Source organism: Papio anubis, chromosome 15, assembly GCF_008728515.1.
Source record: "Papio anubis isolate 15944 chromosome 15, Panubis1.0, whole genome shotgun sequence".
In the NCBI taxonomy this organism is placed as follows: domain Eukaryota; kingdom Metazoa; phylum Chordata; class Mammalia; order Primates; family Cercopithecidae; genus Papio; species Papio anubis.
The window spans coordinates 29051359-29123447 of NC_044990.1; the positions used below are offsets into that span (position 1 = coordinate 29051359).

At 40.8% G+C, this 72089-nt stretch overlaps 1 long non-coding RNA gene across 3 annotated transcripts; it reads left to right on the top strand.

Annotated features, from left to right (window-relative positions):
* Positions 1–31829: 31829 nt before the first annotated feature.
* LOC110740446 lies at positions 31830–58306 on the top strand. 3 transcript variants are annotated; one of them, XR_002518367.2, is made up of 5 exons: positions 31830–34516; positions 43538–43643; positions 45751–45866; positions 49150–49407; positions 56593–58306. It is a non-coding gene; the product is annotated as an uncharacterized LOC110740446 (long non-coding RNA). The 3 variants fall into 3 exon arrangements; XR_004178703.1 differs by lacking the exon at positions 56593–58306 and adding an exon at positions 43222–43430 and having other exon boundaries at positions 49150–51100; XR_004178702.1 differs by lacking the exon at positions 56593–58306 and having other exon boundaries at positions 49150–51100.
* The last annotated feature ends 13783 nt before the right edge of the window (positions 58307–72089 follow it).

A 72089-nucleotide genomic window follows, 5' to 3' on the forward strand; every position in this document is an offset into this window, starting at 1 on the left:
GTCTTTAGTTTCTTCATCTATAATAACTGAATTCAATTCTTTTCTGAAAAGTTCTGAGAAAAGGGTCTAGTAAGATGTCAATAGTATTATAGGTGCCTGATAAATATGATCACAGACACACACACATATGCACATACTTTGTCCATATTTTTATTTTTCTTATTGCTGCCTATTTCATACTGTCTGTTATTTAACTCTATCTACTTTATTCATTTATACATCATTTTTCTACACTCTCGTCAGGGCTTGTGAATTTACTTACCAGTGGTGACATATTTATTATCAATTGCACAATTGCTTTATGTAGTTCTAGTAAAATGTTACTTCAAGTGTAAAATATGTCTAGTTAAGAACAAATCACGCATGCTAATAAACAAAATTGACACAAGCCATTATTTACTGAGCTTAAAGCTGGTGTTTGCTGAAAATCCTCAAGTCATTTCATTTTTGCTGAAGACTCATGTTTAAGTAATTATGTAACATAGACATTCATTACTGTCAAGCCACACTTCTCTCTGCCTTTATGACCAAAAAAAAAAAAAAAAAAAGCCTAGCTTTAAGTTCATGTTCTACAGAATTATTTCTCATTAGGGAAGAAAAGTCAGAGAGAGTTCTAAGAATCCTGGACTAAAGGTAAAAGCAATGCATCAGTACTGTCCGATATGTTATTTATAAACTGGCCTGAAAGGTGATCATATTTTAGCACATTTGCTTTTAGCCTGTTCATCTAGCTTTATCCTATCCCCTTGATATAAATACATTGCTGATGTAAGTTTCCTTGGTTTGTTTGAATATTGAGGTCTGTTTAACAACCACTTTTGTTCACCCAGGCAGGGAGCCCATCTGTGCCATTGGTGTGGGTGAAGATACCTGCAGGTCATTTGTAAGACCTGTCGCCTTACAATACTGGCCAGAGAAAGGGCTGCAGAGAAGGGCTTGGTTTCCTAACTTTTCTGATAAGAATCATCTTGAGCACTTGTTAAACATATAGCTTCCCAGGTCTTTCCCACTAGACATTCTGATTCAGCAGGCTTGAGCATTTAGGGCTTAACAAAAGTCCAGGTAACTTTTCAAACTTATCTTCAGGTAAGTTTGGAAAGCACTGTTATCAAGGTTATACTTTTATAAAAATAAAAGTACCTTTTTATTTGAGGAAATGGATGCCATTTATCCTCCTGTGCTCTGTTTGGCAAGCAGTTCCTAGCATGCCACTGGGCCCTGACCATGGGGTATCAAGCGACCATCTGGTCAGAGCTGCCCATCTGTCAGATCCACCAAGTCATATGGTTGGGTGGCCAGCAGCAATCTATTGTGAGATGGACATGGTGTGTCTGGGATTAGGCACAATAAGCTGCACAAACAGGTGACCCTGACCCCAATCCCCATGTCACCCTCCACTCTTACACTGGTGTCTCTTTCAGCACAAACATGTGGCCACTTGGTGAATCCCGTATTACTAGCTGATGGAGGAAGCAAAAGGCTAAGCTTCATTCAAAGAGGGGATGCTATTCTCTAGGACACAATACTGTACACTGGAAACTAACAACATTATATATGGTGCTGTGACTCCAACAGGTAGACTAAATGTGCCTAGGAACTAAGGAGTAGAAGTAGGAGTAGCCCAATGTACCATCATTCCCAGTGACCCACCTGGGGAATGATATGGCTTGGCTGTGTTCCCACCCAAATCTGACCTTGAATTGTAATAATCCCCATGTCAAAGATGGGGCTAGGTGGAGATAATTGAATCATGGGGATGGTTTCCCCCATGCTGTTCTCGTGGTAGTGAATAAATCTCATGAGATCTGATGGGTTTATAGATGGTTTCCCTGCACAAGCTCTCTTGTCTGCTGCCATGTAAGACTTAGCTCCTCAATCGCCTTCCACCATGATTGTGAGGTCTTCTCAGCCATGTGGAACTGTGAGTCAACTAAACCTCTTTCCTTTATAAATTACCCAGTCTTGGATATGTCTTTATTAGCAGCATGAGAACAAGTCTGTTCTCATGGGAATTTGTGCTTCCTCTCCCTGCAACTTTAGGCTGTGTGGGTTATCATGCCAAAATACCAGCATTAAAGGAAAAGAGTCACTATACAGGTAGGAATAACTGACCCTGATCACCAGAAGGAGGTAGGGACATGTTACACAAAAGATGCAACAATCTGAAAGTCTGGCATACTGGTTGATAAAATTCGGCTGTGTCCCCACCGAAATCTCATCTTGAATCGTAGTTTCTGTAATCCCCACATGTCATGGGAGGGACTCAATAGGAGGTAATTGAATCATGAAGGTGTCTATCCTCATGCTGTTCTTGTGATAGTGGATAAGTTATTACAAGATCTGATGGTTTTATAAAGCGCTTTTCCCTCTTTGCTTGACACTTTTCCTTCCTGCCACCATGTGAAGAAGGATGTGTTTGCTTCCCCTTTCTCCATGATTGTAAGTTTCCTGAGGCCTCCCCAGCTCTGCAGAACTGTGAGTCAATTAAACCTCTTTATTTTATAAATCAGTAAGTATCAGGCAGTTCTTTATAGCAGTGTAAGAATGGACTAATACACTGGTGATCCACTGGACTAGTGTGTTTTAGTATGACTATATGCAATTTTGGCAATATGTAAGCAAATACAGTAGCAACATCCTGAGAACTTGCTAACAAAGGATTAAGACCTTCAAGAATGATGGTTTGGTCATTCCATCAGTGAACCACCTAGAACAGCAGACGTAATGGGTAAGAGTGAAGGGAATCTAGAATGGGCAGTAGAGAAGAGAGACCATGAGTATCAGTGCAGCCTAAGACCATCTATATCAGTGGGGGCTAAAGTTCATATGCTTAACCTTTCTTTTATATATTTTCTCAAGCGATGAGGCCAACCAGAATCCTGGAGAAACTGCAGATGGGGTAAATAGTGTAAGTAAGTGGGTCTGAGAAACTGGGTGCTTATTACTGGGCTTTGGGGATCTGCAGTGTGCCATCCACATTCACCCGTCAGGACCCAGGGACTGACTTGCCCAACTGCCAGGAGAGTTGACCTCTGATGGCTGTGTCTGTATCTGAAAATTGCCCTTGACTGATAAGAGCCCACCTTGCCCAAAGTATGTCCTGGTCTGGGGGCAGCCCACATACAATGACTAAGAGGTGTGGGGAATATCATATTGGTGTCATTTGTCTCAGTTGGAGACAACTCTGAATGGCCTTCCCGGCTCTTGTGGGGATTGGTTGAGATCTCTCTTGCAACTACATTGAAGTCCAACTTTTCCCTCTGCCCAGTCCTGCTTCCACTGTTTCTTCTGGGTGTTGTTCCTGAGAGCAGCCTATGATAAACCTTCTGTATGCCAACCTTTGCCTCAGAATCTGTTTCCAAGGAACCCAACCTAAGACATGATGTAACTTGATTTCTAATCTAGCTTTCATGTAGTGCCTCTGACTGCAGTCTACAAGGCATATGAAATGTTATCTGGAAGAAATCTGAGAAATCTAGTAATTTGCCTTGCAAACTCTGAATTAATGGAAAGCATGCCAGAATAGGGACAGACCACATGCAAAGGAAGCAAATCAGATTATCAGCTAAGCCAGCCCATGAAGATACAACTAAGAAGTCCAGGGTGCTGATTGACATCTTAAATTAGGAAATGCTGGCTGTTAACTGCCGTCTCTCAGAGTGGAGAGAATGCTTGCTTCCACTTCAATGTCTTTGTTCCCCTAGTTGTCAGCACAAAGTGGTTTCTCCTTTGGAGTTGACTAAGCATGGCCGACAGGCCAAGTAGCATATTCTTCAAACTGTGTGCTTTGAATAACTCTCATTCATGCACACTTTGGGGCTTTGTGACGGACACTGACTTTTACTGATGGTTTACTCAATGCCAGGCATGGTGTGATTTCCTGAAAAATGATCACAGTGACTTTATATTTTGGGTATAAACATATAGAAAAATGGGAACAGAGACTCAGGAGTTTATCTTTTAAAAAAAAAATCATAGTGGCATTTGAACTTGCCTCTAACTCCTGAGCCAAGTCTCTTTCCACCATACTGCAATGGCCCTTGAAAAGCAGAGCAAGTCTTCCTTTCCCACCAGAGTCCAGTTGAGCTGATTGCTCTGTGGGTCTGATGAAACAAAGGGTCTTGGTTTTACATTTCCCCCAAAGATGCTTCTGATGTGTGTGGTCTCACTGCCATGGAGCACATCCTGGGTAGCAGTCCGTCCCATGTGCCACCAGAAACAATGAGAATCAGTTCAGATAGACTTGGAAGGCTGGACACAGCTCCAACACCATTCCCGTAAGAACAGCTTGGAGGTCAGGACCTGCTGAAAGCAGGGCAGGAAGAGAGCCGCTGTGTCTTAAAAGCAGTGCACTGTCCTTCCCATGTTCTGCCGAGATGGCAAGCTCACAGCTAACACATGCAGCTGCAACATCTTAAGCGAGTTCCTCATACCAAAGGACATGAGGTGGAAACCTCTGTTGGCAAATTAGAAGGCAACTTAAACCTTTTCAATTATTTACCTGAATGTATGGAAATAATTTTTTAATATCTGTTTAATCTGTTTAATTAAATGAGAATTGCATTTATGGGACAGGAACTAAGATTTACCCAGTGCTTATTGCACACTAGATTCCAAGCAAGGCAGCTCTACAAATGAACTCTCTCCATCACCCTGTGAGTTGGGCATTGTTAGCTGACACTTATGGATAAGGAGATCAAGAACTTGGGGAAATTTAGTATATCACCCAAGGTCCCCACACTAAGGAATACCAGGCAGAATTTCTAATGCAGTCTGCCTGATCTGAAGGCCACACTTTGTCTAATGCAAAATTTAAGAAGACAAGCCAGACAAGGTGAATATGGCTGAGCCAGTGTCATCTGTGGAGCTCACATTCCCTCAGAACTCCTTTGCTGAAATGCACTTGCCTTGTCTATCTCAGGAATCAAAGGTGACTTCGCAGTCTTTATGGAGGAGATGCACTCACAGATGGTGCATAGATTTCTCTGCCAAGGGCTCTTAAATATGCTGTGAATATATTCTCCTGAGGAATTCACCAAGTACACTGGGTCTTCGAGCCATAGACTACACAGACACCTGCACACACAGGACTCACACTCTGCCCTGCATGTTCTCACGCACAGATGTACATTTTCTTCCATTCTCTCTTGAGCTTTCTCTCTCACAACACACCTGTTGCTGCCTCTCAACAAAGGCAGTCTTGTGCTGTGAAAGCACCAATTCAGAAGGAAAACATAAACCAGATGGAGAGAACGGCAGAAGGGAAGTTCTTAAGCAAGTAAATAACATAACATGTCTCACGAATTTTTCCATTTTCCCTTGGGGTAAAGATGAAGTAAAGCGATGCAGTGCCCACCTGTCCCAGTGTTCTTGCCTATTGCAGTTCATTTCCAATTTTAACAGAGGAAAGTGGCCCCCTAGGATTGTCCAGTCAGTGGCAGAGGAAGGCAGTGCCTGGAAATGTTAGTTGCTAGAGGAACTGAATATGATGCAGCAGATTTCAAAATATTGAGGGAAATTGTGATGTTCCTTTGCTGACAATCAAAAGAAGATGTAAATTTGGTACCAGTTCATTTAATTTTACAGTTATAATCCTAGCAAAACTATATATATCTGTAATGTACAACTTGGCAGTAAATATATATATATGTGTGTGTGTGTGTGTGTGTGTGCGTGCACGCACGCGTGTGTATGTATATATATATTAACTATCTCACTGGATGGAAAACACCATAGCTAGTTTGGGTTTGGTTTGTTTACCTCTTTCAAATCTCATGTTGAAATTTGATCCCCATTGTTAGAGGTGGGGCCTAATGGAAGATGTTTGGCTCCTAAGGACAAATCATTTATGAATAGCTTGGGTTCCTTGAGGTGGTGAGTGAGTTCTTGCTCTGTTAGTTCCCATAAGAGATGGCGGTTAAAAAGAGCCTGGTACCTCTCCTCCCCACACCACTCCAGCCCAACTGGCTTCATGTTGCCTTCTCTGTCTCTGTGTGATCTCTGCACGTGCCAACTCTACTCTGCCTTCAGCCTTGAGCAGAAGCAGCCTGAGACCCTCACCAGAAGCCAAGCACATGCTGGTACCATGCTTCTTGCAAAACCTGCAGAACTGTGAGCCAAATAAACCTCTTTTATTTATAAACTACCCAGCTTCAGGTATTCCTTTATAGCAGCAGTCCCTAACCTTTTTGGCACCAGAGACTGGTTTCCTGGAAAACAATTTTTCTACAGATAGAGTGGGTGAGGGCCTAGGAATGGTTTCAGGATGATTCAAGTACATTATATTTATTGTGCACTTTATGTCTATTATTATTACATTGTAATATATAATTAAATAATTATACAACTCACCATAATGTAGAACAAGTGGAGAGCTTGTTTTTCTGCAACTAGACTGTCCCATCCGGGGATGATGAAAGACAGTGACAGATCATTAGGCTTTAGATCCTCATAAGGAGCACACAACCTAGATCCCTCGCATGTGCGGTTCACAATAGGGTTCACGCTCCTAGGAGAATCTAATGCTGCTCCTGATCTGACAGGAGGTGGTGCTCAGGCGGTAATGCGGGCAATGGGGAGCAGCTGTAAATACACATGAAGCTTTGCTTACTGGCCCACCGGTCACCTCCTGCTGTGTGTGACCCTGTTCCTAACAGACCATGGACTGACTGGTCAGTTGTGGCCTTTTTGGAACTGGGCCATACAGCAGGAGGTGAGTGGCAGGAGTTGGGGACCTCTGCTTTATAGCAACCCAAACAAAGACAACCATGATGACATCTTGAGTTTTCCTTATAAAAATGTTCTGAAAATCCAAGTGCTTACTGGGAGATGCTCAATTCAAAACTGAGTCATTACAGGGTTTTACTTTTGTTTTCCTTTGTCTTACTTTCCTTTTCATAGAGGAGAGAGAAAAATCTGAGCAAGGTAAATAAACATAGATACAATGGCCAATGAAGAGTGAGAGCCATAGAGTTGCAGGAGATGAATTTTTAGTGATCATTTCCCATATTTTACAAATAAAGACACGAGAGGCCCAGAAACATTGCCCACAAAGGCTCCAGGTCCACAGCTGTCAGGAAGGAGCCCCCTATGTTTTCTGACCCCATGTCCAGCATACACACCACCACATTACCCTGCCCAGAGGGAAAATATTAGAGAGAGTAAAAAGGAAGCCGGGAACTTTTCCTACAGGAGCGATCCACCTTAAGATAACATCCAAAACAATGGTTACACTGACATCACCTTCAACATGGTTCCTGTTGCCTGGGATTCACGCAGTTGTGACTATTTGGGAGCAAATTTGGAGAAATGTTAATTCACTCTCTCTAGTGTCCTGAAATGGATTGAATGGTGCAATATATTGTATTGCATGGCTCCTAACCCAATTCCAAGGAGTTTCTTGTGCAGCAAGAGGGCTGAAAACCAACATTTAATATTTCTGTATCAAATTACATTTGCAGATGTTCATGAACATCTCATTTTCTAATTCCGTTTCTCACAAAACAAGCCAACATCTGCCTTTTGTTATTTCTATCCCTCATTGTTTTTGAAATATTTGTAGTACATTTTGAATAAAACTCCCTTGACAAAAACTGCCTGGCAGGCTCTGGGCACAGTCATACCCTTGGTGAAAAGCTCGTATCTCCCAGCTTCTCATCATTTCCAATACACCCATGGGTTTATACACCCATAGGGCAGGATGCTTCCTGAAGCTACATACGGACTTTGACCAAAAGGTCAGACCAAAGATCTCTGGGAATTATGAAAAAGAAAGAGTAAACCAGGCAATCTGTGGAAGGGGGTGATCTTATAGGATTAGGTGGGGACAAAGGTGAGAATCTTCTTCCCTTTCCTTTTCACACTTTGCCAACTTCTTCCTCTCTGCCTTCTATTTTTTGTGAAGAGACTGTGAGAAGAGACAAAAGAAGTGCTATTAAGGTGTTTGGGGTTAGGGCCAAAATTAACAAGAAAACTGAAAGTCCTTCAAAGATGATCTAGGATAAGTTCCACTGTATCTCACTGCTTTAAGGAGGGCAGAAGGAGAGAAGGGAGGATTTGTTCTGTGTTAGTCAAATGGAAATGGAAGGAGACCCAGCAGATGAAGAAGAGGGCTTTAAGCCACAATTCTTCACCAAGAGTTTGGTGAATCTTCCTAGTATATAGCACAGTGGCCCCTTTATGAAGGAGATGCTTTAGGTCAAATTTTTAATCTATCTTTTCAAAATCTCAAATCAATCCACATTCCTTTGAAACAAGTGAGTCATAATTGCTAGCTGGGTCATAGGGAAACTGTGGCCTTGAGGCACAATTGACCCAAGAAAAGGCACCCCCGCTACACAAAGAGTTGCATAATGTTCCCTCTTAAAGTCTCATTGCTGCTTCATAAATCCCAGCTAATTCACGTTGCATGGGGTAGAACATATAATAGAAAATAAGAAAGCACATTTGGAGTCCAAATATTAGAATTAAAATTCTGCCCCTGTTGATTTCTAATCAGATAGACTGTGATTGCCTGAACATTTCAAGCCTCAGTTTCCTTATTCACAAACAAGAGGAAATTTATGAGATTTAGTTGAAAATCAAATAGTAACAAATGAAAGCACAACAGGATGCTCAATAACTGTGACGGGCAGTGCACATGAAAGGGTCATCATCAACGCCCAGCTTGTGGCTGACCGCTCCTCAGGGGCCAGCTCTCTCCCATGAAAAACCAGGGAGTCCTTGTACTGATTTTTTAAAATTTATGAAACATGAGCTCATTGGGAAATCTTGAACAAACAGAAGCTTTCCCACTCTTTTAATTCAAAACATTTCTAAAAGGTTCATTTGGCCCATTTTCTGGCCTTATTAAGTTAAACATAAGGGACAGAACAGAGTATTGATTTCAGCACTTGCAGGAGTTGCAGCATTGCTGATCAACACTAGAGACAGGAACATGGAAGAGGAGGTTGCACTGGGAAGGAGACAGAGAAGACCCCTCCCTGGGGTCCAGGGAGGCCGAGACACGTCCTGTAGGCCCATCTGTCTGTGCACACCCAGTTAGGATGGTGCTGATTGCCCAATCCCTTCAAGCCTGCTCCTTTCCTAGTTCTCTCTGATTCAGTCAATGGCAGTTCCCTCTTCTACTAGCTCCAGCGAAGGCCTTGGGAGCCCTCCTGGGCTCCTCTGTCACACCCTTCATGTTCACTTCATCAGCACAGTCTTGGACTTTACCTTGATTTCAAACTGAGAATCCCACTACTCCTCTCCACTTCACTGTCCCGCTCCATCCAAGCTGCCATCCTTTCTCCATTGATTGGTTCAATAGCCTCCAAATGGATCTCCTCACTCTGCCCCCGACTTTGCCACTCCCCTTAAGTTTATTCTCAACAGGGTACCGAGAGAGATCCTGCTAAAGTGTGGATCAGATCAAGTCACTCCTCTATTCAAACTCTCCAAGGGCTTCCCCACTTTAGAAGCAAAAATCCTTACGATGATCTGCAAGATTCTCCACACTGTCACCCCTTGTTTTCTCTGTGCCTCACCTTAATCCCCTCCCCCACCCCAGGCCTCTCTCTTTTAACTCTTTTCTGGCCTCTTCACTGTTCCTTAAACACACAAAGTAACCTGTTGCCTCGGGGCCTTTGCAGTTGCTGTTCTCTTTCTTGGAACGTTCTTCTTTCCTGAGACACCTGCAAGGCTGGCTCCCTCAGCTCCTTTCGGTCTGGATTCAAATGTTACTTTCTCAATGAAGCCTTTTCTGACCACATGGCCTAAAATAGTAACCTGCTCTCCACTCTCACTCTTCCGCATATACTTTCTATAACTGTTTTCTGCTTTATTTCTTATTAGCATTTAGGATTATCTGATACATTATATATTTGACTTATTGTTTTATTTTTCTTCCCTATAAAAATGTAAGCTCTATGAGAGTAGGAAGCTTACATTTTGTTCAGGACAGTGCCTAGCACAAAGTAAGTACTCAATAAACAATTTTTAACCGATGAATGACTGAAATGACCAAACAAAAATAAAATCCCGACGACAGTTTTCATTTTTTCTTTTTTTAGAGACAGTATCTCGCTCTGTTACCTAAGCTAGAGTGCAATCATAGCTCATTGCAGCCTTGATTCCCTAGGCTCCTGCGATTCCTGCCCCCACCTCAGCCTCCAAAGTTACTGGGGCTGCAGGCATGCACCACCACACCTGGCTAACTTTTATGTAGAGATGTAATCTCACTGTTACCCATATTGATTTCAAATCCTGGCCTCAAGCAGTCCTCCAGCCTCGACCTCCCAAACTGCTGGGATTACAAGCATGAGCCACCATGGGCCCTTGACTACAGTAGTTTAAACAGAGAACAGAAACCTAACACAACTAGAAGTTTCAGATTAGGCAGTCTAGGGCTCTACAACGATGCCATCAGAGGCCCAGTTTTTTTTTTGTTGTTGTTGTTGTTTCAATTTCTTTTTTTCAATTTTTTCATTTCATCATACTTAAGTAAGTTTTTGCCTCATGACTGCAAAATGGCTGCTGCCCCACCAGACAACACATGATCTTTCCAAAGCAGGGGGAAGAAATGCAATGCAAAATAGGAAATGGCAGCATTTCTATTAGGAAAGCAAAAACTTTCCCAGAAACTCTCAACTTATATCTCATTAATCAGAACCTTGTGGCATGGCAACCCCTTGCTACAACACTAAACAAAAACTGGAATTTTGTTAATGAGGAATGGACGCAGGGCAGGTGACTCCCAGTATTTGTCATAGAGCAAAAGTCTCTGTCACCCTTCAACTTCAGCTCATGCTTCTCTGCTTGGGATAAGAAGGCGCTTATGAGACCCCAAGTCAAGGGAATGAGTTTGGGGAAGCCTTAGATCTAGCTGTTGTTGGAGAGAAAACCTGAGTCCTCCTCTGGCAGAGGAGCTGTGGAATCAAACACCTACAACACTTTGGCAGCCATGTTCCCAGTATAGGAATGAAGGTGACCCAGAGGATAATGAAAATGTCCAGAAAAGGCTCACATTGTCCAGAGAGATAGTCCCATCAGCCTTCACCTCTTTGCTTCCAGGTGTTACGGAGGCCCCACTGCAAATTATTCTAGCTGTGGTGACAATGATGCTTTTATTGTGTGCCTTGACATACAGGAGAGACACCTGAGTGTAGACTTGGCTCACTGTACCCTCTGAACCAGTGGTTCTCAACAAGGAAAGATCGGCTGGGAGATATGGCAGCTTCCACCTGCCCCCAACTACAATAACACATAGAGAGCAGAGAGCATCTCTGTGCAAACCCACTCCCTTTTCCCTCAAGGGAAGAATATTTTCAACATCTCCCCAGGCAATTCCGATACCCAACCCTCTGGACAGGAAGTCCCTCTGTTCTCAACCCAGAAGTTTCAGTGTCAAGGAGCAAAGTGACAGGGGTTGGTCCTATTCCATTTTTTTTCTTTTTTATTGATACATAATATTTTTACATATTTTCGGGCTACATGTGATATTTTGTTATATGCATAGAGTATGTAATTATCAAGTCAGGGCATTTAGGATATCCATCACCTTGAGCATTTATCATTTCAATGTGTTGAGAACATTTTAAGTCCTCACTTCTAGTTATTTTGAAATATATAATCTATTGCTGTTAACTATAGTCACCCTACTCTACCATCAAACATAAGAACTTATTACTTCTATTTAACTGTACATTAGTACCCACTAACCAATATCTCATCACCTGCCTGTCACCCTCCCACCACCCTACTCCATCCTTCCAAGCCTCTGGTAACTATCAGTGCCAGGAATATGGGCTTGGCTCACTTATGGTGTGACTGTAGACCTGCACCTCCCAGTCACTATCCTGTCCCAAGACAAAGGCGAACACCTTTGCAAGCTGCAGAGGCCACCCAGGAATGGGCCGTGTGCAGACCCAGAGCTTTGCTAGCCCAAAACATTAATGATTCTGCAGAGCCTTGGGTGGGAAAGCAGTCACTGGACTTCTTTATTCAGTTCCTTTTTCTTTGCTGAAAGGCCAGAATCCAAGACTTAGAGACAAGGTCTGATCCCTTTGGGACTCTTGTAAGAGAGGCCTACAGCCCTTCTTCAGAGAGGAGGAGATCTATGCCCTGTATTTGCTATAATTATAATGACGGGAAGCCAAAAACTTCAGCCTCCTCCCCCAGTGTTCCCACGATGCTGAGGATGGAGGATGGGACCCCAGTTTATTCACCTCTTCAGAGACCACTGCTCAGGCTGCCCTGAGAGACGTCCTTGTCTTTGCAACTCCAAGCCGGTTATGGGCAACAGAAGCCCAGCATGTGTGTTGGTTTGTGGGGAAAAGGAAAGGTGGGGACCTACATGCTGTGATTGTAACATCTAGAAGCCTTGAGAAAGGTCTCAAAACCTGTCATAAAAGAGTTGGTGGAAAGGCCTGAGAGGCTGACATGAGAGAAGATTGAGGGCATTTAATAAGGGACTCTAAATATTTGAAGGAAAAATTAGGCATATTCTTCAAAGTATCAGCAGGAAAAGCAAGGTAGAAGTTACAAGACGTTGCACAGGTGTTTTCTTTCTTTTCTTTTAATCAGCAAGAGCTATAAGACAATGGAACAGATTTCCCCTGACGGTGGTGAGTTTCCTGGTTCTGGATGTGTCCGAGCAGAGCCTTATCTAACAGGCATGTTGCTGAGTTGACTCTCATTTCACGGAGGCAAAGACTAGATGTCCTCTTCCAGCCTTGAGATTCCTTAAAGGTGTGATATCCCCTTTGCCCACCCCCATGTGACCCAGGGCTCCGTGTCCATCACTGCAGACGGCAGATCTCTCCCTCTTTCCCACATTGCCCTTTGAGGGAACAAACATGAACAATTCTCACCACAGTGTGAATGCTTCAGAAGGTTTTCTCCTATGACAGTGGCAATGACTCAGGGGAACTTGGCTGGGCTTCAGCTCACTCCTAGCTCAGTCAACTCTTACAGATTAGTGGATAGCTTCAGTAAAGCCAGTGTGGTTACTCGGCAGGCTGGCTTTGGGACAAGTTCTCTAACTCTTACAAAACAGATTTCCGATATCTCTGATGCAATGTTGATTCAGCAGGTCTGGGATAGAAAGTTGTAAAAGTGCTCCCAGGTGATTCTCATAGTCATGTTTGGGAACACTTTCCTAAGCTTTTCCTCAACCAAACCCCTAAAGATCCACTGGGAAGAATTATTTTGACCTTATTTGATCAAGCTTGAATCAACAGGCACTATGCCCCATAAGGATGGCTAAAGTTTTTCAATTCTTTCTACACAATGTTCACCTGGGATTTGAAACTAACGTACATGTTTCACTGGATGGTCATTGTTTGTCTGCACATCCTCCTTCCCTCCTGTCCCAGCCCCTACAATGCTCTAGCTCTGCCAGGGCCAGAACTATGTCTTTCTTCTCGGGATTTCCTGCATACAGCACAAAACTAGGCATAAACCAAGTGTTCAGTATTTGAGGAAGGAAGAAGGGTAGATGGGAAGGCAGGATATGCTTGTCCAAAGGATCATGTCAATTTCAACAAAGATTGCTTGAGTCCTGTGCAAAAAAATGCAAGGGACAGGGTGGGTTGGGAGTGGTTCTGTACTTGTGCATGTGAAATGGGCACTGAGTGTTACTAGTTTGTTTCTATGTCTCACCAAAGTCATAAGGCCTCCCAGTGCTAAGAGTGCAGTTCACCACTCTTGCCTTTCCTCAGGCTCTTCAGCATGTTTTTGAGTGTTTATGCCGCTCCTCATAAAGATAGCTGCTGCTATCCTGACTGCAGATTTTTCTAAAGTCATTCACTTGCACTTTTATTTTAGTAAAAACCATGAGTACCTTGAGATGAATACATTATGGAGACAACTGTCATCACGACCACATGTGGTATTATTTACTCATGTCAGTTTGAATGATTAATGTGGAAAAATGGCTGGGGAGCTAATATGATTGAGGGCTGGATAGGACAATGTCTGTGTGATTTCAAACAATGCCCATACTGTGCGTGGTGAGTCGCAGAAACATGAATAGCTGGCACTACTGCCTCCTCTCTCTGCCGACTCCCTTTCTTGGCTGGATTCTCCCCCAAACTCCCCACCCCCAGAGACTCCAATTTTCCATCTGCAGCCAAGGAGGAGAAAGCAGGGACCCTTTAAACTTTACCAGACTGGGGGTTGTGTGTGGTGTCAGCCATCTGGCTGATGTCATTGGTGACTCCTCAGCCAGCCAGAGGGCAGAGGAGACTCACGAGGCCTTGAAAGAGAATCCTGGATTGTTGGTTGGTCTTGGCTCTCTTTAATGAGTGGACAATATCATAAACCAAATGACGGTTTGTTCTTCAGAGAAGCATCGTTGCAGTGGAAGAGTTTTGTTGAGAACAAGGCGCTACAAATCAATCAGGGAATTGTTCTGTAGGCCTGCCAGGTCTATAAATATCTAGACTCCTGCTTACCAAGTAGTGGATGGATGTACTTCTCCAGGTAATAAGAATTTTCTGTGTTCTTTTTCTTGTGGCAAGCCTGAGAGACCACAGGATGAAACCTTTTCTCAGCCTCCATTGTCATTGCTACCCGTGCAATTGTTAGTTGCCTCCCTTTGGCTGAGATATTGGGGTGGAGAGCTTGCTAGATCCATGCTAAATGCCTTGAATGTGTTGCCTCATTTAAACATCAAAGTTGATGAAAAAACTGAGGTTCAGGGGGTTGAAATAACCAGCTTGAGGTCACACTGTGGTGAATGACCCAGTGGAACTGGAATCCAGGGCTGTCTGGCCCTAGAACCTGAGCTGGTCACACATCTGCCTTGTGTGTCATCAGCTTTAATCCCATTCTTTTGGCTTTGTGGTGTGTGTGGGAGGAAGGGCTCACTGTTAAGAGAGGAAAGTAGAGGGAGTGACAGAGGGCAGCCCCCTTCAGGCTGCCTACTACAGAGTGACCAGCAGGCCGGTGGGGGGGAGGGATGATGGGCAGGCAGGCTAACAAACAAAAGAGACAGTGAAAAGAGACTGTGGCTTTTTCCGTCTGGGTTACAAATCATGGTGCCAGTCTCAGCAATGTTGGTTAGGGAGGGTTTTCTGTGATGTCACTTCAGCTTTGAGGCACAAGTTGTCTAGTGCATAAGATACAATGAGAGATTCAGCCAGCATGGAACACTGTGAATGTCTCCTAGAAATGTTACTGCTTTGATCCTTGTCAAGAAATTCCCTCACCTTTTAAAAGGGACCTCATGCCAATGTGGGGGACTTGGGGCTCACATTTGGCCGTGGCTATGCTGCCCTTGGGGTCCTTGGTTCTGCTACGGTATGCAGATGGCTGTCAGGCTTTTCCCCACTCCTATGGAATAACCCTGTGCACAACACTTGAGGACATGAAGACAAGTTTTCTGCAGAGCGCTGACACCAACAGCCCCTTGTGTGTGGTCTGTGATATGGTGTCAGACAAGACCTGAAATCAGGTTCAGCAGCTTGTTTTCTCACAACATGGAAAAGCTCTGTCTTTCACACCAGTAGACACCAAGAAACCAAAAACAAGACTATGATTCTGCCTGAGAAATTTGTAAAAATGTTCAAGCAGGGGTGTAAAAGAAAACCAGAATGGAGTGACAATGTGGGATCTAAACATTTGACCTGTGACACTAACTTTTATTTTTTTCATTCCTATTATTTTAGAGTTGCTCATTTTTGAAATTCCTGTCTCCTTCCTGTTCTGATTTTTGATCCAGCATTAGTCATTTTGACCCAGAATAATCTCACACCATATTGCATCAGCATTTTCCTATCTTTATTCTACTTCGGGGATAGGGCAGGAATCCATATATACCTTATAAAAAGAGAAGTGATTTTGTACTTATTTCATTTCACTAAAATGTTCTGGCTAGAACTGCCTGATTTGACCTCCATTCTTTTTGATGTCACCTGACTTGAAGACAGCCCCAGGGACAGGCACCAGATAGTAAGGGATGGAGGCATAAATGGTCACTGGAAATCCACACTACTGGTCAGAGCATTAGTTGAGCCAGCATCCCAGGTTCTTTACTCTTGATAAAATTTTAGATGAAATTTTAATTAGTAATGTGACCACATCTCTGAATGCCAGTGATCTATCTGGATTGGATACTAGAGCTTCTCTCAAACTATGCTACAACATCTTCTACCCATGATTTGAATGTGGTGTTTTTCAAAAAATGTCATTTCAGGAGAAAATCCTAGGGTGCTAATAAAAATGAAGATTCCTGGTCCCCACTCTAAACCTACTCAATATGACCCTCTGCAGATGGGCCCAGGGATATGTATATATTTTTTAAAAGCCCTGAAAGCGATTTTTGGGCATACTGAAGTGAAAAAACTACAGGTTTAGACTTAAGGTGACTTAAGCAACACTTCTGTAGTTCTGCATAGTCAACATTAGTGATTAGGAAAGGTTCAGATGTCCTGAGAACTGGCATTCATCTACTCATTCATTTTGCAAGTCTTTATTGAATACCTTCCGATATTCAGTCTTGAAAGGAGAAGACAAGTGTGTGTCTAGGATAGTGGTTCTCAAACTTGTGTGTATGTCAACATCATGGGGAGCTTTATAAGAATAGTCTCTCTCTAAAACAAACACATACAACTCCCTCACACACACACACACACACACACACACACATACACAGCCCACACACACACTGTGCCTTTGTAGGTCTGGGATGAGACCACTACATATTTGAGATGGTGATTCTGATATGCAGTCAGCATTAAGGAAACATTTTATTAGAGAAACTCTCTGTGCACCAAAATACCAAGTGAACAGACTTTTATAGGGAAAGACTTTCCTATAATTGTGGGAAAAACATGTGGCACATGACTTCATCTTGAGCAAAATCAATTATAGCTTCCTTGCAGATAATATTGTTCTTACACAAAACTAAGTCATGACAGTGATAGAGAGAAGGTGGGTGAAGAAGAGGGGCCACCAGGAGCCCCAGTGGGCCTATCGAGGCATGTTTGAAAGACAATGGGAGTATCTATTTAGTTAGATGCAAGAGATACAAATTGTCATGTTTTGGTTGGTGTAAAAATACTACCATCCTCGTGATTTAATAATATTCATTATACTTCTGCCACTATTCATAGTACTATCTATGTTCACAAAATGGAAATAATTGCAACAAATATAATGGTAGCAAATTTTAATCAAACTTCCAAATAGAAGTATTGGTTTAGTGAAATATAAGTTTCAAGCTTTTTTCTAGAAACTTTGGAACACATGGGGGAAAAATCACCCAGTCTTACCATTCAGAAATGATTATAATTAGCATTTTCATAGGTAACCATTTTTCTCAGTTGATATTACACTGTGATAATTTTCATTTTATTAAACATGATGCCTGAAAATTACTTTCAAATGGTTCAGCAGAGAAAGATAGAAAGAATGAGATAAAGCAGCTTTGTAAGATTTTAACAATTAATAAGACTAGGTGAAAAGTATACATTATATTATTTCAGCTTCTTGGTAGGTTTGAAATTTTCAAAATAAAAAGCTTTTTAAAAAGTTTGAAATTTTCAAAAAAATAGGAGAAATCTATTCAGTGCAAGAAGTAGACAAGCAACAGGATGGATTACTCTAAACATCATGTGGTTAAAGGCTGGAACTAAAGATAATTTTTAAATAGTTAGAAAACTAGCAAGTCAAAAAAGTATAATCTATTATGATTTAGTGGGGAAATTTAACTATAGGGAATATGATTCTACATTTTTATCAGTATTCATGCAATAGCCCCAGTGAGCCTTCTTATTTTTATCTATCATCTTATTGACATTGTCAATGAACTGAGAGTCATGGTTTCAAATGTACACCATTAAATAATGATGCCCAGCTGAGATCAAAACAACAAAAGCCAAAAGACTTTTAAATAAAAGAGTCATCTGGTTGCAAACTAAATAAAGCCAGTGGAGTGCATGCAAACATTCTCTCTCTCTCTGTCTCTCCATAAACATGATTTTTTCCCCCAATGGGCACACTTTAATTCTTCTGTGGAATAATATAAAATGTAAATACATAACCCATATTATAATTAATTATCCCACTATTGGTCAAGTTGATTGAGTTCAATTTTTAAGTTCATAAATAATACCATGATTTTTTTCTAATTTCAACATTCCTTAGGACAGACGTCTAGAAATGAATACTCCATGTGGTACTGAAAGTTGGCTTAGCTCTGCCTTTCCCACTGTCAATGACAAAGAGAAAGGGTGAGTTAATGTCACTAGAAAAGCATGAATGCATCTTTTGGCCAGACTCTGACCCCACACCATGGGGGTAGTTAGTTTGGGTTGAAGTAAGCTGCTATAACAAAGAGATCCTAGGATATTGTGGCTTAATTAAGTTGGAAACTTTTTTCTCTCTCACTTTACCACTCAGATGTGAATGGTTCAGAGCTGATGGGGAGGCACTACTGACATTCTCAACAAATGGCTTCCATTTCTGGGTCCAAAGTGGACCAAGCATTGGCTTGTTCTTGCTGTTTTACAGACACTGGGAAGGGGTAAATGATCTGGGGAATATATGTCCAGTTGTTTGAATGGCGAGATCCACAAGTGAAGTACATCATTGTAGGTCACATCTCATTGGTCAGAATCTAGTCGTTGGTTTTACCTACCTACAGAGCTGATAGAAAATGAAGTAGTTACCAGGACAGCCATGGGCTCAGCTAAAACTGGGAGAAGAGATCTGGCAGCACAGTGAATGGATCTGCCTCAGCTTCTAGCTGAGTTCTTGGAACCCAGAGGGTGAGCAACTGAGACACTGTGTAATTGCTCTTTTTTTCCTACGATTTCTGTCTCCCTCAACATTGAGCCTCTGAGATCTAAGCATTGGAAACATTACAGTCAAATAGTGAAAAGTTTGCTAATCTGACAAGGAATCAAGGTTCATTAAACTCTTCCATGTGCATTTTTATAGGGTATGGCCAAACCGGAATTAGATAAGCTCAGATGTCGCTAGCTACAGGTTCATTTGAACTCCACAGTTCAATTCCCGCCCCCAACCTTACTTCCCCTCTCCGTCTCTCTTTCTCATCCTCTACATTTCCTTTGTGCTTTTGGAACTCTCCTTTTTGTTACAGATAGGTACACAAATACAAAATTCAGGGGTTCAGTGGAAACAAACAAGCTTTAAAGTAGAATTTACAATGAGATGCCTAATGAACAATGGTCTATTCGCACAGCTGAAAGCTCTACTCACAAATCTCTTTCCCTTTTAGATTTGTGAGGAACAAGGGATTGTATTCTCTGCATGGGATTCTGCTTCTGGGCTAGGGTTGACTGCAAGTTTATTGGACTGAGCGCTACGTTTTGTTTTGTTTTTACCATAAGGGACTTCTGCAAAGAGCCCCAGTTCTCATCATGTGCTGCGAGAAAAATGGAGACGGTTTGCAGAACAGTTCTTTCTCTTTGTTCAAAATTAGGTTCAAGCTGAGAACCACTGTGGATATTTCAAGTTCTGTTTTGGATAAAATAAGCAGACGTGTTTGAATTAATTAACTTTGTAAAGCAACTCAGCACCGAGACTGAATTAGTGCTGAGGGAAGGAGCACTGTGTCAGGAGTCCCAACACTTCTGTCTCCGCCTTGGCCTTGCCACAAAATCTTCATAGGATTGTGGAAAAATACCCAACATTTCTGTGCTGTGATTCCCCAATTACATACATTCAGAGATACTTACAGTTCTAGAAGAATGATTTTATAGATACTGCAGTCTGCCTTTGTTATGGTAACAGGAAGACTGAGGTGAGCCTATGCCAATCCTTCCCTCCACAAACCAGGTACCATCAATCATGCATTTCTTGGAGACCCCTGGGACCTACACTCAAGCACCCCACACTGTAGATCCTACAATATTTTGTGGCTTAGATTTTATTTATGGGTCTGCTTCCCCATGGGCTTTTTAAAAACAGAGCCCATTTCTTATTCATCTGTGTTGTCCCTGAAGCGCCAGTACTACGCTTGGCTACGTACTGGATGCTTAATAAATACATGAAATAAAAGTATACCTGATATCAGAAGGTTGGTTAGTGGCAGGGCTGGGTCAAGAATTCAGGTTTCTTTAGTTTCACATCAGTCCTTCTCATGCTTGACCTCTCCCTTCCCTTAAAAATAAGGATAAAATGTAATACTATGTGCCAGAAGTTCTTGGGCACTAGAGATGCTGGTGTAGAAAGAGATCACTGGTGTCCTCATCCTTTGCTCAAGATTGTTTTGCTTTTTCAGTCTCTTAGTCCTTAATGATGATTTATTCTCATAACATGTTTGTCTTCTTTCTCTCTCAAGAACCTCTGCTTAGAGTGGTCCGGGGAAGACTATATTGCAATGGGGCCCAGAGCACTTTGTAGGAGCTTTGATGCCAATATCAAAAGCCCAAGATGTCCACTGTCTTAGACGAAGGCTAACATCTGCTCTCCAAAGTGTAACCCTCACATGCTGCCCTAAATAAGGCAGAACACCTCATGCCTCTGAATTAGACACAAGGCACCAAGAGGCAAGTGCCTGGGGCTGTCACCCAGGTCATCTATGCTTGACACTGCTCAGCCTGCTTACAAATGGGGTTCTTGCTATAGCAGTCAAAATAACCACACAAGACAAGGAAAAGACACAGACCAGAGTCTGGGGAGGTTCTGAATGGGGCTGATTTTAGCACACAGAAGGGAATGAGACAACCACAGCCACGGCAATGGGCCGGGAGGAAGGAAGGCCACTGTGGGTCACCAAGAGAAACACTTCCTGCCATTGTCTGGCTATACAGGCTCAGATGAAAATAAAAATAGGTGGACATTGAAGATATGCATGTGTACATCTTGAGCTAGACCCACACAGAGGATCCACTGGGGCTGTGTTTGGAGGCCATAAAGAAATAATTCAGGGCATTTTGGCCCAGTGAAAATGGGACTTAAGAAGCCATGTGCAAGTCAAAGACCCAAGGAGCGGGGCTGATGAAACCCTAACCATGCTCTAAGGCGTCTGGAGAAGAGTTTCACATCTACGGGTCTCAGGTTCTCAGCCTGAGAACCATATAATAAAAACAGTATGGTAGAAGATACAGGGCAAAGCATGGGGGCACTATCAAATACTCTTTCATAAATGCTGGCAAAAAAAGTGGAAAGCCATGTATCTAAAAGATTCTCAAACTCTTACCCTATTTCCCTAAGATTTGTTGATAGTCCAGAGAGGACTGTTAAGGGATCTTGCATTCTTCTCAGGCACTTTTTTTCCTTCAGTTAAAATAAATTGTATCATGGAAAATATCAACTATGAATACAAAAATATGCATAGTAATTTAATGTACCCCTGTGTACCCACCAATCACTCTTCAACAATAATCAACTCACAGCCAATCTCACTTCATCGGGACCCACATCTACTGTCTCACTCCCATATTATTTGGAAATGAATTACAGATAATATATAATTTTATCTAAAATGTTTCATGTTGTATTTTTAAAACCTAAGGACTCTTCATAGAAACATAACTATCCATTCTGAAGCTTAGAAAATTAGAATTCTGTCGTGTCATCAAATAGCCAGTACATGTTCAAATTTCCAGTCTTTTACATCTAATAATGTCTTCCTCATGGTTCCCTTCAGACCTACTCTACCCCCATCCAGAGAAAAAAACCAAAGCAGACTTACACAAGCAGAGAAGCTCTGATACCCTGGCCCTTTGGTTTCTATGCTATAGTAATGTAACAAACACATGATATGCCAGGAACAGAGAGGTGACCCCCAAATTGCAGGCAAGCACACTGACAACATAAAGAGAAAGTAACTGACAAATCCCTAATTCTGGAAGATGCCCAGAGCAGCTGGGCCTGGAGCCAGGAGCTTAACAAATTTCCATTGTTATTGGCAGCCGACAAATGTAGAAGCAGACAGGGGACCTTCTTATAATGGGGAATTTTGTTAGCTGAGGCTATATGCATTTAAAAAGCACAATCAACCTGTAGTGAGTTGAGGGATTAAACATGATTTTTCTCAACTTGAATGACCCCTTTGCCTAAATTAAGCTGCCTATTTAGCGCCCTTAATAAATACATAGATAATTTAAACCATGTGGCAGCAAATTGAAAACATGGGCTTTTTGAACTATGTATTTTCTTTCTCATGCTGGAACACTTCCCTCGAGAAAAATCTCAGGTCTCATGATTATGGAAAAGAAAGATCTGTATATCTTTCTGATTAAGTGTCTCAGGATACACACATACACGTTGATCAAGTTTTTTCTTCTTTCTTGGCTGAAGTGAAGCATATGCTTCTGAGAAAAGTGTTCCATCGACACTTGTTTGGCGGCTGCCTGGTCTATTTGTCAACAAAACAAAATGTGAAAGGATTTTATTTCTATAAAAGTAATTACATTTCAAAGCAGCTTGTCATTATATACCATGTGGCATTACATTGAACCAAGATACAATTTTCTGCCTGATTGTTAGAAGTAACAATCTGTATTCACAAGTCAGTAAAATACTCAAATGTGTATCTTCTCTGTTGCTTGATTGGGAAAAATAATACTCCCAGCTTGAGTACCTTGAGGTTGGGACCACATGATTTGACATGCCAGTTTTAGGATCTCTGTATTAATCTGATTCAAAATATAGCTCCCACCAAAAACAAATCACTATTTACTTTCATATTAGGCATCTTGATTTTGACCCCCAAAATTGTTCAAAAGGTGACAAAGATTTTCCTTTCTTTTAAATAAATGAGTGTCTCAACTTTTAGCTACAGTACAACTTGCTTTTTGCCTCTTTTATGTGTGCCCCAAAAAAGTTCATAAGCGTTTCAGTGTTCATGGGCCCGTGAGACTCATCTGGTCTCCTCATCTTCTCTGTGGTTAGAGTGCTTTCTGAGACAGTTCTCACCACAGATTCTCAGAGATAAAGTCTACAGCTTCTTTTTGGTTCCCTGCTTTTAACCTCTCCATTATTGAGCAAAGAGTCTTAAACAAAATTCCATAATAGGACACATCTTTTTCATTTCCTCCCCAAACCTTTTTTTCCCAACTTTTACTTTAGATACGGTGGATACATGTCCAGGTTTCTTAGACTGGTATATTGCACTCAGGTAGTCAGCAGAGTGCCCACTAGGTAGTTTTTCTACCCATATTACCCTCAATTCCTCCTCCCTCTAGTAGTCCACAGTGTCTGTTGTTCCCACGTTTATGTCTGTGGGTGCTCAATGTTGAGCTCTCTCCTATAAGTGAGAACTGCGGTATTTGGTTTTTTGTTCCTGCATTAATTCACTTAGGATTATGACCTCCAGCTGCATCCATGTTGCTGCAAACAACATGATTTCATTCTTCTTTTTATGGATGTATAGTATTCCATGGTATATGTGTACCACAATTTCTTTAGTCAATCTAATGAATTAGTGCCACCACTAATGGGCAACTAGGTTGATTCCATGTCTTTGCTATTGTGAATAGCATGGTGATGAACATCCGAGTGCATATGTCTTTTTGGTGGAATGATCTATTTTAATAGATCTTGAACTTCCAATTTCAAACTACACTGACTTTCTCTTGCTACAGATACAAACAGAGCATCCTATGGGTAGGCCGTTCTTGGCTTATGCAAAAGGACATCCAAGACATTTTTTAAAAAGGTGATTCAGTCACCCCAGAATGGGGGAAGTAGTCACATGGGTAGATTTTGTCTGGTTAAAACTTTGTTTTGCCTTGGAAGATAGACATTGAAAAACAAGTCGTGATGGCCAGATTTCTCCAGGATGAGAAGCCTAATTGTCTGAGAGAACATTGGCCTTTTGAGTCCATTAAGGAGAAACATGCCATGGAGCAAGCGCCCCCCTTTGAATTTGTTTTCAGAGTGTCCACTGACTGACTTCTCTATGGCAGACTGTCTGACGTCCGGAATCAATGGTATCGTTTGAAGGAGCTGGTTTTTTAGACAGAGGCATGTGAACTTCTTAGGGAGTCTTTATACTGTATTAGTTTGTAAATCTAAATATTGCATGCAGCTCTTGGTTCAACAATGCTCCTCTTTTTCTAATAATTTGCTGAAACTAATTGAATACAGGACACAGCTCACTGGTGGGCAAGTGAAGATGTTTTACTTAGCTTCTAAGGCAACATATAGCTAAAGAAAGCAAAACTGCCTGGCCTAGGTTTTAATGAGGTGATTAACTTAGCGTATATCTCTACAAAGGATTATTTCACTGTCAAGAGGGTGAAAGATTGGCCTTTACTAATTATTTAGAGGTTATATTTGGAATAAATAATTAGTATTCATTTTATAGATAATCTGAATAGCTAAAAAATAAAAAGATGCAAGAGAGTTAAATATAGCTACTACACATTTCCATGTTTTTACTTTTTTACCAGGATTACGGAAATCTTAGACTTAGTAGGAGCAAAGTAACTATTTGTGATGGCTTCACTCTTAATGTTGGATTTAGTGTTACTCATTTAATCACAAATGCAGATGATTTTTCTGTTCACTTTGTTATACTGAACTCCTCGTATTTGTAAAACATACATACTGCAATGTTGTAACAAGTGGTATGTTTTGGTAGTTTTGTCATGCTCAAATCCTAACTGAGGATAGTACAACAAGGCCAGTTAATGGTATAACTAGATTCGCTCTCTAGAGCTGTGCTATCCAATATGGTGGTCACTAGCCACAAGTGACTACTTTGATGTAAGTTAACTGTAATTTAAATTAAAGTTGAAAATTCAGTTCCTCAGTTGCACTAGTGCTTCAAAGCTACCGTATTAGACATTTTCACCATTGTAGATAGTTCTAGTAGAAGGTGCTGCTCTGAAGAATCCTAAATTCACTGAGTAATTACTCTAGCTTGATCTCTGCATTTTCTCACCTAGGAAATAAGTAGGTGAGATCACCAAGTCTCTAGGATCCTCCCACTTCTGAGATTCTCATCGCAAGCATTTTCCTAATACCTGGGGGCCACATCTGTACAACTCTCAGGAAGCCCCTGTGGTGAGAAAAGGCACTGGTGACCTGGTGAAAACTTCTTGGAACTTAGAGGACTTGCATGTAGTCCCAGCCCTTCAATGCAAGCTATATAACTCTGGAAAAGTCACTCAATTACTTTGAGTTTTTTTGCCCATTTATCTAATGAACGGACTCTGCTGAACAATTTCCAAGGCCTGATTTACTCTAAGATTCTAGAATGTCATTTTTAAAATACTCCTCCCTGATGATGTTGGTCAAGCAGATTTTGGTACTGCGTCGTCTGTGATGTTTTCTTTGAAAACATTCTGAATTCTCACAACACCCGTTCAAGGAAGGGGAAACTTATTACCATTTTCCTTTTGCTGCAGTGGAGCCTTCCCTGCACCCAGCAGTTGGAAGACGTGTGAAAAATTGCCAGTCAAGCAGCTGTTTTCAATATAAAGATTCTTGGCATGTGTGCAGGGTATCAGAGGGATCAAAGTTTTCACTTTTTTCCCCAAAAGTTTGGGTGTCTTGTAGACTTACCATGTGAAAAATACTTAGATTAGTATTTGTGTCTGATCGTTAGCTAAAAAACAATTATCTTGACTCTTCAATATTATGAGCAATATAGAAAAAAATTAGTCATTTGATTTGAAAGTTTTGGCATAAATGTTTCCATCAGGATGGCCTTTGTTCAGTTGATGTTAAGTGATTAATTATAGAATACTTTAATTTGAGGAGTTTATCTAGAACATTAGAAGACTAGCGCTAAAATGAAGGAGAGAGATCTATATATTCATTTGAATACTTTTTAATGGCAGCCTTCTGTATGGAAGGCACTGTTCTAATGGTGAGCACTCAGAAATAAACTAAAGAAACAGAAAATTCTGTTCTAAAGGTGCTTCTATTCTAAAGAGTCTCCTGTAGAGTTTTCAAAGCATGTTCCAAAATTAGAATTTTTCAAGACATTAGAAGAGACTACACGAGCAAACACAGACTGTGCTCATATAAAGTTAGGAAATTGAGTGTTAAACAAAATTAAAGTTTTGTTTGTTTATTTATTTATTGTGGCAGGATTTCCAGAGTTTTAAAAATGCTAAGTGCACTATGAATTTCTAAGACTAAAATATCATGGGCAGTGGAAAATAAACCATTTTTATTCCCATAAATAAACACTTTTTTATTTCCCTAGAATATTTCATTAACATGACTAAAGCTCTGTTGAAAGAAAATAGCTTGGTAGAAAGCCTTTATTGCTAGATAATGGGCTAAGTCATTAGGACTCAAACCTATTACATTCCTTAGATAGAGTCCATCTGATACTTTTAATTCACTACTAGTCTCCCCAGCGTGGGGTGTAGCCTGGATTCTGTTCCAGGCATATTAAATGCTTGGACAGCCCATCAAATGCACAGCTGGTGCTCAGTCATCCTCAGCAACCAAAGGATGCCTGAGAAGGGTCATCAGGGATGATGGGGATTTTGCTTTGTTAAATCAGAGCTGTAGCCAACACCATGCCAACAGTGTGGGGTACCCAAAGCTCTTGGATTTTAGACTCAGAAGGCCTGGGTTAAAACCTGAACTCTACTCCTTATTTGCTGAGCATCCTCAGATGAATTGTTGACTTCTCTGAGCCTATTGCGCTATCTATAAGAAAGAGGAGATTATAGCGGCTCCATGGGTTCATTATGAAGCTCATATGGGATATTGTGTGTGAGGGTGCTTTGCAGTTTTGACTCTGACTACAGAGCAGGCCACACTGGCATGGGCCACGTGGATGTACCCCTCATCTAAAGGGGTATTTTGGCAATGGAGGAAGCTGGGATCCACATTGTCTTTTTACATGTAACTGATAGAACATGGCTCTTCTGCTGCTTTTAAAGGATTCTTACTCCAGCCAAAACACTCAGCATTGAGGATTCAGTAATAGGTACAAGTAATGTTCAGATTTATGTAATTTGGGTACAAAAAGTATGCTTATATTCCCAGTGCACTTTCAAATATGACATTGCTTATCTGTCATTCTTCTTTCTTCTTTTTTTTGGTTTGTTTGTTTTTTTGTTTAGAGACAGGGTCTCACTCTGTTGCCCAGGCTTGAGTGCAGTGGTGTCATCATAGCTCGAACTCCTGGGTTCAAGTGATCTTCCTGCCTCAGCCTCCCAAGTAGCTGGGACTGCAGGTAGGCACCACCACACTGGGCTAATTGCTTTATTTTTTTATTGTTTTGTAGAGACAGGCCTTGCCATTGCTCAGGTTGGTCTTGAACTCTAGGACTCAAGCAGTCTTCCTGCCTTGGCCTCCCAAAGTGTCATTCTTTTTTAAAAAGGGAGCTTGATTATTTCTGTATGAATTATGCTATCACCTGATTTTCCTCAAGTAGACCAGTGCAATGCAGAAAAGATCACATAAATATTCTTATCATTCAATTATTAGAAAAACCGGAATTTCCTTGGATTATTCTGTGGAGTTTACCATCTCCCAACCACCATTGTAATTATTTGGTCAGCTGGTGGCCTGTCTCAACAGAGAGGTCAGGAAAACAAACAGCAAAACAAAACTCTTGAGTAGAATTCTCTTATCAGTCTGAAGTGGTTAAAGCTGCCATGCAGGGCCCTCTGTGTAAAGAAATAGCTCTCCCCCTTCAACGACTCTGAAAAGTAAAAGAACAAAAGTGTGCTGTCTCCAAAAAAGGCATTAGTGACAGTTAGAAGGCCGAAGGGGAGAGATCTGCTGACTTGACAAACCATGATTACTTTTTACAGCTCATGAAACTGTCTTTTTAAGAGCCATGCTCTATGACCTTAAGTTTATTGCACTCACGATTCTAGAAATGTCATCTTTTGGAAAGATGAGAAGCCTCAATGAGAAAAGACAAGATTAACAGCATGGCTTTTGCCCAGTGCTAAGCATCTTAGCATTTGTTGCCAAACAGGGAAGAAAATGGAGAGCAAGTGTGCTAGGGGACTGTGCCATCTGTCCGCACAGACAACCCCTAACCCCACTTCATTCCTTAATAGCAAGGTCTGTTCGTCCCCTCTGCTTTATAAACTGATATGTAATGGCCTAGATTGAATCACAGCTTCCCTCCCTCATAGATGGTGACCTGGAATACATCACATTTCTTTCTGTGAGTCCCCATTCCTTCTATATAAAAAGGGGGTAGTAACAGCCTTCTCTCTGAGAGTTGGGATAATTGGCAGCTGAAAAGATCTTGATAAAATATAAGTCACATAATGTCACTCCTTTATTCAGGATCCTGGAATGGCTGCCTGTGTCACTCTGAGTAAAAGCTAAAATCCAGACAGTGGTCCACCAGCAAGACCAGGCAGGATATGGTGCCCTATCCTCTCTGACCTTTTCTCTGACCTCTTTATCTCCAGCCGTGTTGGCCACCTTGTTGCTCAGGCAGGCCCCTGCTCGTGGTTCTGCCTCAGGGCCTTGACACATACTATTCCTTCTGCCTCGAGCTCTTCTCCCCTAAGTGTTTGCATGGCTTAGATCCTTAGCTCTGAGGACCTCTACCCAAATATCACCTTCTCCGGGATTCTATCAACCCTATTCACAATTGCAAACTCTTTTCCCAGCCCCTTTCCCACTTTTCTGCTTTATTTTTCTCCAGAGCACTTGTCACCAGATAACATGTGTATTTTACTCATTTATTACGTTTATTATCTGCCTTTCTCTTCTTGAATGAAAGCCAGTGAGGGTAAGGGTTTCTTTCTGTTCACTGCTATATCCCAAGCACCTGGAATACTGTCTGGCACATAGCACTCAGTAAATATGTGTTAGATGAATGGATATTAAATAATAACAAAATTAAAGCACGTAGCATTGTGCCTTTGGTTAAAAAAATGGTGGGAAGAGGTAATAGAAGAGGCACTTGAATATGTAGCATGTTCTACATTTTATTCCCATGACTTGTTGCAAGTGTTAAAGAATCAGCCCAGATTATTTGCTAGTCACAAAAGGAACGCATGTGAAAGGTGTTTTTTTGTTTTGTTTTGTTTTGTTTGAAAGAAAATGCTTCTTTACAGAAGAACACCATCTGATAAATATAGAAGGAATGATAGAATTAAGAATCACCATTTTATAATCCCTAGTGAAGTCACTGATTCTGGTATGGGTTTACAATAGATGCTAAAACCATAAGATGAAAGATGGATGGAAAAGTGGAAGCTGAGTGAGGCTAAAATATCAATCCACTGATTTCTCACTAGCCACATAGGTTAAAATATTGATGAAAAAAACAAGTATCCTGTTGCCTTCCTTTGCAGCATCAGAAGCCCCAGGAGATAAGAGGGAGGCAAGGAGGAGGAGTTCCTGGAAACCCACTTCCACCCATCCTAGAGCCACAAACAGAGATCCTGAACTTTTTTCAGGACAGGGCTCCTGACACATGACACTGGTATGTGTTTAGAGCAACTTGCAATCTTTAAACTTAGCAATGGAGCTTATGAATGAAATTATATTAGCTAATGAAAGCAGTGAAATACTGAGCTATATTGTCCCATTTATTCTATTTTTGCTTCTACTTTTCCTTTCATTACTAGACAATTTAATTCAAATTCTGTTTAAGTTTAAAAAGAAAGCAACCAGTTACCAATTTCAGTGGTCTCATCTAGCCCCCTTGTGCCTTGTCATGCTTATCCTACAGTGGACCAATGGTCCAGAAGCCACTGCTAAGGAGGGAGCTTTGCGAGCCTGATTTGTCCACCCTCCCTCTCTATAAACTGTCAGTGAGAGCCTGGAATAGGTATTAATATTGCTGGTAATTGCACAACCATCGAGTGCTTAGATTTTTTTGCAAAGAGAAAGACAGCAAAATTCAGTTGTAAAGTAACTCCTGAGGAAACCAGGAATTCAGCGCCCACCCGTAAAGAATGGAGTCATCCTGCCCTAGGCATCCTGACGATTAAATACTCTATGAGGAGGTCCCACTAAGCTTAGTTCCTTTTTCTTTTCCCCATGTTCTGTTTATTCCTTTTGAAAGGAAAAGCAAAACTAGCTTTCCATACCCAGTGGAGAGTTTATCACGGGGAATAAGATGTCAACAAGTCTTGAGAGTAGCTGGACCCTAGACTGCATGGGGACTGGCTTGTAAGTGATAGCATTTTAAAAACCCATGTGACATTTCACAGGAAAGCAATACAACATCCCAGCGCACAGTGCAGCGAGGCTGGCCAAGCCCCAGAACAGAGCGGCCTCACTAACCACATTCCTTCTTCCTCAGGCCAGCCTTGGGAATTTCTCCTCCTGGGTTTGGCAGGCTGGCTTTCCACTAGAAAATTTGCATAAAATTTAAAATAAAGAAGAATACAATTACTTTATAGATTTAAGTTTGCTGGTGTTAGAAAAAATGGACAGTGAGAGACCAGAATGCACTACCCCAAAATATGAAGGATTGCTGAGCTGATGGCATTTAAGAAAGAGCAATTACAAGAAAACTCTCCTCCCTCAGGAAAATACTTTTACAGAGACAAAAAGGTATCCTTTTCCCTCTCTTCCCCACTCTTCTCCCACGGAAAGCAAAGGCTAACCACTGAAGACAAGCTTTACTAACTAACCCTTCCTCCAAATTGACACCACCCCATACAAACTCAGAATCCTTTCCCTCTGTTTTATCATTTCTCTAAAGATTTACTGTTCTTTGTTGAAGATGCTATATAAGCTGTACTTCAAAGCCATCTCTTTGGGATGAACTCATTCCCTGTGTGTCTCCTATGTATATATAAAATATACATGTTAATAAACTTGTTTTTCTCTTATTAATCTGTGTTTTGTAACAAGCTGGCTGGGTGGCCAGCTGAGAAATTAAGAGGGTTATTATTTTTCACCTACAAGACCAAAGGTGTACTTGGTGTTTCTGATTATATCATAGCCAGAGGGCAATTCTGTGGAGGCCCCCATACCATAGATCCCCTAGTCTCTGGCTTATTTTCTTTCCCTCTTTGAGAGTAGAACTCCCAACTTTTATCTCCATGGACTCCATACTTAAAAACTTGATTTTTAAGCTTGCACTGTGTCTTAATGTCTTAAGTGATAGCCCAGATGGCCTTCTGGTTTTCATCTAACTTTATAAAATAGGCCTACCTCATATTCTCCTTGGATGAATGCACTGGGAAGTCTAGTTGATGAGGTCCTGGAGGGCTAGTCTGAGCATAGTCAGAGGTGGGGTGGAATGATCTGCCAGACATCGTTTCCTATGAGTTCTCATGATCAGAATCAAGGCCTAGAATCAGGAGGGAGCCCAAGAGAATCAGCTCAGAATGGGGAGCCACATGGTCAGAGTATGAGGCAAATGATCAGAACAGAAGGTCAGGCTGAGACCTGGGGATGCTCCCTAGATCACAATGTGTCATTGCAGAGGCTTTTAATGTGGCACTCAGTGCCTTGAGCCTGAATGGGTGGACTGATGAAAAGAGCTAAGAAAGCAAATATCTCCAGGCACCAAATACCAATTTTGAAGACCTGCCCGAGACCAGGAAAATACGCAAATGGACAGTTGTCAACCCGTACATGCCTGTAGGGCTGTGACCCATTAATGAAAAGAGTCAAACTCTGTAAGATATTTGAAAAGATTTATTCTGAGCCATATATGAGTGACCAAGGCCCATGACACAGCCCTTAGGAGGTCCTAAGAACATGTGCCCAAGGTGGTTGGGGTGCAGGTTGGTTTTATACATTTTAGGGAGTCATAAGACATCAATCAAATACATTGAAGATATATACTGGTTTGGTCCAGAAAGGTGGGACAACTTGAAGGAGGTTGTGGGGGCTTCCAGGTTATAGGTAGATTTTAAAATCTTCTGATTGGCAGTTGGTCGAAGGCATTATCAATAGAAAGGAATGTCTGGGCTACCATAAGAGGTTGTGGAGATGAAGGTTTTATTATGCAGATGAAGCCTCCAGATAGCAAGCTTCAGAGAGAATAGATTGTAATGTTTCTTATCGGACTTAAGGTCTGTGTTGATGTTAATGCTGGAGGATATAGTGAGGCAAGTCTGACCTCCACTTCCCCTCATGGCCTGAACCAGTCTTTCAGGTTAAATTTTAGAGTGCCCTGGCTTAGGAGGAGGTCCATTCAGATGATTAGGGGGCCTTAGAATTTTATTTTTGGTTTATACCCACAACTTCTGCAGCAATTGATGCAGAACAATAAGGACTTGATCAATGACGGTCAGCTTCACTATTTTTTTGCGTCCACTTTCAACTCTAAACCACTCAGAGAAGGTCAAATATGGTCCCCAAACCAATCACATAAGATGCACCACTTCTATTTAGCCTGCTGAATGGCCTATGCCAGTGACCTCCAATCAGAGCATGCCTGAGGCTTTTCTTTTCACCATGGAGGATGCCCACTCTTCCACCTGTCTGTGAGTCTGCTAAATATTAATACAAGTGATGCAGCTGACTCTCTTACTATAGACTTACGTGCTCTCATTTGGATAGTCTTCATTTCCACAAGATCTATATAATAGACATATGAAGATTCATTATTTAAACAAATATCCCAAGAACCCACACATCTAAATAGTGCCATCCTTTTCAAGTAGTCTCTGAAGAATTAAAGTATTCTCCAATGATACCATTGTTGGGGCTTTTTCACTCCCGTAGTTTGGCAAGCAGGAGGGAGTGGCACTCAGCAGTTTCTTCTCTCCTGTTGTTTGTTGAGCAGGAGGGAGGGTTACAGCTCTTTTATTCCTGCTGCCTGCAGCTTAGCAAACAGAAGCATTACAGCTCTTTCACTCCCACAGGTTGGTGAGTTCCAGGTTCTTGTCCTGCATCCAAAAGGAATAAGGTATGCAGACAACAGAGAGTGAGCAAGGCAGAGTAGAATTTTATTGAGTGACAGAAAGAAAGCTCTCAGATGTGAGAGGAGACCCAGAAGTGGGTAGCCATCTGTGAGACTGAGTCCAGGGTTTTTATGGGCTTACAATGGGAGAGTGCATGCTGATTGGCTCATGGGTGGTCTTGGAAAGCACCATTCAATGGGTTAAAAGGCATCATTCAGAAGGAACCAATAGAGAGAGAGGGAGTAAGATGGGGACGGAAGTTCTCACTCTGGTCAAGGACTCTATCTGGAACTGGCAGCTTGGTTTTCAGGTTTTAAACTGTTCTTGGCTTGAAGGTCAGGTTTCACCAGGGACTCATCCCTGTCTGCCTAGGAATTTGTCTGTCTCCTGTTGCTATCACCATCATTTCTCAAAATATTTTTGGCACTTTTCTTTTTAGCATTGAATTTGGAGCCGATATAGAATTGTGTAGTGAGTTTACTCTTCATCTGATGCTTTCACATTTTCAATCATTCTCCCCTCTCTCTCTCTCTAACATACAGTAACATACAGTATCCCTGCACCCCTGTACTTTTCATTTCTGGCCTAGAATATACCCTCTGCAAGTGGCATTATTAATCTTATTCACCACCCTTGTCTCGAAAATAACTTCTATTTCCCCGATTAACCCACTCCCCTGCAAGAGTTTGTACTTTACCAAAATGCTATTCCAAAGAGTGACTCAAGGTTTTTCCCTCTATTTGAGAGGAGACTTGTCACAGACTCTACCTGTCTTTGCATTTTGCAATACGGGAGAATACAGGCAAATATTTAATCAATTTTGCTTTGTCTCAAATACTCCCTAAGTTCATTCTCCACCATGTCCTTCCTCAGATGGGGGACACTTTCAGTGTGCATGCCAGAGTGGGGACAGCAGACCCTCTATCACTGGCAAAGCAGATGGTGTGTTCTCATTTCTTTGACACACATGTGGGACAGGCTTTTTTGTGCTTGTTCTGTTCTTGCCCTGCAAATGGTGCAGCAGCATCTGTGGCAGAGACTAGTTTGGGGGAATTATAAACTGCATGAACCCATGTGAGTTGCAAGCAATCACTTTTCTCAGTGTGAATTCCTACCATTAAATGGTACTTGTCCCTATACATCACTGCTTTTGTTAGTAAGGTTCAAACATCAGAAGTCTGCCAAGTGATTCTCTCAGTTCAGGTGAGTTTATAATGATTCTTTCTGGCTCTCGTAAAGAAACTGAACAAAGCAGCTCTGAGTCAACTCTGGGGTTGCATAGACAAATGTTCAGGGCATGCTGGAGTGTTTACTATGTACGAGGCTGTAGAGCTGAGAGCCCGCTGAAGCACAATTGCTGGAAATGGTCTATAAACAATTCATAATAAGGATATTCAAAAGGGGCACTTTGCTTTGAAGTGATAAAATCATTGAATTGTTCACAATGTCCACACTGATCCTTTGTAATTCTTCAGTCATTCCCCTAGTATGGTATGCTGTGAGGTTGGAGATGCCTGGCAGGATGTTTGAGCAGTTCCATTTTAATTCTTTACTCTATATTAGCTCTTGGGGGTGGGTGGGTGGAGAGGAAGTCTTCCGAATCCTTCTCCTCTCATTCTTGTACCTCAAGAAATTTCCTGCCCTGTCATTCCTTCGAAAACATCAATTAGTGCTCAGAGATGTGTATTGACACACCCTTCCCTTCTGCACAAACGACCTTGGGGCTAACAGGAAGACAGAAGCCGACCCAGAGTCTGGTGACTGCCAGTCTGCACATTATCTCCTCGCTGAGACACCACAAGGTAAGGACATTTCCCCACAGATGTCACCTGAGCGGGAGATGGCAGCCATTTTCAAGGGCCCAGGCAGCACTGTGGAAGAGGTCACCCCCAGTCTGCTGTCCCTAACCTGTGACTGAATACCTGTCGTCTATTCTGTAGCACTCTATGCTGATCTCCCTCATGAGGCATCACTCTAATTCCTTGTTTACACATCAGTCTCCCAAGAGGCTGTAAACTCCTTAGGGCAGGGGTTGTATTTTAGCATTGCTTTATGACCAGCTGAATCAAATCAGCAACAGTGAAAGGCGACCAAAATCAAAATTTGATGCCAAGCATTTTAGGGAATCAGGAAATAAAATATGTAAGTATATACATATATATGTGTGTATCTATCATGTATATACATATATATGTGTGTATCATGTATATACATATATATGTGTATATCGATCATGTATATACATATATGTGTGTATGTATACACATGTACATACATACATTAGATGTGTTGGAATGGCATGGTTTTAGTCCTCTGGGAATTATTTGTAGAAGAAATAAATCTGTGTAAGATAAATCAAAGTCAAAATTTGCCATAAAACTAATGATCACTTTCCAACTGGCTTCTTGTGAGACTCAAAAAACTTCACAGATATGAAAATCACTTTGGAAACATAATGCTTTTTAGCCATAGATAATATGTTATTGATAATAATAATAGATATAACTATATCTATATAATCAATATTGTGACATGTCACTCATAAGTACTTCAGCATGCATTTTCTAAGAATAAGAACATTCTACTACATAAATAACACTTTCATTATGATAGCCAAGAAAAAATAAGATATAACATATCTAATATACAGGCCATATTTGAATTCCCCAATTTTCCCAAAATTGACTTTCATGTATTTTTTCTGTGATCCAGGATCCCATCAAGATTCACACGTTATATTTGGTTGCTATTATCTCTGTGATCTCTTTAACTATAGTATAGTTCTCAGTTCTCCTGTCTTTGCACTTTTTAAAAGTTTTTTGTAGAGACGGGGGTCTCACTTTGCTACCCAGGTTGATCTCAAACTCTTGCTTCAAGTAATCCTCCTGCCTTGTCCTCCCAAAGTTGGGATCCTTTGTACTTTTTTTTAATGATGTTTTTATGAATTCAAGGAAATTGTCTTCCTGAATGTCCCATTGTCTGGCTTTATATGATAGTTTTCTCATGATTGGATTCAGGTTAGCCTATTTGGTAAGATATTGCACATAATTTACATTTTTTAAAAATTATTTTAATCATAAATATACTATAGTACTGTGGCAGAAGACTTGAAAAGTAGAAAAGAAAGAGAAGCCACCAATAATCCCACTGACCTGACTCACACAATATCATTCCAATGCATTTCCAGCCTTTTCCTTATTAATCTTTTTAAGATAGTTTTAATTATACTGCCAATCCAACTTTGTATTCTGGTGGTTTTTTACATAATATCACATCCTAAGCAGTTTCACTATAAGTAATGGCATCAGTACTAACAATATTAACTGCCATTTATTGAGTGCTTAATGAGTCAGAAGCAGTATCAGGCAAACTATATTTATTATTTATTTATTTTAAAGTTCATGACAGCCTTATGAAATAAGTTCTATTATTATCCCTGTTTTAGGACTGAGAAAACTGAGACTCTGATACCACAGCTGGTAATGAGTAAAGAAGATATTTGAAACTGGGTGAATGTGATTCTAGTCCACTCTCTGTTTCCTATAATTTCTATTGAATGTGCTTCGACCTGTTCATTTCATGTAAACACACTAGTAGCCCTTATCAGCTTAGGCCTGCCCTGCTGTTTTAGAATATTTCACAAACCCTAACTTTTTCTTTGGACTGCCCCTTCAACTTATGAGCAAAGCCCTGCACTGGCTTCAGAGACTAGTGCTATTTTTTGCCTAAGAACTTAAATCTAAACCAAATTTAGTTTACCCGGTCTATTTTTGTTTCTCAAGGAGGCAATGCAACAAAGTCATCAAAAAGACTGGGTAAAGGTGAGTGAATAAAATCAATCAAATGAGACTACTGCTGAGGCCAAGGTCTCAAGTATTCCAGGCCACCATGGGTGGTGGTGGCAGGTTTCTGTCCCTGGGCCCCAGAGGCCCCTCTTCGAGGAGGTATTGCCCTTGACAGAAGCATGGCTGTGGGTTGGGGATCTGTCTTCTCTTTGGCTCTCATAGGAGACCCTGAAATTTAAGCTGTGCAAAATGATCCTGATGTAAAGGGCCTCTAACCCAAGCACACCCCAGTGATTAGAAATGTGTCAGATGTGAAAGCCTGGAGAAGCACAAATTCTAATACTTCTCAATGCCCTTTAATGTGGGTTATATGCCTACATTTGTCTTATAGCCCATGGTGCCATCCAGGGAGGAGGCAGCAGCAGTAACAGAAACTTTTGCCAGTACAGCCTTTGGGAGGGCTGTGAGCACAGCAGAAAGGAGCCTAATGCATTTCAACTGCAGCCAAGTTAGTGGTTTAGACTTCATAAACATGTCTTAAATGTTATGACTCTTATCTTTATGCCATGGCATTCCTACTCCAAAGGATAGCTGCTTAAAATTTTAAATATATAAAAAATTAAAAACCCCAATTCAGCAAACAGTTCAACAACTTTGATGAGAAGAAAAGTTGATTAATCATTTTTTTTGTTGCTTGCCTTTCTTTTGGCCTTTTCCTGACCTTTTCCAAAACCATTACACATCTGGGATGCTCAATCATTTACTAAAAGGGTTAAGGCAATATAACCTCCGTGTGATTAAGAATAAAAATGAAGTGGAATGGAGTTCGTCAGAGTTTTACAGTTTTACTTGACTCAGGGGTTGGAGGTGGTGATCAGGACCTAGAAAATTTCTATTATAATAATTTTCTTTAGTATTTGGTATTGAGAATGATGGGAAAAAATCAAGAGATGTGATTAACCCATGAAGCTAGCTCTATTTGGTTAAAGACTGCCCTAGCCCTGTAAGTTATTCTGTGATGCTGTCTGTAATGAATTTAAAGAGCCTGTTGTTACCCACATGTGTCAGTTATCTATTGCTACCATGATGCTCCATAAAAAATAAACACAAACATTCAGTGGAATACAATAATAGATGTTTATAATGCCTACATTTGGAGTGCTTAGCTAGGCAGTATGCTGATCTTGGCTGTGGACATTCACATATCTGGGGGTAAATTGGCTGTCAGCTGATCAAGGCTTCCCTTGACTGGGATGATTGGGGCAACTTGGCTCAGTTCCAGTTGTCTTTCATTCTCTAGCAGACGTATTCTTGAGGCGATGACAGAGGCACAAGAAAGCAAGCCTCAATGTACAAGACCATTTCAAGTCTTTGATTGTGTCATACCTCCTAAATTCCATGGGACAAAGCTAATTTTGAGCCCGATTTCAAGTGGTGGAGCAGGTTACCTTATCCACGGTAGGAGGACATTACAAAGTTACCTGCAAAGACCTTGTTAAAGGGATGGTAAAAATCTGGGTCCATATACCAGGTGATACTATGTCATGTAGGGTTAAAGTCAGTATGAATTGTTTTACCAACAGCTAACATCCAGTGCAGATCCAATCATGAGGACAAGCTGTGTAAGAACAACAGGCGCCTTGGTGGCTGGCTTCATAAGCCAAGGTAGAAGAAATAAATTAGTATCAAAAAGTAGCCAGGGCTGGGTAGTGGCTTACTTCTGTAATCCCAGCACTTTGGGAGGCCAAGGCAGGTGGGTTGCTTGAGCCCAGGAGTTCAAGACCAGCCTGGGCAACATGGAGAAACTCTTGTCTGTCACTACAAAAAAAAAAAAAAAAAATTAGCCAGGCTTGATGGCATGTGCCTGTAGTCCCAGTTACTTGGGAGATTGAGGTGGGTGGTCTGCTTGAACCTAGGAGGTCAAGGCTGCAGTGAGCAGTAGTTGTGCTGCTGCACTCCAGCCTGGGCAACAGAGCAAGACCCTGTCTGAAAAAAAAAAAAAAAAAAAAAGGTGGCCAGAAATGTCAATCCTTTCTAAATTGATCCGTAGATTTGATGCAGCCTCAATCCAAATCCTAGCAAGATCTGTTGTAGAAATCAACAAGCAGATTCTGAAATTTTTATGGAAAAGCAAAGTAAACAGTTTAGTGAAAAGAATTTGGAGAAAAAGCAAAGTTAATCTAAAGAATTAACTGTAAAGCTACAGTATCAAAAGCATGCATGTTGGTGAAAGAATCAACACAAGTCAATGGAATTAAACTGAATCCAAAATAAATCCACAAATAAAAGGGTAATTGATTTTCAACTAAGGAACTAAGGAAATTCAATGGAGGATAGTTTTTTTCAACAGATGTCAGTGAAACAGATACCGCTATGCAAAAATGTGATTTTCAACCCATCCCTTGCCTCAAATACAACTCAAAATGGAACATAGGCCTACATGTAAAACCTAACAATAAGAAATTTCTAGAGGAAAACATAGGGAAGAGATTTTTGGAACCATGGATAAGCGCTACTTTCTTAGCTAGGCCACACACACAAAAATAAGTAGGACTTCATTGAAATAAAAAGTGCTGTTCTTTGAAATATACTGTTAAGAAAAAAAAATAGACAAGACACAGACTGGGACAAAATATTTATAAAATACATATATTATGAAAGACTTGTTTTCAGAATATATAAAGAACTGGGACAAATAATAATAAAAATAAACTAACAACCTAATAAAAAAATGGGTAAAAGAATTGGACACTTCAGCAAAGAAGGTATGTGGAAGGCAAATGAACAAATGAAAAGATACTCAACAGTATTCATCATTAAGGATATGCAAATTAAAAACAGTGAAATACCGCCATACCTCTTTTTAACAATTGAAATTTTAAAACGACAAGGTCAAGAGCGGATAAAGATGCAGAGTAATTGGAACACTCAGGTATTGCTGGTGGTAATGCTAAGTGCCACTTAAGAAGTCAGTCTGACAATTTCTTGTAAAGTTGAATGTCACTTACATGACTGAGCATTTGGATGTTTACCCAAGAGAAATGAAAACATAAAGCATTTGAGTATCTACCCAAGAGATATAAAAAATCTTCGTGTTTCCAAGTGATCTCATTGTTCAGTTCCCACCTATGAGTGAGAACATGCGGTGTTTGGTTTTCAGTTCTTGTGATAGTTTGCTAAGAATGATGGTTTCCAGCTGCATCCATGTCCCTACAAAGGACACAAACTCATCCTTTTTTATGGCTGCATAGTATTCCATGGTGTATATGTGCCACATTTTCTTAATCCAATCCGTCACTGATGGACATTTGGGTTGATTCCAAGTCTTTGCTATTGTGAATAGTGCTGCAATAAACATACGTGTGCATGTGTCTTTATAGCAGCATAATTTATAATCCTTTGGGTATATACCCAGTAATGGGATGGTGCAGCACACCAACATGGCACAAGTATACATATGTAACAAACCTGCATGTTATGCACATGTACCCTACAACTTAAAGTATAATAATAATAAATAAATTTAAAAAAAAAATCTTCATGTTTAGCAGTGTTATTCATAACCTCCAAAAAATTACAAACAACCCAAATAACCGCCCAGTAAATAAATGAACAGACTCTGGTACATTGATACAATGGAATATGACAGCAATTAAAGAGAATAACTTGTGATATATGTAACAACATGGATGAACTCAAATGCAAAATGCTAAGTGAAAAAACGCCAGACTTAAAAGACCATCTGCTCTGTTCTTTCATATGAATGACATGCCACAAAAGGCAAACTATAGGGACAGTGATTGCCAGGGGCTGAGAATGGAGAGAGAAGACTGATCACAAAGGTGCAGAGAGAATGCTCTAGGTCTTGATTGTGGTGGTGCTGACACAACTGTATGTCTTTTTCAAGATCCATCAAATTGCACACTTAAAAAGGGTAAATTTTACCGTATATAAATTATACCTTGAAAAACCTGACTTTAAGAAAAGGGAAGCCAGGGAAGCAAAAGGCAGAGCCTTAGTGATGTACGTCATACATCACTAACTAGGTGTGTAGCTGAAGCCTCCATTCCAGCCGCTAAGCATGTGCTGAGCCACGTGCCACCTTTTCTTAGTCTTTCCAGTCAACAGCTATTGTTAGAAAAGACATCTTGAACCAAAAGCTTAGACATTTTAGTACTCTTTTCCCCAGATTCCTTTTCCAGAAATGTGTCCTACAGAATGAATCTTAAATTACTTAAGTGCTGATGATGCCTGTTGTGCAGCTCTCTACAGCAACAGATGTAAGAAGTGCTCACTTTCTGAGCTTTGAGGTCGTGTGTCTAACCTCTTCCGTTTCCCTTTAGAAAGAATATGTGCTTGAGGCAGGTCGATCTGCCACACCTGAGCATTCCACACTCTCTGGCTGTAGTCAAATCTCTGGGGTGATAAAATTGATTACTGAGGAGATGATAACAAGATGCTTAACTCCAGATTCCACAGACTGCCTTGTTCTCCATCATAGACTATATCTCAGGCCGTACCCCCAGGAGGCCCTGGCAGCTTAGAGGGCTGCCTTGTAGAAACTTTGGTCAAATCAAGTCACAAGTCAAGAGAAGAAAGTGGCTAAGTTTTAGAAATTGCTGAAACAAATCCTTCTATGACTAGAAGCCACCCTGAATGGTTGCTCACTCACCATACAGCCCGGAAGAAACCAGGGTCTCTCCTAGTTCCTATGGAAAGAGGTCAGGGTGTCTAGTCTAACTCTCGTACTCACTTAAACCACCAAAGAATTTACCCTCAGTTCAGATTTGGCTTTATGGCAGCTGATTGGTGGTAGTACTAAGGGCAGGGGAGGTAATTGCCTCACTTCCCAAGCTTTCAGTCCTATTGGAAGGTGACACAGCTGTAGTTTTACCCATCTTGAAGATGAGAAGGTGATTGGTCCAATCCCCTCTTACATAGATGAGGAAATGAACCCTCGAGGTCTAACTTTAAAGCCAGTTAGTAGCAAGTGGTGCCACTGATTAAGCCTCCTGATATTCAGTTATGTGTCTGATCAGCTAGCTTCAGACTAAACTGAGTCTTTTGCTTAATAATTTGCCTAAGAAAAACAGATACAACACACACACACACACACACACACACACAACAGAGAAAAATACAACTACCATGCATCACATACACATCTAATATTACGGAATCCAAATCAATTCTTCTTCTTTTTTAAATTTATTTTTATTTTTTTGTTTTGTTTTGTTTAAGATGGAGTTTCGCTCTTGTTGCCCAGGCTGGAGTGCAACGGCGCATTCTCGGCTCACTGCAGCCACAGCCTCAGGGATCAGTGATTCTCCTGTCTCAGCCTCCCGAGTATCTGGGATTATAGGCACCCACCACTACGCCTGGCTAATTTTTGGTATTTTTAGTAGAGATGGGGTTTCACCAGGTTGGCCAGGCTGGTCTTGAACTCCTGACCTCAGGTAATCTGCCCATCTCAGCTGCCCACAGTGTTGGAATTACAGGCGTGAGCCACCACGCCCGGCCCAATCCTTCTTCTATTGGGGTTGTTATTAGAAGTAAATAGGAGAAAAGAAGGAAGTCTTAAGAGCCCAGGCTCTGGAGTGGGCTATTGGGATGCAAAGTAATTTAAAGTATTCTGTGCCTCAGTTTCCTTATTTGTACAAAATGGATGATGATAATACCTCTACCATAAAGTTGTTATAAATATTTAACTGGTTGCTATATGTAAAATGCTTAGAATGGAGCCTGTCACATGAGTGGAAATTCACTATTACTCTCTCCAGTGGCCTGAAGCTTTACAATTGGAGCTGTTCGCATGCCATAGTTCTCCTTCCTGGTGCAGCTACCTTCTTTGTGGCTCTTCTCTTTAGATCAAAGCAGCACCAGATAGTGCAGTAAAAGATCATGTTCATGCTAGAGAAAACTGGTTCTTTACCTCAAATGGCACCCCCTTGTTATATTCCTTCCACCTGCCATTATTCCACTGTTATTCCATTCACTCTATTTCCATTCCCTTGGGTTTCCCTCTTTCGCTGTCTTCATCTACCTAAACCTTCCTCCATTATTTCCTCCATTTCTTCCTTCCTTCCTTCCTTCCTTCCCTTCCTTCCTTCCTTCCTTCCTTCCTTCCTTCCTTCCTTCCTCTCTCTATTTCTTTCTTTCCTTCTTTCTCCTTCTTTTTTCTTTCCTTCTTTCTTTCCTTCCTTCCTTTTCCTTTCCTTCCTTCCTTCCTTTTTCCTTCCTTCCTTCCCTTCCTTCCTTCCTTCCTTCCTTCCTTCCTTCCTTCCTTCCTTCCTTCCTTCTTCCTTCCTTCCTTTCTTTCTTTCTTTTCTTTTCTTTCTTTCTTTCTTTCTTTTCTTTTCTTTCTTTCTTTCTTTCTTTCTTTTTCTTTCTTTCTTTTTTCTGACATAGGGTCTCACTCTGTTACCCACACTGGAGTGCAATGGCATGATCATGGCTCACTGCAGCCTCGACGTCCTGGGCTCAAGCAATCCTCCCACCTGAGCCTCGTGAGTAGCTGAGACTACAGACATGCATCAACATGCCCAGTTATTTATTTATTTATTTTTTAAATTTTTGTAGAGATAAGGTCTCGCTATATTGCCTAGGCTAGTCTCAAACTCCTGGGCTTAAGTGATCCTCCCACCTCGACCTCCCAAAGTGCTGGGATTACAGGCCTGAGCCACCTCACCTGGTTGTATTTTCCTTTAATCAATGACATTCAGCTTCCTGCTGTCCCCTCCAAGAGTGTGAAGGGCTGTCGTCAGGTTGTTGCTGGAAATATTAAAGCAATCAGAAGGCTGGATCATTCCTGTAGCAGTATTGGCTGAGTGTCTACTGGGCTGGAGCCATTGGAGAAGCCAGTTTTGACCATTACCCGGGGTTTACATCTGAGTCCATGGACTTCACTCAAGTTGTTGGCGTAGTTTGGATAGTAAGCACTTGAGTTTATGACTTCTAGATAATTTTTCACTATAGCAGCCAGAGCTCAGGGTAAGCAAAAGGGAAAACTATGATATATTTATGGTTTCTCTCTGGCAGTGCCTTAGGACTGGAAGGTGGTACATTCTGGAAGGTGCTGGAAGTTGGGCCAGTAGGAACTGAAGGGATGTGAATAAAGCACTGATAGCATCTGCCACAGTCCCTGGTGAGTTCGTTCTCATACTTACATCCCTCTTAATTTCAATCTGTCTTGTCACCGATTCTTAGTAGGGGTGACTGTCAATACTTTTAAAAAGGAAAATAGGTTGGGCACGGTGACTCATGCCTGTAATCCCAGCACTTTGGGAGGCCAAGGCTGGCGGATTGCCTGAGGTCAGGAGTTCAAGATCAGCCTGGCTAACATGCTGAAACCCCATCTCTATTAAAAATACAAAAATTAGTTGGGCATGGTGGTGCACGCCTGTAGTCCCAGCTACTTCGGAGACTAAGGCAGGAGAATCACTTGAACCCAGGAGGCAGAAGTTGCAGTGAGCCGAGATTGTGCCAGAGCAAGACTCCATTTCAAAAAAAAAAAGGAAAATAATTACTGCAGAAAGGTTAGTGGGCCAGGGTACAGTCCCTACACAGAAGCTGGTTCCTAGGTCATAATTAATATTTATGACCCCAGACCTTAAAGTCTGAAGGGTCTGAGACCTCTGAGTTACTTCATCTCTATTAGTCCATAGTTTCTGTAGCTGCACATTTGGTTACTACCAGGAAAGAAAACACCTAGAGACATGCCAACAAATCCCCTTAAGAATCAGCCTCTGTAATATATCAGCGACTCTATCTCTTCCTGATAATCAGGTAACTTCTTTTTTTGCCTGTTGCTCTACAGGCATGAGGAACCCGAAATAACTACATGGCAGCCATCACTTTAGGGCTAATATAGTACTTCCTGTGGCTGCTGGCAGAAGAGCTCCCCATTTCCCAGTGAGAAACCATAATCTCTGGTCCAGCAGACCTTAACACTGGGGAGGGGGTGGGGGGACAAATTCCCCAAGTAGATCATGGTGTCAGGAGCCACTCCTCCTCTTACCCCTCGTTTCCTAAACCCATGAGTTCTTGCTGCTGGGGGCATTGTACCCTCAACAACGTTGATCTAGACAATATGCCACATTTTGAATGACACCACCCAAACCCTGCAAGTGACATCCTCAGGCTGGAACTCCAGTTGTACCTTTAAAACACCATTCAAATTTTCTACCAGACTACCTCTAGGGTGATATAGTATAGAGTAGGACCAGTGAATACCATAGCTGTGTGTCAATTATAATGCTTCCTTCCCTGAGAAGCAAGTCTGTTGGTCCAGGAAATGTTAGGTGGGATCCTGAAAAGCTAATCAGATCCTCTATGAGTGCTCAAATATCTTTCAAATGCTAGTGGTATTACAGAAGACAATCCACCAATATCCCATCCAGATCCATCGCGAATACTACAGTACACAGGATAATTACCTGCCACTTATATCCCATCCAAATCTATCCTCAATGCCACATTAAGTTGGGGCTTGCCACCACACCACTTACCACCAGCAATGGGATTGCTTATTGCTACTTGTCAAGCAAGTGATGTAGCTCCAGACTGTATCCCAAGGATCTGCTTCCTAGGATTACTTCTGGTACCAATTGTCTTAGCTTGTGTTCTACCAGAAGCAGATGCTGAGCTCAGTTTTTGAGTGTAAGTGGTTTATTGCGTAATTGACCCCAGGAAATGTCAGTAACAGCATGGAGAAAGGAGACAGCAAGGCTGTCTATAAAGGGCACATTATCAAATGAGCTTTGGCAACCATGGGCGACTGGAGCAAAATGCACTAAGGGGAACTCTGGAAGACCAAGTGGTGCCCATTCCTGAGTTATCTCTTCTGAGGGGCGAGGAAGCTGGGGCATTCGTTTATCAGCTCCCATCTGTCATTGGTAGAGGCAACTTCCGGGGGAAGACAGGAGGGCTATTAACTCCCCCACATTTCCAGCCTGCCACAGTGTATAGGGACTGAAAAAACTGGGCGTAGGAGAAAACTTTCAGGCAAGACTCACAAGTGCTGGCACTCAGAAGTTGATCCTGTATGCCCAGATGTGGGAAAGGCTGAGGCACTGTGGGAGTGGTCTGCTACAATGTGCAGGAATTATATATGGATACCAATTAATAGTTAACACTTATTGAGTGATTACTATGAACCAAGGGTGGCTCTATGCGCTATATGTGTATCTCATGTATTTCTCACACCATGAGAATAGTAATAGGGCTTAACTATCACTATCCTCATTTTCCAGATGGAGAATCTGAGGCTCAGAGGTGTTAAGCAATTTCTCCAAGGTCATTCAGCTTGGATTCAAAATCAGGAACTCTTCACCTTTCCAGAATATGGAGGACTATGATACAACTGATAGTAAGTCACCAACAGACACTGGCTGAGTGAGATTTTCTTTAATACCGAAGGCATTAAACATCACAGAAGCAACTAAACAGAGCAGAAAACCTCATAGCATGCTCTTGGTTGTAGGTACTGATTTGAGCGCTCGTGAGGATTTACAGCAAATAATAACAACGATCTGGAATTAGGCCTTTAGCAGGCATGAGAAGCTACTCTGTTCCATGTGCACAGGCTTTTTACAACCTCCACGTCCCACCCTTATGCTATCTAAAATGATTCTAAGGTCTATAGCTATATATTTACCCCAGCACATTTCTGAGGATTGATTGTGAGACTGGATGAATCAGTTGTCAGTTTTCTAGGTGTCGTGTCATTCAGCAGATCTAGGCTTCAGGCATGCATGAGGTTTGTCTTGCAGAGGGGAAGAGTGAGGAAGTGAGGGTAAATCTCCTGAAGCAAAGAAGCCTTAGAGAGGACTCAATAAGAACTAGAAAGGCAAATGTCTCAGAGGCCAGCTAAGTATCAGAAAATGAGGAAAGCAGGCTCAGTGCAAGGTAACAGGGAGTGTGGCAAAAAGGCCAGTACATACCCTGTCTAAAAGTGGCAGTTGCTACTCAGCTCAGCCAAGTACAGTAGTATCCCTTTATCTAGAGAGATATGTTCTGAGACACTCCCCTCCCAGTGGATGCCTGAAACCATGGATAATACAGAACTCTATATATACTATGGCTTTTTTTCCATCTAATAACTGAAACAGCTACTAAGTAACCAATGGGCAGGTAGCATCTATGCTGAACAAAGGGGTGATTCACATCCCAGGCAACACAGAGTGGGACTCAGAGATTTCATTACGCTACCCAGAACAGCGTGCAATTAAAACGTATACATTGTTTATTTCTGGCATTTTCCACTTAATATTTTCAGACTATGGTTGACCCACAGGTGGCTCAAACTGCAGAAAGTGAAACTGTGGATAAGGGGGTACTAGTTTTACTATTTGGGAAAGTGGCCCGTTGCTTTCAGAGAATCAACAATTAGTTGAAAATACAAATTTCTATGGGTAGTTTTCTAATTTTCAAATGTCAGTAGCTAATTTACAATTATCTAAAATACTATGTGGGCTAATTTGTGAGCTTTGCCTTAATGTTTGTAAGACTAATTGCCACTGGAAATGGAATTCTGCCTGGCTGGAACCCTTAGTGATAGAAATAGAACCCGTAAGTGGCGGTTACAGAGAAATAGGCCTTGGTCCAAAATAAGAGCACATTTTCTATTTAATATTATTCAAAGGCAGAGTGGTCTGCTGTGGGGCATGAGTTGCTCATTTCTATAGATGTTCAAGTATCAATTGGTTGACATCTTTGCCAGAGCTGTGTAAAGGAAGACCAGCCATCAGATAGACGGGATGTTAGGCTTCACATCTCTCTTTCAAACCTGAGCTCCTTTGAATCAAAAGCACTACTTTTTCATGAAGGTTTCAATTCAAAGCTGGACTGGGCATTCAGAATGAGCCTTTTGGTTTTACATTCTGTGTCGTATGTAGAACACATGTGTGTCTCTTCTGGTCTGTTAATATAGGATGGGACTGAGATGCCTTTTCCAAGGGAAAATGTTTCAAAGGCTGATTATTACTATTTTAGACTTCCTATCTCTTGGGTTTGTCTTGCTCTGAGTTGGCCTGTGTTTCTTCAAATCCACTCAGCAAGGTTCAGCTTGGCTTGGCTGTGTCTCTGCTGGTATTATTTTCTATGGAAATACATGCACACAGACTCTGATAATTTATACACATTCAGATGTAACCATAAGGAGAAACCAACACTTTACTATATATTTTTAAATTGCCATAAATCTGAGATGTGGAAATGAACAATTTTTCTTCTTCTGAACACATATATTTGCCAATATTGGTATTTTCTGCACCCTCAAAAATATTGACTGTATCAGTATAACACTGAAAATGCGGACATTTAAGCAAAAACAATTTGGCCAATTAAACCAGATACATCAATTAATTCAATGACAAAAATAAGTCAAAGAACTCAGCTTTGGCACATGGAGGCATTCAAGACACCAGCATCTGTTTTATTTTTGACAGCAGCGTCTGGTCCTTATATATTCATCTAACACTTTCAGTAGATCTTGACTTCAGTATGAAACTTGCTCACATTTTCAGATCTACAAAGGACAGATTTTAACCATTATTCTGAAAATGCTTTCCTTTCCATAAGAAAATGAAGAAGAAAAAAGCCTGCTTTATATTAAAATGCTTATTTTAGCCATGAAGATAAGCCCCAGCCATTCTCAGATGCTGAAATACTTTGGTTTGGAAGATCTTTACTGCATGGTTCTTGGCTTGGCGCCTCATCACGCTAGAGAATCCAGTCTACGTGAATGTTCTGTTTTTCAAGCATTTGTTTGCAAAGTCTAATCTGGAAGGGGAATTAATATTATTAAGGACCTTTTATGTGCAAGGGCTGTGCCAGGCATTTAACATGTATTACCTTGTTTAACCCTCACAATGACCCAGCAGGGTAGGCATTACTACCCACATGAGAAAGCAGGCTCCGGAGCATCAGAATCAAATCAGAGCCTGGGACTCAGGGCAGCCAGCTCCAAGGTCACACAGGTTTTGTTCTTTTCGTTTGTTTGATTTTTTCAGCATAAGAAAAATGATGGGGGAAAGGAGAAGAGAAACCCATTGTAAACTTAGGTAATCCAAAATTAAATTTCAGGGACCATTTATGAAATTATCTCTTTGAATCGTAATTCCAGTTACAAATTAAATTTAACTGTAGGGAGACCTGAGTACAAACATTCATTGATTCTTAGCCTTACAGTAAATTTGTGAGATCAAAACTTCCTAAATCCTGTTGCACATGGTACTAGCTACTACTGACTTTGACTTTCAGTTGTTAGACTGATCATTAGCAAACAACTTCTGGGCCAAGTGCCCACATCAGCTTTCAGTGAACTTCGGGATTTTTCTTTGCTCCGATTTGTAACAATCTGTGTATGCCTTCTTTGGTAACCCTGATGAGTGCTCAAAGTAGGACTTTCGGCAGATATCCTAAGGCTGATATCCCAAATCTGCGTTTGTTTTTTTCCTTGAGGATTAAACAGTATGTTGAATCAACATTCTATCAAGAGGCTTTGTAGTGCTTTTACCAAGAAGTTTTTAGTGAGAGCTGCATTCAGTTCAACTTTCTCAGTTCCTTCTCCTACCCTGGTTTAGTGTGTTGAAAAATCCTTTCACATCAGCATTTATGCAGCATATAATTTTTTTACTCTCATCCAACAGGCACATTTGGATTTACTATTTCACTTGAACAGTTGGTGTTTACTGGCAGCAACAAGAACAAAATTTATAGCAGCAAATGGAAGCTGAACTCGCATGCTGGCTTTGCACTGAAGAACTTTGTGTTTGCCATTTCCTAATTGTGAAAACAATATGTCCAAGATTTTGCAGTCATCAGCATTCTGATGTAACGACTTCCATCTGGTCAAAGGAAGAAATTCAGAACCTCTATCTTCTTTTGAATTCTACTTCAATGCAAAGGTAACTGGCTTGGGGGAATGTTGGAAGACAGAAGAAATTCAGACAATACATTCTGAAAAGCAACTATAACATCCAGTTTTCCAGGGGATAATTTTCCTGAAGAGCAAACAGGCATAGGGAGAGAGTTTGTCATGATCTTCTTGATGGAAGCGGCTCTAACTGGAGCAAGATGACAGGATTACTTGGAGGTGAGAGAGGATAAAGAAAGCAGGATGATTTGTGGCGCATTCCAATCAGAGGTAATAAGAAGTCAGAGATCCACAGAGACCATGCAATTGGAGAACAATATGGAGGCAATGGAGGCCAACAACGTGGTAATAAGAAGCGGTTTAACATCGCATCTCATCCCATCTGGCATTCAGAATTTGGCGCTGGTTATTGAAATATGAAGCTCCTGATGGTCCTCACACTCCTACAGTGACCTTCTTCACTCATTAGCCAGGAGTTGAAGCTGAAAGAAATGTAGCATATCTCAAATGCTTGCTTTGCATTTTTATATTCATTGATTCAACAAATATTTACTGAGCACTATATTACATTTTAGGAATGGCATTAGGTCCTGGAGATATGGGCTAACACACATTTCTTGGCTACCCATTATAGATAATTACATGAGAAACACAAAATATGCATAGAAGGGCCCTAATTTTGAGCTCAAACAACCCAGGAAGAAGACTTTTCTATAGCTACCTTTATACTTGATATTAATCTTTTTCTCTATACTTTATATTCATCTTTTTCTTCCTGAAATGAGAAGGGAAGGAAAATAGAATTCTAGAAATAATCTTACAGCTGCCCTTCACTCTATGGAAAAAGTGAGCTCTTGACAGGAAAGGGATTCTATCCATGATCTGACAATTCCTAAACAGCAACAGCATCATGGACATGTTTGTTCCTAGAGTCATAAACCTTCATACAGTAGGCATTCAGTTAATACATACTGATTGGCCTAACAGAGGAAGCTGGGCTTGATCATGAAATAAACTAGGCTATGAAATCATGGCTCCTAAAAGCTCATTAAAGGCAGCAACATGGAATGGAGACTGTAAGGAAGTTGCCTCCCGCCTGCCTTCTTCCTCAGACACATCATCCTGCAGATGTGAAAACGACCCAGACTCTGCCCGCATGTGGCCTCCAGGACCAGGAAGTAGGGCCTTGCCCCACCCTCATGAAGATGGCGGGCTCTGTCACAGAACTGCTGCTCTGCCCCTGACTCCTCTCACTCCCATGCTCTGTTGGAAACTCAAGCTGTGAAATCACAAAACGCAGAGAGGAAGTGGTCAACTATTGCACATACTCAAGCTACGTAGTCTCAGTTTATTCCATTCTTGCAGGATCATTGTAGGAAGGCATAAGAGTCCTGCTTACTGGTGAGCCACTGAACACAAACTCCCTTCTCACCTCTGCCTCGGATCCCACCATGCCTGAGGTCTAGGGCTAGAAGCGTTGTTTCATCCACATTAATTCAGGTCCTGGGCAACGTGGCTATTTTCTGACCTGTCTTCCTTCCCACCCTAGTGGTGAATTCTCTTTCTGAGATCTCAACTCCTCTCACCCAGCTTTTTCCAAGCAACCCTAATCAATCCAGCATATCGTTAGAATGTTAAACCTAAAAGGAAAAGCCATTCTGTGAGTACGTTTATGTAACAGGATATTAAAATGAGACCTTTCCTCTTGTCTCAGTGCTAGCTGACATCTTTGAACTGAGAAAAAAAATGTTGTTAAAAATGCTCATCTATGGCCGGGCGCGGTGGCTCATGCCTGTAATCCCTGTAATCCCAGCACTTTGGGAGGCCGAGACAGGCGGATCACGAGGTCAGGAGATCAAGACCATCCTGGCTAACACAGTGAAACCCCGTCTCTACTAAAAACATACAAAAAAATTAGCCAGGCATGGTGGCGGGCACCTGTAGTCACAGCTACTTGGGAGGCTGAGGCAGGAGAATGGCATGAACCCCAGAGGCAGAGCTTGCAGTGAGCCGAGATCATGCCACCGCACTCCAGCCTGGGCGACACAGCGAGACTCCGTCTCAAAAAAAAAAAAAAAAAAGATGTCATCTGCTAAGGAGTGACCCAAAAAAGGGTCCAATAACCCTGAAACCATTGCTCAAATCTTAGCTATATAAGGGGAGACTTGTAAATTAACGAGGAGGGCAAGGATTTTATCAGACAGAGCTTTCAGGCTGCTAAAATGCTTCCTCCTCCCTTCTCATGTGTTTTCCCCTCATCTTACACAAATAAGAGGGGGCCAGCGAATCGCTTGCAGAGCTGACCTAGGACCCTTAGGCTTCGGGAAACATAGAATGTATTAGTGTCTATTGCTGCTGAAGCAAATTAGCACACATTTAACAGCTTATACCTCACAGTTCTCTAGGTCTGAAGTCCAGTGGGCACGGCTGGTGTCTGGGCTTCAAGCCTCACAGGGCTGAAATCAAGGTGTTGGCCAGGCTGCACTCCCTCCTAGAGGCTCTAACGGAGCATCTGTTTTCAGACTTCTGCAAGTCGTTGGCGGAATTCAGTTCAATTTGCCTGCTGGACTGAGGTCCCTGCTTCCCTGCTTCCCTGCTTCCCTGCTTCCCTGCGGGCTGTCGGCAGGGACTGCCATTGGCTCCTTGCAGCCTCTCTCTGATTCTTGCACAAAGGCGCCTACATCTCAGAGCCAGCGAGAGTGTGTGGAATCCTTCTCACGAGGCCACGTCTCTCTGACTTCAGTCGGGAAATGTTCTCTGCTTTTAAAGGCTCATGTAATTATTTTGAGCCTACCCGATAATCCAGGATAATCCCCTCATCTAAAAATCTGTTACCTTAAACCACATCTGCAAAGTCCCTGTTGCCGTGTAATGTAAGCTATTCACAGGTTCTGGGGATTAGGGCAAGGACATCTTTGGTGGGGGCCTTATTCAGCCTACCACATAGAGATTAGTACCTGAAAAGCCAGAAGGTGAGAAGCTAGACAGAGCAGCCGGTGGCAGCTAAAGGAGAAAGGGGGCGAGAGCTGGAGGAGTTGCACTTCCATGCCGATGGCATGGCAAAGGGGATGTTGCCCCGGAGGACTCGGAGAATGGAGCTGGGCTGTCAGCCGAGAATGGGACTCCACTCAAAAGGAGGAACCGCCAGGAGACGCAAGGAACCCCCGCAGGAAGAAGTCAGAGATGGAGGAGGGAAGTCATAGCTGGAGGAGACACGTGTGTTAGGAAGCTGCAGTGGCAGTTCCCTAGTGGCGGTGTTTCAGAAGAACTCTGAAGATGCCCCTTGAGAAAAGCATCGGCCTTCAGACAACGTTTACACCGGATAACGCTACCAAATCACAACCTTGCCTTTCTTCCCTACTGCTGTTCCGAAGTGGGAGGACCCAAAGGCAGCAGAAGAGTCAAAGAAGAACAGCAGAAAGGCAAGGTTGGCTGTCATGCCCTGGCACACCTTGCTGCTACCCTGCAGCTCCCTGCCACCTGGCCATGTATTGCTTCCCCTCTATACCCTGCCTAGGCAGGTCTGGGCTGGGGACACAGGAAGCTTTGAGTTGGGTGAGCAATTGAAGCTTTGATTTTAGACTGAACTGGACCTTCAAGATCTCAAAACACAAAGTATTTGTTAGTAACTGAAAGGTGGCATAAATTTTAGATCACCTCGGATTTTGTCGCCAAATAAGGAAACAAGTTCATTGGGCAGCTCTAAGAAAGAATAGAATTGCTTCCTGCTTGGTCTTTTTTGTTTAATAGATCAGATTCACAAATTCCCCAACCCTTCTCTAGCAACGTGTAGGTTCTGATTACCAAGGGCTATCTCAAGAGAAGGGCCAAACATCTCCATTAACAGGAACTCAAGCCCTTGTTTCATTGAAATGTTTGGTTACAGCTTAATGACCACAATTGCAAAGCCAGAATATTGAGTTTTTATATGATATATTATTTACATGGAATAATGCCCTCTTGGTACCATATTGAACATAGTAAATTCTCTGATAATTGACACTATACAGAAAGAGTACTTTGAGAGATCAAGGAAGGCTAATGTTTTTTGATCTCTAATCCTTGGGCTACCTTTTCCGTGATGTCATGGAAAGAGCATTAGACTAGTTATTGTTCTAGAACTGGATCTCTCACTAACTATATACACATGGGCAGATCATTTTACATTTTTGAGCATCAGTTTCTTCATGTGTAAGGTGGTAACAACAATGTCTGCCCTGCCTTGTTCATAGGATTGTAGGGAGAATCAAATGACATAATGGTCGTGAAAATATATTTCTAAGTTGTAATCTGTATAATAAGGTATTACGAGTAATTGAACATTTATATATATTCTGTAACAGGTTGTAAACTTTTAAAGAGATCTAGTACACCATGCTTAATGGCCTATTTTTTGAAAGACACATCAAAAACTGTTGACAATAATTGCTTCTAGGTAGAGACATGATGAGAGTGATGGGAAAGAGGCAGACTCATTTTTCACTCAATTTCCTTTTGTATCTCTTGAATTAATACTATATAAACACATTATGCATTTCATTTAAACCAATACAATTCAATAACTATTTGAGAAGTTAAAGAAAAAAGATATATCTATTCTGAATAATAAATTGAAAATAATCTAATCTTCCTGTAAAATGGCTCTTTAGGATCTTTAATACTTTAGGTTTAAGTGAGATGATTTAATTGATGCAACCAACACAGAACTTGGCACATAGTAGGTATTCAAAAAGTGGTAGAGCCCTTTGCCTTGAGGCCATGATATGACTATCCACTCCCAGTGAATCTGCTATATACAAGGATATAGTTAATGGGATGCTGGATATTAGAAAGTTTATTGGATTTTACCAGGATGTTGGACACAGATGGTAAGTGGAAAATGCCAGAAAGTTGATGAATCATCTGGTAAACTAGTGGAAAAGGTAAATGGAGCCAGAAAGAGGCCAGAGAGGGCAAGGAAACAGAACAGGTCTGGAGAAAGGCAACTACAGTCATTATCTCATGTAACCCACTTTTCAGTTGCTGATGTTTCCAAAATGGTAAGTACATTTTGCAAACTGGAGTTATTCTGATCTTCATGCTATTAAATGCTTATTAGTTAACAAATAGCATGAAATCTCATTAGCTAGGCTGTGGGGTTTTTTTGTTTTGTTTTTCAAATTTAGGATTTCTCTTCATTTTATGGTAAGGAGCAGTGAGTCCATAAATCAGAACACTTTATGAGAAGTTCTAACACCTAGCCCTAATGCCAAGACTGAGAATCTGATAGCATAGCTATTAAATAATAAGACCCCTAAAAGACTTCCATTTCTGCTAACAGCAATGCCCAAGGCAGCCAGACACTATGTCTCCCTTTCTGTTTTAATGTAGTCGCATCAATTCTGCTATTCTGTTATAAAGCAAGCACCTATAATGACATTTACAAAACAGGCAAAATGAAAACGGAACAAAAACTCGAGCTATCACATGCAGAAATCACCACTGATGCTAAGACACTATAGGTAATATTGACATAGCTATGGGAAAATGTTAAATCTTGCTGCTCAAAGTGGTTCTTAAACAGCCTCATCAGCATCACATGGGAGCTTGTTTCCAATGCAGAATCTCAGGCCCTCCCCAAAGACCTACAGAATCAGAATCTTTAGTTTCACAAGATCCCTAAGTGATTTCTATGAATACTGAAATTTGAGAAGCACTAATTTAAATCTATCAGTGTGCTCCAGGTTTAAAACAAAATGTTGCTGATGAAAAGATAGCAATTGTTTTATCTCAGAAATGAGAAATGGTCAACTTTGGATTTTTCCTTGAGAATAAATAATTAATACATAAATTCAGCCCAAAACATAACATGGAAACACATTTCCAAAGAAAAAGCTTTGAGACAGTGGAACCATTTGGGAGCCATGGAAATTTAAAGAAGAAAATAGAAGAAAAAGAAGATCAAAGATGGAGGCTCTAAGTCTTGGCAACTGGTTGAATATAAAGTCCTGTGAAGACTGAAGATTCCCCTCTGGTGATTAGAATGAGGGGCTATTGGCTGAAAAAGGAATCTACTAACTAGTGAGGTACCAACAGAATGGAGCGCCAAACTAGGACATTTAAAACCTGGGATTTTTTCTTCATGGGATTGTCTGTTTTCTGAATCAGTCATTCTGTTTCACAACCAAGAGTTGCTTTTATTGCTTTCCCCACCATAGGCCCTTGATTTAAAAGGCTTCATCTATCAAACACTCCCTTTTGCTAAACAGGAGTATTTCCCCGTTTTTATTCATTAAAGTCCTTTTGATCAGTGTGAGATAATGTGTGTGACCATTAGATTTGCTGTAATTCTAGACAGAAGCAAAGAAACTTAATCATTTAGTTTGTATATATAGTTTTCCATATATGATTTTGGTTTGGTTAGAAAATAACTCAAGGACTTTCCCTAATTGTGCACATGAACAAGAATCCATTGCTAACCTGAGTGAAATTTCTCAGGACTAAGGTAAGAAGAAGGACTAAGGTCAACAAGGGGGATTATAAAATAGGAAGAGTTTTCCTACTGTTTCTGTAATGAGGTCTTCCCATTAACAATTCAGTTAAAGTCACTAGGAATTAACCTACACACCTAGAAATACTCAGACCTGTCCCACTTGGAAACAAACTGGAGAAACAGTAGACATCAGCAATCAGCAGGTGACTCTTTATTTTGAATTTGGGAATAATAAAATAAAGAAAAATCATTTGTAACTGTCACTTGCGATGTAGAAGGCCCTCATCATTCTAATTGCAGGGGCCGGGTTATAATCCATTACCATGAGTAATTTCTTCTGGAAAGTGCCTAAATAGTAAACCAGACATAAAGCCAACTTTATGTTAAGTTTTTGGTGATTTAAGGAATTCTGTTACAACAGACGACATTTTTGAGAGTGGAAATATACTTACATGGAACCAAAGTCTTAACTCCATGAGTAACTTTTAGTTGGCAGAGGTGAAAATTCTTCTTGAGCATTTAAGCATGGAGATTTTTAGTAAAGTTTTCAATTAATTAAAAAAATTTAAAAACTCCTTCCTCATATAGAGTAACTTTAATAGGTACCTAAACTAGCTTAAATATTGAGCTCTGTGTTGACACTTTTGGAGAATAATGTGGCAGCTGTTATGTTTGAATGTGTATTTGGATCCCAGCATGAACAGACAGGAAACAACTGTTTTAAAATCTCTTTTCTCTGTGTAGGTTTAGGTGCGGTCATCTTGGACTTGAGTCGTGTTTGTGAATTTTCATGTGTTACAACAACCAGGTGAATATACTGCTGTGGTTCAATGTCAGTAGGAATTAATACGTGCTTTAGTTAGCAAGTTAGAATTGGCTCACATTAGATGTGACTTTCGACAGTTTTACAAGAAAAATGGAATGAATTGAATATAATCATTTGAATTAGAGTATCTTTTACAGTTTCTCCATTCCTTTGGAGCTGATGGCAAGCCTGGAGAAGCATGCTAAAACAAGCTGACCCGAAAATCACATTCTTCTAGTTCTCACTTTGTGCAGTAGGCACAATTCAAATATTGTAAAAGAATATCTGTTGACTTGGGGATTTGTTAACAAAGTTGAAAAACAAGCAAATTATAAACCAGTATCGTGTAATAGATAATATTTTTATGGCTATCTCAGTGGTTTCGTTGGTTCCTCCTCCTGGGCTGGCAGCTGATCCTGGGCATGCTCTCACATTAGTACAGAAACACAGGAGACCGGGCCAACCTCCAGGACATCATCCCTATTGCCTTCTACTTTGGGCCAAAGCACATCATGTGGCAAGCTGAGAGTCAAGGGGCATAGATACAACCTCCAATATGTTTCCGTGTGTTTTCTTTTTTCCTTTCTTCCCTTCCTTCTTCATATGCCAGTCAAACTTTGTAAGATCTTTAAAAATGGGGCTCTTGCAAGCCTAATGACTAGATCAGGGCAAGATCAGGCTGAAACATCCTTTAGGTGAGCCAGATCTAGTGCTTTGCCTCCTGCATTTTGGGAATGTGATGATGTATGTGAGAGCACCACTAAACTGCAACATGTAACCGGTGTGAAAGACACACAGATACCATCCCAGACTATTAGACAGTTTTGCGGTTGTTATTGTTTTATTTTCATAGAGAGGAGCTATTTAATTTACTTAGCAGATTAACAAATTCTCAAACTAAATTCTATCCTAATATTCCTCTTAAATTTGTCCTGTAGACATGTGGGACCACTTTCTCACTTATTTCTTAACAGAGAGGAATAAGAACTGGTCACAATCCTCTCTATACTTAATTTGACATGATAAAATTTTTAAGATGAAGAAAAGTAGCTCCCTAAAATTATAGAAAAGGTGAGCAAATAATTGTATAAATCAGGAAAGGGAAGCCCTTTCTAAGTAACTTAATGTCAAAAGCAGGAGCCCTAAAGGAAAGAAAACGTAGATTTGGCTATATGTGAATTCAGAATATTTATATATTAAAGCCCAGTGTGATGGTTAATATTGAGTGTCAACTTGATTGGATTGAAGGATGTAAAGTATTGTTCCTCGGTGTGTCTGAGGGTGTTGCCAAAGGAGATTAACATTTGAGTCAGTGGACTGGGAGAGGCCAACCCAGCCGCAATGTGAGTGGGCACCATCTAATCAGCTACCAGTGCGGCCAGAATAAAGCAGGCAGAAGAAGGTGGGAGAAAACGACTTGCTGAGTCTTACAGCCTTCATCTTTTCTCCTCTCCTGGATGCTTCCTGCCCTCAAACATCAGACTCCAAGTTCTTCAGCTTTCGGACTCTTGGACTTAGACCAGTGGTTTGCCAGAGGCTCACGGGAGGCTCACGGGCTTTCGGCCACAGACTGAAGGATACACTGTCAGCTTCCCTACTTTTGGAGTTTTGGGACCGGGACTGGCTTCCTTGCTCCTCAGCTTGCAGACGGCCTATAGTGAGATTTCACCTTGTGATCGTGTGAGTCAATTCTCTTTAATAAACTCCCCTTCATATATACATCTATCTTATTCTGTCCCTCTAGAGAACCCTGACTAATACATCTAGCACTGAAAAAAAAAAAACAAAATGCAAGTGATAAACTGGGAAATAATATTCATAATATATATGACTTAAATGTGTGTTATTTTTGGTTATATTATTTATGTTAGTACCAAAATGGCAAAAAATGAATAAAAATAATACTAAATTATAAACAGAAGAAGAAACAACGGACAAAGGAAGTCAAATTTTTGAAAGATGGAGAACAGGTAAAAAGATCAACAGAACTGAAAACTCGACCGCCAAATACCTGTGAAGGAAATGCCAATGAGAAGCAAGCCAACTCTTGCAAGACAGCACTAGAAAGTCTAGGGATGGGAAGTACTAGCTAGTGTGGAAGGCAAAGTATTTCACAGCAGGAACAACACAACATCCAATAAGTATGAATAATACCTTCAAAATCACTAGAAAAGAAATGCAAATTTTAAAGAGATTTATATCAGGCTCCAAAGGCTGAAAATATAATATCCAGCATTTTTTTTCCATTCATTCATCAAATACATGCCAGAAGCCAGACAACCCTTTTGAAGAACATTTCTGTAAAGGCCATTTACATTTCCTTCACAGAGAAAGGTGATAGCAAGTAGAGAAGAACATGGGGCTGTGTGGATTGTGAGAATGACCCCGTTTCTTCACTCATCTCTAGAATTAAGCCCTTTATCAGGTAACTTGCAGTGTCCTGCCAACATGGCTGGAGTGACCTGCCCCATCCTTGACTCTCAGCTTGCCATGTGACATGCTTTGGCCCAAAGAATAAGGTGGAAGGGATGATGTCCTGGTTTTAAGCCCAGAGGTAGGCCTGCGCTCCTGTGTTTCTGTTTCGTTGTGAGAGCGTGACTGGGCTCACCTGCTTTTCCAGGAGGAGGAACCAGTGGGAACACTCAGATAGCCATAAACATCTTCTCTATTACACTATATTCTTTTCTAATCTGTATTTTGACTTTGTTAACAAATCCCCAAGTCAATAAATATTGTTCCATAATACCTTTTTTGGAGATTCTTGCCACTATATTTCTGGTAAATAAATGAACAAATTACATTTTCTATGTATTATTTTTCTGCTTATTTACATTAAATAAAAAAATTTCACAAAACAAGAAATACGCTATTGCAGAGTGGGTTAGGCAGTGGAATTACTTTTCCAGAATATAATTTTATCTATTTAAAGCACACTTAGCAACGTGCTTGGCTACCTTCACAGAATTCTCTACCATAACATTAATCTATTACTTTAGAGTTTCAGAACAAGAATTCATCCTCAAGTACTATTGTCTTTCATAAACCATTCCCACAATTTTTTTTTCATTATTTAAAAAATTAAACTTATTTCGAGATGATTATAGATTTGCATGTAGTTGTAGGAAATACTACAGAGATTCTGTGTACCCTTTACCTAATTTCTCCCAATAGTAGCATTTTGAAAACCCACAGTACAACCTGGCAACCAGGATATTGACATCATAGCATTCCATTGATCTTATTCAGATCTCTCCAGTGTTACTTGTAGTCATTTGCAAAATAACTTTAGAGGCTATGGAATATTCTATTGTATTGATAAATGTATCAAATTTTCTTAAGCAATTCCTTAATACTGAACATTAGTATGTTTCTAATTTTCAGTGCAATAAAGGTTTCATAAACATTTTAATATAAATTTTATTGCATACATCTGTTTTACAGATTAAATTTCTTCAAGTGGAAATATTAAGTCAAGTAAATTACCTATTTCTAATAATTCTTGTTAAAGAAGTGAAACCTAGCAGGAAGAATTGTATTTGGTAACTAGACTTTCAATTGTATTTGATAATTAGCCTATCGATTTTATTTGATAATTAATGTATATTCTTCCCAATATACATTAACATCCCCTAGTTTTAAAAAACAACAAAGATTGTGGCCCTCTATATCTATTAGCTATCATTGCATAATATTCTTCAGTAGTTTTAAACAATAATTGTACACATACACACACACGTATTTGTCATCTCAGACTTCCATAACTAAATACCATAGACGAGGTGGCTTAAACAACGGAAATTTGTTTTTCATGGTTCTGGAGGTTGAAGTCTGAGACCAGGGTGTGGCTGTGGTTGGGTTCTGCTGAGCGCCTCTTCCGGTTTATTGACAGTCACCTTCTTGCTGTGTCCTCACGTGAGGGGACGCAGAGGGAGAAAAACCTCTCTGGTGTCTTTTTTTATAAGGGCACTAATCACATCGTGAAAGTCCTACCCTCAAAACCTCATCTAAACCTATTTATCTCCCAAAGGCCCCATCTCCAGATTCCATCACATTGGAGCTTAGGGCTTCCACCTATGAATATTTCTGGGGTGCAGTATAGTTCAGTCTATAGCAATAAAAAATAAAAAAATATATATGTACACACACACATATATATAATTTATATTCATATATACTTATATAGTTGAAAGTCTCCAAGATCATGAACAAAATGCTGAATGGTTATTTCTGGGTCATAGAAGGAGAGCAAATTCTAGAACTTTTTCTTTGTGTTTCTCTGTGTTTTCCAGGTTTTATTCACTGAGCATGTACTACCCTTGTGTTTATAAAATATTAAATTTTTAAAAGAAAAAGATGTTTTAAATTACAAGGTACAGAGAGTCAATACATTTAATAATAAAAGTTGGAATGGCACGTAGCCCATCACTAATTGAAGAAAAAGCTTTAGATTATGTAGTCCTTTAAACAAATTAACCTAAAACTAATGAAATCCCCTTGTTCGTGATGATAGTTGCTATCACTCTCGTCTTACTGTTTTTCAAAATAATGCTCAAAGGCTGAATCTCTTTGCCACCAGTGTTCTAGTTATTAACTTATATTATCAACTTACATTTTTTCTTTTGTGAATGCACACCATACTTCATCTTTTATCTCTGGGGCTCCAAGGCAACATCAGAGTGAGATCTTTTCGTTAGTCTCAGATATTATTAAAAAGATGCTGTGGAGGGTTGATGAAAGCACGCAATATCACAGCTCCTCTTCCTCTTTTCCTACTGATGAAATCTGGCAGGAAAAAAAAAAAAAAAGCAACAACAACAAAAATTAAAGGACTCCCTGAACAAGGTGAAAGTGAATTAGAGGGAAAGTTGGGATAGCGAAAGGGAAGAGAGGCACAGAGAAAGAGTCAATTGCCTTGGAAATGATAGAGGAGATTCTGTCAACCAGGATATGTTGGGTGTTGCTGCAGTAACAAATGCCCTCCAGATCTTATAGCACATACCTCACTCACTCAAGCTATCAGCCCATTGCATTAGGGTGAGCTCTGCTCATCAGCATTACTCAGGAGCCCAAACTGTGGGAGCAACCACCATTTCAAATGTCACTGGTTGCCACAATAAAAGCAAAAAGAAAGCGACTCTGAGGGTCCCACACCAGCAATTAAATGCTTCGGTCTAAAAGTGGCATACATTATTTCTGCTTGTAACATACATTGCCTCAAACTATTTATATGATCTCACAACAAAGGGCAGAAGGCCTTCCTACCACAGGTCTTCCAGAAGATGTGGAAATACTTTCCAAACAGCACTAATATCAATTAGCCCATGGTCTGGCCTGACTGTATGTATGTAAGCCAAAGTCAGTTGACCACAATGCCCAGCTCCCCGTTTGCAATGTCCTTGAGTCTCTGCCTGGTGCCAGCAGTGAGCTACCTTGCCTCCACTGGCCACAGGTGTGAAGTGTCTGCAAAGGAAAGCCCACTGACCCAAAGAGAAGGGAATCCAGATCCCAATCTCTGCCAGCCAGTCAAGTGGTCATGGACTGTGATTTCCTCATTGACAAAATTAGGAAATTCCTAAAATCTCCTTCTGTTCTAACCTGCTTTGATCCTTAGTGATATGCACTTGTGCACCACTTTGCCAGATTGTAGGAGGATGAGAGGCTGTGTGCTGCTTAAGATCTGAGGTTTGGTTTTTCCTTCCTTAATCAAGACAGGCTCTGCGTGCATGGAGCTCCTGCCCAGCTCTGCCTCAGGTCTGAGCCCAGACAGCAGCTGCTGCACCCCCAAGGCTTGTGGAAATAGCTATCTACAAGATTACAAAGGAATTAGCTATCTATGAGATTCAGAATGAAAAGTGAGCCCATGTAGCATAATTTCATGTTTTCATCAAGAGCTAGTACAGTTTAAAAATTAACAAAGAGAAGGCAGGAAATCAAGTAGTGATCAGGAGCAGGGGCATGGGAGGGGAAGGAGATGCTGTGTCCACCTAGAGCCATGGTTCAGCTGCTGGGTTAATCTGACAAACTGAACAGAGTTTGACAAAGTTTTTCTATTTTATTTTATTTTTCTGTACTATATCAACCAGTGGATTTTTTTTTATTTCAATAAATCAAACAATTATTTTACCAGTTTGAGAGGTATTCTACAACTACTAACAAGGAACCCTAATCATGAAGGTCTTGGTGTAGACTTAATTAGTTTTTGGTGGTTTGGATTGGAAATACCTTATTTTTTTCATTTACTTATCATCTATTTTTGCAGCATTTTTACAGCATCATTTGTATGCAACTAGGCATTATGTCAGGCCTCAAGGATACAAAGATCAAGGCAGTGTGATTCCTGCCGTCGAGGGACCTGTCAGTGTCTTGGAGAAGTAATGGTGAAAATCATAGTCAACAAACTACATGACTGCTTTCCCTAATCCTGTCCTGTGACCTCAGGACACTTAAGTAACATGGCCTTGATAACCTCTGGGTGCTATTAGACTCATGAGATCCCCAGCCAGGCCTCTCCACCTCAGTACTTTGTTGATTTGCCTTCTTTGACCATCCCCCAGGGCAACGTGCCCATTCCTTTTTGTTTTTCTAGCTCCCCTACACACCCCTCCTCAGCTGACAGTTTACTTCTCCAACTTCAACAGCTTCTACCCAAATCCCCCTGAGAGCCAGCCTGCAACAGCCACCTGACTTCCCCCCCTCCTCCTTTCACGGAGCACAGGCTTCCATTTAACCAGAAAGACATGTTTTTTTAACTTAAATTTCCCTTGAAAATACACAAGGGTTTAAATTAAGGGTAAATGTTGCATTTTCAAATCACAGAAGTTTTTGCCAAAATTCACAATGTTTGAAAAAAATAGGTTGAGACACTTTCTGAAAGGTTTTCCCATCTGCAATGAAATTTGTGGATCGCACGGGAGGTCTTCATGTATGAGTGTCATCGTTCTGAGAGCCCACTGGCTCTGCCTTTTACTTCTCCAGGCCTGGGTGCACCTCGGGGGTGGGCTGAGTACCTATGAGTCTAGGTGGCAGTTTCTAATTAGGGCTGTGACCTTGACCACGCCCCCTACTTTCCTGGGCCTTAGGGAATGAAGATGGAACCAGCTTCACTCATAACAGCCTGGAGATTTTATGTTTCTAGACTTACTGAGGTTATTGGATGACACATGCCAATTAATCCAGTTAATCTTTTTCTTATCAGCAAGAGGCAAGAGGAAAGTGGGGGTATGGGGAAGGTGAAATTATTTATATCCTCAATTTTATATGTTTCTCTGGCAATGTTCTAAGCACTGCACATACCGTACATCTGCTAGAGGTACCCAGCAATATGAGACAAAACTCATAGCAGGCAATGGAATGAAGAGCCACCTCCTCCAAGCTACAGAATCATTGCTATGCTGATGACTATAATCCTGTGAGGTCTATGACTTTTTTGTCCTTAATATGTGCCAAGTGTTACCCAAAAAAGAAGTTCTGTACACCCTTGCATACATGTGTGCGTGTGTGTGTGTGTGAGCAAGGAGGTTTCTGAATGTATGAAGATGCAGAGATTGAGAAATTATCTTGTGATATTCACAAGTATGAGCTCTAGGTATTTTTTTTCTCTGTTTTTAGTAAGCATGCGTGCATGCATATGTGGGTGAGGATTGAAGAATTAACAAAAGCTCCAACCAAATACTAATTTGTTTAGTGAATGTGAAGGTAATCCAGGATGAGGCCTGATTTCACATTTGCATGCAATCACAGTATTTTCTTTGCCACTGAGTTGGTCACCTGGGAGGTGGGGGTCATTAACACCCAACTGGTTTGAGGTGCCACACCTGTGAAGGGCTGCTCCCATCATTCTCACCTGACTCTTATGAGAAGCTACATCCCCCAAGGCCTGGGCTCCCTGTGATTCCCAAGGAATCATGTCGGGAATACCTGCAGGGTTCCTGTGTCTGTTGGTCTCAGTTCCCTGGGCCAGTCTTCTTTCAGTTCCCTGAAGAGATTCCAAGTTATTCTCCTGGCTTTTATCAGACCCTACACTGATCCCCACTACACCCTCAAGATGTGCAGAGCCACACATTGCTGTGACTTCGGGTTATTCTGCAAGGAAACTCAGTGTCAAAGCCAGGCAAGCTGGCTCCGCAGCCTGCACCATCTTCCAGAATGAGACATCTTCTCCCTGCTTCTCCCCTGAGGGCGCTGGATGACTGCATGTAAGTCACCTTGGGAATCTGGTGAAAATAAAATTTCTTTCTCAGTAGATCTGGGGTGATGCCTGAGAGTTTGCATTTCTAACAGCTCCCAGGTGCAGTCCTGACTTTTTGAGAGCAAGATTTTGAAGTGTACCTCAGGCTGCAGATGTTCATACCTGGCAGGGTCACCTTCTTGGCCTCTGGGTCCAGCCCTGGCCGCAGGAACACCTATCAGGAGATAGGAAGAAGCTAGTCCTTAGGTTGTAAAGGAATCACATGAGATTGGGCTTTGGTGGGGGCGGGGATGGGTGTCTGCAGCTTTTTCCAATTACAGATAAGAAACTAGTTATTTTAAAGACAAGAAACATAACAGACTAACATTGCAGTTCCCTAGATACGGTCTAAGAAATATTGGGCCTATGTGATGTTAATAGGTCTTATGTGCAAAAGGGATCTCTATGCTCAAATGAGTTCTAGAATTTAAAATCTAAACACAAGGTTAAACAAAGTTTAATAGGTTTTATACTGTAGAACTTTTCAAAAGCTTTAATAAGTGAACTTACATTATAGATCTCCAAGAAGGACATAAAGTATGCTACACTCCCTAAAAGTATTTTCCCAGGAAATCCCTATTTTTTTTTTTTTCAGTGAGGTTAATAGGACTAAATCTCCATGGGGAAGGGTCAAGTTATTTGGGAAAGTGTATCATAGGCACCCACCAAGCGTTGACTTCATCAGCCTTTCTCAGCTCTTCTTTTGCCTGCCGCAAAGATTACAGAAGTGTTTGTTTTCTCAGATTTATTTGTGATAATTTAGTCATTTTAAGGATGTTCATGAGTCCATTGACATTTTTTTTCTTTACAAATAGCACACATTTCTCTCAAATGCTAAGCCTGGAATATAAAAATTATGTCATCATGTCACCTGTTCATGTGCACATCATACTACTGAAAGGTATTCCTTTACCACCGTCTCCCCTCCTTAATATACAGTTGACCCTTTACAGGGGTGAGGGTTGGGGCAGTGACACCCACACCTGCACAGGTGAAAATCTTTGTATAACTTTTTTTTTTCAGAATCCTATCAGATATATTTATTCGTCTGTTATTTTCGTTTCAGAGGGACATGTGCAGGTTTGTTACATAGGTACATTGGTTTCACGGGTTTGGTGCACAAATTATTTAATCACCAAGGTATTAAAATAAGCATAGTACTCCATAGGTAGTTTTCAGATCCTCACCCTCCTCCCACCCTTCACCCTCAATTAGGCTAACATGTTTGTTATTCCCTTATTTATGTCTATGTGTACTCAGTGCTTAGCTCCCACTTATAAGAAAGAACATACAGTATTTGGTTTTCTGTTCCTTTGTTAGTTCACTTAGGATAGTGACCTCCAGCTCCATGCATGTTGCTGCAAATGACATGATCTTGTTCTTTCTCATGGCTGTGTAGTGTTCCATGGTATATATGTACCACGTTTTTCCTATTCAGTCTACTGTTGATGGGCACCTAGGTTGACCCCAGGTCTTTGCTATTGTGAACAGTGCTGCAATGATCACTTGCTTGCATGTGTCTTTATGGTAGAAATATTTCTATTCCTTTGGGTATTTACCTAATAATGAGATTGCTGGCTAGTACTTCTGTTTTAAGTTTTTTGAGAAATTACCAAACTGCTTTCCACAGTGGCTGAACTAATTTATAATACAGTGTGTAAGCAGAGTATAAGTGTTCTCTTTTCCCTGCAGCCTTGCCCTCATATTTTTTGACTTTTTAATAATAACCATTCTGACTGTTGTGCGGTGGTATCTCACTGTGGTTTTGATTTCCATTTCTTTAATGATTAGTGATGTTGAGCGTTTTTTCATATGCTTGTTGGCCGCGCGTACATCTTCTTTTAAAAAGTGTCTATTCATGTCCTGTGCCTACTTTTTAATGGGGTTATGTGTGTTCTATAACTTTGGACTTCCTGAAACTTAACTAATAGTCTAGGAGCAGAAGCCTTCCAGATAACATAAACAGTTCAATTAACACATATTTAGTATGTTATATATGTTATATACCATATTCTTACAATAGATTAAGCTAGAAAAAAATGTTATTAAGAAAATCATAAGGAAGAGAAAATATATTTACTATTCATTAAGTGGAAGTGGATCATCATAAAGGTCTTTATCCTTGTCCTCATGTTGAATAGGCTGTGGAGGAGGAGGCAGAGGAGGGGTTGGTCTTGCTGTCTCGGGGTGACAGAGCTGGAAGAGGTGGAAGGGGAGGCAGGAGAGGCAGCACACTCAGTGTAACTTTTACTGAAAAAAGTCTGTAAGTAAGCAGATCTGAGCAACTCAAACCCATGTTGTTCAAAGGTCAACCATGTAAGTAGAATGGCTGAGGTGGAGCAGAGGAAAGGTAAGAGAAAGAATATTTAAAACAATGAGAGCAATATATTTCCCTCATTGCTTATCACTTGCAATTAGAAAAGCCCAGCAGATTGATTTGGTTAAACATTTTTGAGTAAGCTTAAGAATTTTTCTTTCAGATTCAGGAGTTCGGGTGGATAGTAGAAAAAAATATAAGATAAGTGAACTCGGAGAGCAATGCTTCCTCTAGATTCTGCTGAGGGGTCTCCATCCAGGTGAATATTTCCTTGAACATAAAAGTAAAAATATTTTCTAGGGAATCCCCTCTTTTTTAAATCAGAGTGTGGCATGCAACTGGAATTTCTGTGGTTGTGTTTCAGGCAGGCAGAAAAGGCATTTTACAACTTCAAATCTGTAGGCAGGGTGGAAGACTTCAGTTCACTCGATGGCTGCATCCCCAAATTCTGCATCCCAAGATTACCAAAATTCTGTTGGTAATCTTTGAGAGAATTAGATAAAAAAGATGGAGCAAATGAAGGTGTGTGTGTTTGTGTGTGGGTGTGAGGTAGGAGAATAACTAGAGTCTGGAGACAGGGATTCCAAGGCTGATTCACTGCCTTCCTAGAACTGAATCAAAAGGAAAACCCCAGCTCTCCACACCCACATAACAAAAGGATCAGAGGCTACTCCCTTTGCACTGCATAGCCGATGAAAAATTGAAAGTACCCCTGATTGGTCCTCTCCTGCAACCAATCGGATGGGTCCTGGCCCAAGTCTTCATGTCTAACTTTGTAACTTCACTTCAGCCTCTGATTGGTCACCTCCTGTGACCAGACTGGTCGTCGGCCAAGTCTTCATTTACATAGAGTGTAACCAAGTAACCAATGGGAAACCTGTAGTGGGTATTTAAACATCAGAAAATTCTCTAACCAGTGCTCTTAAGTGGAGTGTACTTTCGTTTCAATAAATCTGTGCTTTCGTTGCTTCATTCTTTCATTGCTTTGCTTGTTTTGTCCAATCCTTTGTTCAAAATGCCAAAAACCTGGACAACTTGTAGTCAAGGCCCTCCACCGGCAACATGTGTATGTGTTTTTGAGGTAGTAGGTAGCTGAGATTGAAGATGAGTGGATTTATGAATTAACAATATCCTACTTAAAAATGTTAAAAGTTGGAAATCATCTCTTATTGTGATAACATATTTCTCCTCCCTGGGAATCTGTTGGACAGATTGGAGCTGGCAGGGTAGGGCCTGTATTGTTGAAGTTGCCATGGCTACTGCAGGAAGTGAGCTTTCTTCTAAAAACCTCACTGGCCCAAGAACAAGCCCAGGCAAGTCTACAATTCAATGACTTAGAAGTATTTCTTATTCTAAAATGTTGCAGTGATAATTGCTAAAAAGTATAAACAAAGGAAGGGAGGCTGTTTGTGTTTGCCTTTCTTCCTAATTAGTCCCTTTCGTTACATTTTCCTTAATTACCTACACACCTGAATACAAGTCCCTTCCAATTACAAAGCCAATGCCTATTTTCTGAAACAAAATTTTAAAAACATTTTTGCCAACTTGAACATATATTTAAGCCTCTAAGTGAAATCGTTAAAAATCTACTGATAATATTCCATTTATTAATATACACATATGTATATTAGTTGCATAAAACTGAAAAGAAAATTATATATACTCATACTTTGCAATATTGCTTTATTATACTCTGATATTTCATGAAACAATCTGTTCCCATGTGTTATGTGCGTCTTGCTGTCAGCAACTTTGCCATCACTGGAAACCCTTTCTGATTTTTTCAAACAGTTTTCCAAAACACACTATCTTCTCTGCCACCCACGTTTTTATAACACAGCAATTTTTAAATACAGATGTAATGCTATCACGGAAAATTTTATCCCAAACCACAAGTATCCGTTTTTTTTTTCTTTTTTTTTTTTAATTATACTTCATGTTCTAGGGTACACGTGCACAATGTGCAGGTTTGTTACGTATGTATACATGTGCCATGTACAAGTATCCATTTCTACAAGCTAGGACAGGTTTTCTTTTTATAATTCATCATCCATGTTTTAGTGATCTCCATCATGTCTCACTTACTGTATTGCTTTTTTAAAAGAGCTTATGTTCGAGCTGGGCACAGTGGCTCATGCCTGTAATCCCAGCACTTTGGGAGGCTGAGGCAGGCTAATCATGAGGTCAGGAGTTTGAGACCAGCCTGGCCAACATGGTGAAACCCCATCTCTGATAAAAATATAAAAAATTAGGTGGGCATGGTGGCAGGTGCCTGTAATGCCAGCTACCCAGGCCAAGGCAGGAGAATCACTTAAATCCAGGAGGTAGAGATTGCAATGAGCTGAGATCGAGTCACTGCACTCCAGCCCGGGTGACAGTGTGAGACTCCATCTCAAACAAACAAAAAAAAGCTTGTGTGCTTATGTTCAATGGCATGCAAGACTTGAAAGAATGAGTTTAACTCCCAAAGGAAAAATGATCATACTATGTTAAATTTCTTTGATTCCTTTTTTTTTTTAAATTCAAAGTGAATTCTATTAGATGACCTAACAAAATAGCAGTAGTAACAACAACTAACATTTCCTGAGCCTTTGTCATCTGCCAAACACTGTTGAAACACACTATGCATAGTAACTTACGTAAGGGCCTCTTTCTCAAGAGTGCTTCCAGAGTGTGGCAGAGTAGCCTCCCTGAGCAGATATGGCTGTGGACCAGACAAAACATCACTCACTGTGGTGTCCTGAGGGCATCAGATAACTTCTACTTGTGTGTGCCTTACTGCTGCTTAATCTGCTGGTTATCAAACACACACGCATGTATGCACACTCTCACACACAGTTGACTACCTTTTCTTTTTCTCAGAGGAAACAGAAGATCTCAACAGCATGCCATTGTTTCAGATAAGTGGTTCTCAGCACTTGTCTGCATATTAGAACCATCTGAGGAGTATTTTAAAAACAGAGATGATGCTCAAGCCTCAACCCAGAGCAAATACATCAGAATTTATTTCTGGTGGAGCCAGAGCATCAATAGATTTGAAAGCTCCTCAGGTGATTCTAATTTTTAACCAGCCTGAGAACCAATGTATTAGATTATTGCACACAAACCAGATGTCCTCATATTTCTTCCTAGATGAATTGAATGTCCTGTGTCTACTAGGAAGTTTGGAAACACTAACCATACTCTTTCAGTATTCAGCAGCTTTTCAAAAGTTCTGCTTCGAGGAATGCCTGGTGGAATCATGGATCTTACCTGTATGCTTAGAATGCATCCGGGTTCTTCTGGACTCATAGCACCACCTGGAGACTGGTACAGGGAATCTATCTCCCCACCAGCTTCTCCCCACTCATTAAGGGGGGCACCCAACTCCTCAACTCTGTCCCCGACCTGCCCACACTCACACACACACATTTCCTGTCTCATATCTCTCAATCTTTAGTTGATCACACTAGAGACATTCTCTTTCTGATCTAACAATTCTCCTTCCACAGTTTTTTCTTCTAATAAAGCCCACTTAACAAAATAATAATAGTAACTTCCTCTTTGACCATGTTAAGTATCACATATTTACTAGGTAGGCATTTTATACAATGATCATTTAAGCCTCACAACAAACCTAGGATAGACTCATTTTGCAGATAAGGACACTAAAGAAAATACAGCCTCCTTAACATAACCTAGGTAGCAAGTAGCAGGTCTGGGATTCCGACTCTGATATATTGATTCCAATTCTGAAAGCTCCAAGCTCTATTACCACACTCTCTTGCTTCACTGATGTGCAACTTACACAGTCACACTGTGTAGGACATACTGTCCTGTGCTCAGAGGGCATCAAACTTGGTGTAATGCTGTCTGTCACTGTCTGGAAATTCTGAATAATGTTTGAACAAGGAGTTCCACATTTTTCTTTTGCACTGGACTCCACAAATTAGGAGTCCCGCTCTTCTGCTCCTGCCAGAAACAAATCAAGGCAAGTCACTCTATATCTTTTGAGAACCAAAAGTGTATTCAAATCATGACCACTTAGAGTAAAAGGAGTGTAGTAAAGAAAAAAAGTATGTTTTATTGTGAAATTAGACCTGATAGAGAATTGGTACTGCTAACCTTTGAAGTTCCAGAAAATGTTCAAAATCTTCACCAAGGCTGCTTTCCACCTTATCCTCTGAGTAACCTAATTTTACTCATATTGGCCCTCAAAATACATTGTTTTAAAACTTAATGATCTAGTTTTTTGTTATTTCCATTCTGTAGCTAATCCCATCTCCAACTAACACCCCCACCTCCCCAAAAATAAAGATCAGTCATTTCATTTCCTTTGGGAACCAAAGTACACTCAAATTGTGATCATTTAGGAAAAAAAAAGGAATGTTAACATTTAGAAAAAGCTATGTGCTTAAAGATAGATTAAAAATACCCAATCTGAAGAACAGAGAGAAAAAAGATAAAAAGAGGAAGAAGATGAGGAAGAAGTCGAGGAAGAACAACAGTGAGGTCCCAGGGACTGGTGGTTAATATCTAAAAGTCTGACATGCATATTACTGGAATCCTAGAAGAAAATAAAAGAATAGGGTAGAGAAGTATTTGAAGAAATAATATGTAACAATGTCTAAAATTTGGAGAAATATATAGTTTTACAACTTAAAGAAGATTAATAAACCTCAAACAAAATAAAGATAAGGTATACCTACCCCTATCTATAAGAGATAAACTCTAAAGAGACAGGAAAGTAAATGAACAGAAGAATATATACCATGCACACAGTAAATCTTAAGAAAGCTATATGACTATATTAACATTAGGCAAAGTGACCTCAGGACAAAGAATATTGCCAAAGTAAAAAGGGACATTTCATAATGACAAAATACCCAATTCTCCAGGAAGATTTTTAGTTA